A 72,089-nucleotide genomic window follows, 5' to 3' on the forward strand; every position below is an offset into this window, starting at 1 on the left:
ATGGAGCCTCTGTGGCATCTCAAGGCAGACAGCAGCTAGTTGGTTTAGCCTGTCAGTCTGTCTGCTGCCTGGAATTGTTCCTGATGTTATGTGGTCATTCTGAGACAGGATCAAACTCAGACCTCCTTGTGGAGGAGGCTAGTGCAAACTCAGTGAGCCACCAGTAGAGAACTAGTCCCACACTGATGGATATCTAAGAAACTTCAACATCTTCAACAGTTGTGTAGACCAAGCTGGAGCTTATCAGAATCCATTGTATTCACTGCCTTTTTAATACGGCACAGTTTTTTACACATCACTGCTGACTGGCTAACACCTCTGACACGCCCATCAAACCAGAGAAAACCCACCTCAAGGCCCGCTGCGCGCCATTTCAAACCATTGCGACGAAACATGTTGTCAAACCCAGAAACCAAAGCAAAACACTGTGCAATGTTTTATGATGACATCATATTTATATGCAGAAACACAATTTTTTATTAAACCATTTCAGTTTTTCAGGTTTACCAATATTTCAGATATTAAAAAACTATTTTTCTTTTAAAATTTAACAGATTGTAACGTGATGGAGCCACTTTGTCATCCAAGTACCTCAGTAGATTCAGACTCAATCTCCCAGAATCCACTGGGAAATCACCTGACTGCCACGCAAACGACAGACAATGATACTCGTCTGGACTCAACTTCCCAGAACTCTCTGGGAGGTCACCTGACTCCTCATGTGACTGTACGCTCCTATCAGTGATCTTGCTCTCCTGAGTACTAATTCTAATCACCTGGGTTTATGATCATATGACAGACTTAGCTCAGTATTTAAGTCCAGGCTTTAGATAGGGCTGTTGTGAAGTATTGCCTCCTTTCTGTGAGCTACTGAGTGTTTATTCTGATCTGTTTATCTCGTGTATGACCACTGTCTTTGAAGTTTTGACTTCGTGCCTTTTTGCCTTGTTTGCCTGATTATTGTTTTTGGACATTGACCCTCTGCCTGTTTTTGCCTTTGCTGTTTTAGACTGTCCGCTGTGTGGTATGATTGTGGTTTTCTTATTCTTATGCTTTCTGGAACTGACCCATGCCTGTTTTCTGACTATGACCTTGGATTGTGATCAAAGCAGTAAAGCCTCCTCTTGTTTTTACGTCTGTGAGCGTCTGAATCTGTTTGACACGTTACACACTCACATGCTCGCAGATAAAAAGAACAAAAAAGGCTTTACTGCTTGAATCGTCAATCAAAATTGTTGTCAGGAAACGGGTAGATGCCAAATGTAGAAAGGACAGCAAGTAAAGACACACAATCATAACAGGCATAAACAATCCAAAAGGGGTCAGGCGGAAACGGATGAGTCAAAACCGGAAAACACAACACAGGAAATAAACACTCGGTAGCTCAAGAAAGAAGCAACACCTCACGCTGAACTGTTCTAAAAGCCAGGGCTTCATACTAAAGCTAAAGAGAGGTCAACAGGTGTAACAGGTCAGTATTCAGGAGAGAGATATCTGTGATATGAGTGTGCTTGAGGGTCAGGAGCCATGGAGTCCAGGGAAACCTTTGAGCCATAGGGATGCACGACACAAAAATTGTAGTGACAATTTCAATTTTTCCATCTTCAGATGTTTAGAAGCATAGCTACTGTTTCCATCGATTACCATTTTGCACAAATTCCTGAAGATGAAGTGACACAGTTGAGCCATACAGTGGCTCTCTCTTCTCTTAGTAGCAGTTTGACAATCCTCTGACTGCAGCTGTAGCAGGTCCGAGAGGTGGAGCAGACAGTGACCCATTTAATGAGGACCGAAGTCACCAAACAGACAGTGAGAAGATGTTTCATAATGAATCTGTACGTTTCACAGAGCTTTAAGAACTGAACTTAACTATCAAAAGATCGAAATGAAGACAATCTGTTCTGATGCACAGGTCAGCCTGAAACTATGAAATGAATTAACAAAACATTGGGACGTTTTAAAATAAACGTCCAAACGATCTCTCTAACTCCACCTACTGGTTTCTGGTTAAAAATAAAGACGTCAGGTATTGACGCTTCAGTGCAGAGAATAAAATGATGAGTGAAAATAATATAGTTATAAAGTCTTAATAAAGGCCAGATCTAGTAAACTATGGATGTAATATGTAATATTACATCACAACATGCACATCAATAAACATCACATTTTACAGATTGTTAATACATCTATACATAGATGGATAAATGAATGAATCCAGAACAAAGGAAAATATTGCAGGTCTAAATCTACAGTGAGACACTGATACAATGAGAAAGAAATTAAATGGGTTCATGGACTTTCATTCTTTTACTGCATCCCTCTTTTCTTCTCCTTTTTCCACCAGCATCTGCCACTTCTCTCTATTTTTTGTACAACCGTCCTTTAAAGGAGAACAAGATTCAAACAGACTGGACAAGGCCTGAAAGAGACAGAGGAGACAGAGAGAGAGATAGATATAAAGGTAATGGAAGAGAGAAAGTGATTACGGAAAGATGGTGATCAGAAAAAAATAAAAAAAGCTTTATATGTGTCTTGTGCTGAAAGAGAGTCTCACCCCATACAGCGGTGAGCAGATAGAGTCGATGTACTGAACCTGCAACTCAGCTAAACGAGTGCTGTTCACTCTGTCCATCACAGCCTGGCAAAAAACAGGAACAGGCTGAACGTTACCGCAGTTAAGACATGACTAGTTCCAGATCGTAACCTGTTCATTCTCACGACTGGCTGAACGTTACCGAAGTTAGTCGTGTTTAGTTTCAGATCGTAACCTGTTCATTCTCATGACTGGCTGAACGTTACCGAAGTTAGTCGTGTTTAGTTTCAGATCATGAACTCCTCATGTTTACGACTGGCTGAACATTACTTAAGTGAATCGTGAGACTGTAAACAGTTTACACTGACGGGTGGCTGAATGTTACTTCAGGTAGTCATTTTCAGTCTGAGATAATGAATATATGTTTTGTCTGAGATTGTGAACAGTCTCTGCTTTTTACTGGCTGAGCATTGTTGGTGTTAGTTATGTTTAGTCTGAGATCATGAACAGTTCAGACTTATGACTGACTGGATGTTCCTGAAGTTAGAAGTGTTTCGTTTCAGATCGTAAACAGTTCACATTTATGGCTAGCTGGACATTCCTGGAGTTAATAGTGTTTAGTCTATGATCGTGAAACATTCACACTCCTGACAAGCTGAACATTATTGCCATTAGTTGTGTTTAGTCTGAGATCATGATCAATTCACAACTGGCTGAACATTAAAGTTAATGGTGTTAAGACTGACAGTTCAAACTTACATCTGGCCGAATGTTGAATTCACGTTTCTCTCTGTCTCCTTGTGCAAAGAATTCTTCTGCAACCAGCCTTGCAATCTGTCAACCAATCACAAACATCTGAGTGTGTTTGTGTGTGTGTGTGTCTGTATGTGTGAGAGTTTGTGTGTGTGTATCTTACTCGTTTTTGTTCTTTCCATGGTTTGGTGATTGCACACACATCACAGGCCGTCATCAACACCGACCTGTTACACACACACACACACACACACACACACACACACACACACACACACACACACACACACACACACACACACAGAAAGCTATAAAACACTCATAACTCTGTTGTTCCGATAGGACAATAAACACATTTTTAAAATCTGGACAAATTTACTTATAAATGTTGCCATTGTTTTATATTAAACACGTTATCACACAAAGTCTTACAGGGAAATGAGCTTTACAGGAAAAAAAAGTTATATTTTGAAAATGTACATATCAACATCAGCACAACAACATTTCACTTTAGAGCTGAATCAAAGCATCTAACTCCACCCAGAACTGCTTTAAAACCTTCATTAGATCTGTAGATCACCCTTGAAGAGCCTTCATTGACTCTGTGAATCAGCTCTGTAGATCAGCTGTGAAGAGCCTCCATCAGCTCTGTAGATCAGCTGTGAAGATCTTCCATCAGCTCTGTAGATTAGCTGTGAAGAGCCTTCATCAGCTCTGTGAATCAGCTCTGTAGATCAGCTGGGAAGAGCCTCCATCAGCTCTGTGAATCAGCTCTGTAGATCAGCTGGGAAGAGCCTCCATCAGCTCTGTAGATTAGCTGTGAAGAGCCTTAATCAACTCTGTGAATCAGCTCTTTAGATTAACTGTGTAGAACCTTCATCAGCTCTGTGAATCAGCTTTATAGAGCCTCCTTCAGCTCTGTAGATCAGCTGTGAAGAGCCTTCATCAGCACTTTGGATCAGCTCTGTAGGCGCTGCAGGCGCTGCGGATTGGCCTGCCCACTGCTCCGGGCGAGTGTGCTCTCCGCCCCCTAGTGTGTGTGCTGACTAGCGTGTATGTGGTATTTCACTTCACGGATGGGTCAAATGCGGCGGTGAAATTTCCCCGTTGTGGGACTAATAAAGGTCCCTTAATGTTGTGACCGAGCTCTATATTACTTATAAATGTTGCCATTGTTTTATATTAAACACGTTATCACACAAAGTCTTACAGGGAAATGAGCTTTACAGGAAAAAAAAGTTATATTTTGAAAATGTACATATCAACATCAGCACAACATTTCACTTTAGAGCTGAATCAAAGCATCTAACTCCACCCAGAACTGCTTTAAAACCTTCATTAGATCTGTAGATCACCCTTGAAGAGCCTTCATTGACTCTGTGAATCAGCTCTGTAGATCAGCTGTGAAGAGCCTCCATCAGCTCTGTAGATCAGCTGTGAAGATCTTCCATCAGCTCTGTAGATTAGCTGTGAAGAGCCTTCATCAGCTCTGTGAATCAGCTCTGTAGATCAGCTGGGAAGAGCCTCCATCAGCTCTGTGAATCAGCTCTGTAGATCAGCTGGGAAGAGCCTCCATCAACTCTGTAGATTAGCTGTGAAGAGCCTTAATCAACTCTGTGAATCAGCTCTTTAGATTAACTGTGTAGAACCTTCATCAGCTCTGTGAATCAGCTTTATAGAGCCTCCTTCAGCTCTGTAGATCAGCTGTGAAGAGCCTTCATCAGCACTTTGGATCAGCTCTGTAGGCGCTGCAGGCGCTGCGGATTGGCCTGCCCACTGCTCCGGGCGAGTGTGCTCTCCGCCCCCTAGTGTGTGTGCTGACTAGCGTGTATGTGGTATTTCACTTCACGGATGGGTCAAATGCGGCGGTGAAATTTCCCCGTTGTGGGACTAATAAAGGTCTCTTAATGTTGTGACCGAGCTCTATATTGTTGTTGTTGTTGTTGTTGTTATTATTTTCTTTTCCTCTGCTAAACTGTGTGTATCTTACATAAACTCAGATATCAATGAAAAGCGCTTTCTGTGTGGAAGTGACATCACACCACACACTTCACAGGGAGCTCACAGTAAGTGTGAAAGCAGTAAAACCAGAACTGGAGTTTCAAATACCGGACTGGAGTGCAGTCACAAATAGATATGAATACATCCCACTCACTGATTTGATGGCTGTAATTGATAATCACTGATAAGCTGATAAGTGACTGTTCATACTGTGTGTGTTTACCTTAGCAGATCTCTGTGCTCCTCGTGCTCCCACCGCAGAGTCTTATCATCAACCAAATCAAAGAACTCCGATCTTCTCCTGAAAACACACACACACACACACACACACACACACACACACACACACACACACACACACACACACACACACATCACTCTCTATTTACCATTTACTCACTTTCCTCTCACCCTACTCTCTCCATCCTCCCTCTCCGCTTACCATCATCTCACTCTCTTCTCTCCATCCTATCACTCTCCTTTTACCATCCCCTCACTCTTCTCTCACTATCCTCTCACTCTCATCCCACCATCCTTTCATTCTTCTTTTACCAACCCTCACTCTTCTCACTATCCTCTCCCTCTCATCCCACCATCCTCTCATTCTTCTATTACCATCCTTTCACTCTCCTTTTACCATCCCATCTCACTCTTATCTCTCCATCTTCTTCCTCTTCCTTTCCCACCCTCTCATTCTCCTCCCACCATCCTCTCACTCTCTTTTTTTTTACCATTCTCTCACTCTAATCCCCTCATTTGATCACTGTCCAGTTATTGTCCATACACTGTGTAGTTACTCACTGTGTGTGAACTGTCAGGTCTGTGGCAAGAATGTTCTTCTCAATCATCCCAATACAGGCTTTATAATCCTCAGATGAGAGATTACAGAGAATTCTACTGTCCTGAGAGAGACAGAGAGAGACAGACATATACAGTATCTCACAAAAGTGATTGCACCCCTCACATTTCTGCAGATATGTTATTCTATCTTTTGATGGCACGACATTGTAGAAATGAAACTCTGATATAAGTTAAAGTGGTCAGTGTGCAGCTTGTATAGCAGAGCAGATTTACTGTCCTCTGAAAAGAACACACAGACATTAATGTCTAAATAGCTGGCAGCACAAGTGAGTCCACCTCACAGTGAACGTGTCCAAATTGTGCTCAAAGTGTTCATATTTAGTGTGACCACCATTATTATCTAGCACTGCCTGAACCCTCTTGGGCATGGAATTAACCAGAGCTGCACAGGCTGCTACTGGAATCCTCTTCCACTCCTTCACGGTGACGTCACGGAGCTGGTGGATGTTAGATGTTAGCGCTCCTCCTTCTTCTGCTTGAGGATCCCCCACAGGTGCTCCATTGGGTTTAGCTCTGGAGCCATACTTGGCCAGTCCATCATCTTTACCTTCAGCAAGGCAGTGGTCATCTTGGAGGTGTGTTTGTGATCGTTATCGAGTTGGAAAACTGCCATGCAGCACAGTTTCTGAAGGGAGGGGACCGTGCTCTCCTTCAGAACGTCACAGGACATGTTGGAATTCAAGTTTCCCTCAATCAACCGCAGCTCCACATTACAGGGCAGGACTCATACAGCTCCAGACCATGATGCTACCACGACCATGCTTGACCGTAGGCAAGAGACAGTTGTGTTGGTACTCCTCACCAGGGCATCCACCACCACACATGCTGGACACCTTCTGAGCCAAACAAGTTTATCTTGGTCTCGTCAGACCACAGGACATGGTTCCAGTAATCCATGTTCTTGGACTGCATGTCTTAAGCAAATTGTTTCTGGGCTTTCTTGTGCGTCAGCTTCAGAAGAGGCTTCCTTCTGGGAAGATGGCCATGCAGACCAAGTTGATGCATTGTGCGCCGTATGGTCTGAGCACTGACAGGCTGACTTCCCACTTCTTCAACCTCTGCAGCAATGCTGGCAGAACTCATGCGTGTATTTTTTTAAGCCAAACTCTGGATGTGACACTGAACACGTGGGCTCGACTTTTTAGGTCAACCCTGGTGAGGCCTATTCTGAGTGGAACCTGTTCTGGGAAAACTGCTGTATGACCTTGGCCACCGTGCTATAGCTCAGTTTCAGGGTGTTAGCAGTCTTCTTATAGCCTAGGCGTCTTTGTGGAGAGCATTAATTCTATTCCTCACATCATCAGAGAGTTCTTTGCCAAGAGGTGCCACGTTGAATATCCAGTGGCCAGTATGAGCGAATTGTACCCAAAACACCAAATTTAACAGACCTGCTCCCCCTTCACACCTGGAACCCTGTAACTCTAATGAGTCACATGACACCGGGGGGGAAGACGACACAATTGGACACAATCTGGACACGTTCACTGCGAGGAGGTCTCACTTGTGCTGCCAGCTTTTTAGACATTAATGTCTGTGTGTTGTTCCTTTCAGAGGACAGTAAATCTGCACTGCTATACAAGCTGCACACTGACCACTTTAACTTATATCAGAGTTTCATTTCTACAGTAATATATATGGAGAGAGAGAGAGAAATTTGGTGTTTTTGTGAGTGATGTTAAATAGATTGTTAAATGAGTAAAACCAGACTCGAGCTGATGGATGGACACACAGGTGGACAAGTGGACAGATGTTCTTACAGGGTTGTTGAGGATGAGCAGACAGATGTTAATATGATGGTGTTCCAGAGTGGAATGTGTGTAGAGTCGAGATAATGGCTGCTGCGCTCTGAAACACATACACACCCACCACAACACACACACACACACACACACACAGTGATGATTTCTGTTATGGATTACTGATGTGTCCATCTCCATGTGTGTTTGTGTGTGGGTACCTGTGTATGTAGGAATTATTGACGCCTCTGTGATCGAGATCGTGACTCAAAGCTGAAACCATTAGAGCCAAAATCTCCAAACTGCTTAACTTATTCTGTAAACAAATAAACAAACAAAAAATCTGTAAACAAAAATAAACTTTTTAAAGGACGGTATAGAAAACAAACTACTCAAATTACTCTGTACACAAATAAACAAATGGCTTAAATTACTCTGTAAACAAACAAACTGCTCAATTTACGCTGTAAACAAACAAACTGCTCAATTCACGCTGTAAACCAAACAAACTGCACAATTTACGCTGTAAACAAACAAACAGCTCAATTTACACTGTAAACCAAACAAACTGCACAATTTACTCTGTAAACAAACAAACTGCTCAATTTACTCTGTAAACAAACAAACTGCTCAATTTACTCTGTAAACAAACAAACCGCACAATTTACTCTGTAAACAAACAAGCTGCTCAAATTACTCTGTAAACAAAACACAGAGGACACAGATCTGTTCAAAGCATCACTTTAAACTGTCACTAACCTGAAGCTGCTCTGTTCTTCTGATGATGGCGAACATGCAGTGGGCGGTGCTTAAGGCATGGCTCCAGTTGTGATAGGCTACGTTACCCCTGTAGCCCCTCCTTATGCTCAACACCCACCGACACAGAGTCTAGAAAAGGACAGAACAGAGCTGGGTGCAGATCGGCGCTGTGTTCAGAGTCTCTCGGTTACAGCAGTACTGGGGTGTTCAGTGCTCATAATGAGTAAACACCAACCAGCACTAGATCGACACTAGAGCTAGTTACAAGGCTAAAGCAGCTAAGAAGTAATGAGAGCTTGTACCTCGCCAATTAGCACGGTGCTAACTGCATGCCTACATCATTACACACTTCCCTCAAATGGTGTTGAGCTGTTAAACCATTTCAATTAATCAGCTTAAACCAGAGCTAGCTAGTCAGGCTTAAAAGTTGGGTTGTAGATTGGTGCCAATTGGTGGAGCTCAAGCTCCCATTATTGGAGGAACTGTGTTCGAAGCATCACTTTAACTCAGACATCTATGGCTATTTCTTGAGCAGTGTGTTGAGACTGAACCTTATACTCTATGTTGAAGGTCTGCAGCAGGTCAAGGTCCAGGAACATGCGCACAGCAGCCTGAGCGCTAGCAGCTAAAGACAAGCCAGCCTCGCTGAAGGTAAATTCCATCAGTCCTAGAGAGTGCGCTGAAGGAACTGTACACTTCTACGAGAGAGAGAGAGAGAGAGAGAGAGAGAGAAAGAGAGTGAGAGAGAAATGTTTAAAAAATGCACACCCTTTACAACTACACACAGAGTGAAGGCCAAGTTCGTTCTCAGAGCGTATGCCAGGAGTGCCCAATCCTGATCCTGAAAAATCTACCACCCTGCAGAGTTTAGTTCCAATCCTAATCTAACATGATTGATCCAGCTAATATAGGCCTTCAGGTGTATCTGGTTATTAGATCCAGATTCTGGGTCCACCAACAGGGCTTACACCTGATTATAACATAATTATAAGTCAGTCTGAACTTTCTGGCCATAACTTTAAGACTGTTGCACCAACTGGTCATAAGCTACATTTTCGCTAAGGCATAACTTTTACACCCAAAGTCCAGACCTTTCATAGGCTATTATAACCCCTTTAAACAAGATACTACTTTGACCATCAAAGTGCCATGATAGTTTCTTTTTCTTCTGCTACGCAAGCCACTTAAACAGTTAATTTCAATAATTACTAAATTGTGGGCATCACCAGAGCTGGTTTATTAGGCCACTTCTTATTTCCCCCGTTATATTAAAAATAGGACTGCAGCGCAAGAGGGCATCCCCGAGCAAGTCCTCAATGAATGGGAGTAAATGGAACTCAACAGAACGAAAAGATAAAATAGTTTCTGATCACTTGCCCAGAACTTTCCTTCAATTAAACATCAGATTTGTGTCCACACAGCCCTGAAAATATCAGATCTGAGTCACATTGGGGCACAAAATCAGATTTGTGTCACTTTAACCTGGTAACGTGAACAAAGACTTATCTAGGATAGGCCTTGAAGTTAGGGTTAGTGTGTGAGCCATCGTGTGAGAGACATCAGATTTGAGCAAAAAATGAGGCTTGTAATGGGAACATAGCATTAGAACCATTGCAGGTAAGACCTGCTGGTGTAACCAGCCTCACATGTTATAGACTCTCCTGAACCAGGGCCCTGGGGGGTTATGTGTTATATTTCAGGCATGTCCACAGATCTTCTGTTGGTCTTAGATCAGGAGAACAGTGTTACAGTAATAGATATTTCTGAAAAGGAGATCAAATCACTCACCTCCAGAGCCTCAGCCTCATCCACACGAGCAGAAATGTGGTAAGAAAGAACCTACAGATGAATAAACAGACACACAGATAAAGGCAGCTGTGAGTATCAGTGACGATCATCTGTACAGGATTGTGAGTAGACAAGTTTAACACAAAGGTTTCTGGGAGTTGAAGTCCATATTCTTTTATTCATCTCAGGTTCAGCTCCGCTGGGTTATTCTGAGACTCCTTTATAGATTACCACATCCTCACAAACTGTGTTCTAAAACAGCTGATTAACACTGTTATGGTTTGGATTAGGTTTAGGATTAAAGGTTAGGGTTTAAGTTTAAATTATACTGTGTTACGTGTTAAAGATGAATGATTAGGGTTTAGTTTGAAATTAATTTGAAATAGAATTAGGTTCAAAATTAAAGACCATGGTTTAGATTAAAATTAAAATTAGGTTTAAGATTAAAATTAGGGAAAAGGTTAAAACTGAAATTAGGGTTAGATTTGTGATTTAAAGATTAGGGTTTGGGGTAAAATTAAAATTAAGTTAGATGTACGATTATAAATTAGCGCTTGGATTAAAATTAAAATTAGGGTTAGGTTTAGTATTCAATATTAGGGTTTAGGTTAAAATTTTAATTAGATTGATCAAAATGATGGTTGTGGTTAATTAAAATTCTGGTTAGGGTTAGCTTTGGGGTTAGATTGCAGGTTAGGTTAGATAGATTATTAGATCTAGGATTAAAAATAGGATTTAGGTTAAAATTTAAATTAGGGTAAGGATTAGGATTAGTTTAGACTGAAGGTAAGGCTTCTTTTGAGTTTTAGGTTTTAGGTTTTATGTTAATTTCAAGGTTTTAGAGTTGGGTTTGAGTATATGGGTAGATCATAGTTTGGGTTAAAAGTAGGGCTAGGATTATGTTAAGGATTGAAGAGCGGGTTTTAGGGTTAGGTAGGTTTAAGATTATTGAATTGAATGGAATCTGTAGGATTCCATTTGGAGTTCAGCTATATTGGAGATATTAGAGACGAGGTGAGCATCTACACTGGAATTTCAAAATAAAAGTTATTTTAATATAAATTATTTTAAGGATTAATTTATGATTCAGCATTGAGGATTTATTTGAGAGAAAGTGTCAGTGATTGGAATTGGATCTAAGTTTTTACCTCCTCAGTGATGGTCAGTTTGGTGAGGTTTTTCTTGGCTTCTTGCTGGACAGCGTAATTGTGTAAAGCCAGAGCACAGCACTCTACAAAGGTCTGCAGGAGGCGCTCATCTGCCCTGCTGAATTCAGTCCCTTCATCAGAGTCTGTACTGACCTTATTCAGCAGCTCGCACACACCTACAAACACAGCACAGTCAGGAACACATACAGAACTTACAGATACACTATATTGCCAAAAATATTTGGTCGTCTAGCTTCACACACATATGAACTTTAGTGACATCCCATTCTTAATCCATAGGGTTTAATATGATTTCGGCCCACCCTTTGCAGCTATAACAGCTTCAACTCTTCTGGGAAAGCTTTCCACAAGGGTTAGGAATGTGTTTATGGGAATTTTTGACCGGAAGCACATTTGTGAGGTCAGACGCTGATGTTGGATGAGAAGGCCTGGCTCACAGTCTCCGCTCTAATTCATCCCAAAGGTGTTCTATCAGGTTGAGGTCAGGACTCTGTGCAGGCCAGTCAAGTTCTTCTACGCCAAACTGGCTCATCCGTGTCTTTATGGACCTGCTGGTGCGCAATCATGTTGGAACTGGAAGGGGCCATCCCCAAACTGTTCCCACAAAGTTGGGGGCATGAAATTGTCCAAAATCTCTTGGTGCTGAAGCTTTAAGAGTTCCTTTCACTGGAACTAAGGGGCCGAGCCCAACTCCTGAAAACAACCCCACACCATGATCCCTCCTCCACCAAACTTTACACTCGGCACAATGCAGTCAGACAAGTACCGTCTCCTGGCAACCACCAAACCCAGACTCGTTCATCGGATTTCCAGACGGAGAAACGTGATTGGTCACTCCAGAGAACACGTCTCCACTGCTCTAGAGTCCAGTGGTGGCGCTTTACACCACTGCATTCCACGCTTTGCATTCCGCTTGGTGATGTAAGATTTGGATGCAGCTTCTTGGCCATGGAAACCCATTCCATGAAGCTCTCTACACTGTTCTTGAGCTGATCTGAAGGCTACATGAAGTTTGGAGGTCTGTAGTGATTGACTCTGCAGAAAGTCGGTGACCTCTATGCTCTATGCGCCTCAGCATCCGCTGACCGCTCTGTCATTTTACATGGCCGACCACTTCGTGGCTGAGTTGCTGTCGTTCCCAATCGCTTCCACTTTGTTATAATCCCACTGACAGTCGACTGTGGAATATTTAGTAGTGAGGAAATTTCACGACTGGACTTGCTGCACAGGTGGCATCCGATCATGGTACCACGCTGGAATTCACTGAGCTCCTGAGAGCGACCCGTTCTTTCACTAATGTCTGTAGAAGCAGTCTGCAGGCCTAGGGGCTCGGCTTTATACACCTGTGGCCATGGAAGAGACTGGAACACCTGAATTCAATGATTTGGATGGGTGAGTGAAGACTTTTGGCAGTATAGTGTAACTTAAACCAATAGTTCATTTAAACGTATGAAGAGAGTTTTATACCTAAGACCAGGTTCCTCTGAGTGTCTCTGATTGGAGCACAGATTAAAGTCTGAAAACCTGCAGCCGTCTGAAAACAGAAAAAGCTTCAGTTTAAACTAAACATATCAACATCACTTTATAAACAGACTGTAAAAGTATTTGTGGACAAAATGCGAAGTCATTTATGTATAAATATGCGGACTTATTGTTTATTAGTTTATTGAACTGACCGGTTGTGTCACACACTTGATGTTAGAGATATTCAGCATTTCCGTGGAGGTGCGGACTCTCACAGCGTACATGTAGGAGACATCATTCACATCAAATTCCCTAAAAATATAATATAGGTTATGAAATTCAGTGCAAACACAGCACTAGACATAAACAAACTCAAACAAAGAACAAAGTCACTATTTACAAATCAGAGATTCAACAACAGTCCAAATACTTATGAAATCTACTGTATATGTACGGTAAAAATGAGCAAAAATCTATTATCCGCTTTTGTACAAGAACAAGAATGAATACATTTGTTTTTTGTGCTTTTTAAGTCTGTTTGTGAATTGATTTGAATCATTTTGTTTCCATAATATCTTGACAAATGACATTATGCGAAGCACCTCATTAAACTGACCAAGTGACTCAGTAACTCACTGACTGAGTCACTGACTCACTCACTGACTGACTCACTAACTGACTGACTGTCTGACATTTGATGACTGACTGACTGATTGACTCACTGACTGACTCACTGACTCGCTGACAGACCAACAAATTAATTGACAGACTCTCTTAACAGACTCACTGACTGACTGCCTCACTGAGTGATTCTCACTGACTGACTGCCTCACTGAGTGATTCTCACTGACTGACTGCCTCACTGAGTGATTCTCACTGACTGACTCACTGACTCACTCACTCACTCACTCACTCAGGCTGAACTTTCCACAAGGGGACACTATTAGCACAACTGGATTTACTGACCTTTTACAGTAGTGTGTTGAGTGACCGTGGTCATCACGCTCTACACATACCATCCACGAGAAACATTCCTACACACACACACACACACACACACACACACACACACACAGTCATGACTACCTTTAAAGCACAGACCTTTCAGTCATTCTCTCCATCTTAAACACAACCAGAGCTCATTGGAAAACCTGAAAGAAGATTTAGAAGCATTACCCCGTCACTTTGATCTGAAATGAAGATTTTACAGAGTTTCGCTTTAGAAGCCTGCAGGATGACAGCAGACAGTTTACTGAGGAGAGTCTCCAAACATCGATGATAATGTTCAGTCAGCAGCTGGAGCAGTTCCAACAAGACCTGTCAGTCAAACCAACATGGAAAAACCAATGCAACACATTCAATTAAGCACAACACAGCAAATCAAACCCAACATGACCAATCAAGTCCAACACAAACATTCAAATCCAAAATATCCAATCAAACCAGCACAGCCAGTGGTGGACAAAGTACACAAACCATGTACTGGAGTTAAAGTAGAGACACCCAAGGTAAAATATTACACCAGTAAAAGTAGAAGTTCCTCCCTTTAGACCTCCACTTGAGTAAAAGTACAAAGGTATTTGCCTTCAAATGTACTTAAGTATAAAGTAAAATTACTAAAAGAGTAATTAACTTAATAACACTTAGTAACAAGTTTAATAAAAACTGGCTTTAAACTCAGGATCACAGATGAGCTCCTTTACTATGTTGATCTGTAGGCGTCTGTTCATAAACATAAACCAGTCCAAACTCATTTCCTATAAAATGAAATGGTGTTTGTAGAAATTCAGAAAAAAGCCGCGTCAGTCTCGACTGCATATGTGGACATATTTCTATATTGTGCTCTATTTACACAAAGTTAGGTTAGTTCATCATTTATGTTGAACAGACTCTCCAAAAGTTGTACGCTGCTGCGCTGACGTTGAACCGCGTGCTGCACTGGGTCGGTATGACCAACAGGTCAAAACCAGCTCTAAACAAAGTGACCGCTGGGCCCTGATTGGTGCTCTGGCTTTGCGCTTCTTTCGTTTTGACATGTTACGTTTTTATACACACAGAAACCGAAAGGAATGACAGATTTCTCAAAATGTAGCAGAGGAAAAAGTAATCCAACACAACCAATCAAAACCAACACATCCAAATCCAGCACAGCCAATCAAACCTAACTCAATCAATCAAACCAACACAACCAATCAAATCCAGTATGACCAATCTAAACCCACATGATCAATCATACCCATCAGAGGAAATCAAACCCCACAAAGCCAATTACATATAACAACTTAAAGCTACCCACCCAGCTTACTTTCTTTGTTTTGTTACTTATTTCAGAAGAATAATCTCTTTTAAAGATAAAATGAATGAAAATCCGAGTCAGATGTGCTGCGACTCTACAACAGCTCGGCTTCCTAGAAAAACTTCCTCTTTTGAACAGCTCTTTTCCTCAGAAAGACAGGTTATATTAACACGTTAAGAAGTAGTTTACCTGGTTGTGGTGACACTCCCGTTCCAACCTTTCAGTGAGGTGTTTATTTTCCAAAATCACTCCTAACAAAGCCATATGTGATGACAGGACCTAACAAACAACAACAAAATCACAGCACCAACACAACATTGATATGTTTAAAAAAAAAAAGAAAAAAAAAAGCAAATGCATGTAAATGAAATAGCCACAGTATCATAGACATACTCGTTACTCTGCTGAGGAGCATCGTGATCATCAGGCCTATGCACAGACATTTTGGGGGCCACAAGGGTAAGAAGGGCAACCTGGGCATTCATTTATTTTGATTCAATTTACCGCATATTGCAAGTGAGAAACAGTGTACAAAAGCTAATGTTGAGACTATAAAGCTAAGGTTATTGCTTGAGCAGCGATTTGAACCTCCATCATTTAAGCCCATATTGTTACCCATGATGCTCATCGCTGTGAGTTGAGTGAAAATTATTTAAAAGCTGCACAGTGTCTGCTATATTAGCAGTTTATTACAATAAGAGAAACTTGTTAGCAACCCTTACTGGCAATACTACATTTGGTTTGTTATTGGAAAAACATAAATTAACGCCTATGATTATCAGAGCTTTATTGGCAGGATTTCCAGCAATGTGATAATGTGTGCACTACAGTCTGAGGGCAAACACACCTTTTCATCTTGCTTTGAGAAAAAACAGGCTGTTCCCATCTTGTTCACTGCCATGACAACACCAATAACCTGCCAGAAACAAATCACATTTAAGTCAACATTGGGCACTATTGCATAATAACCATATCATATGTAGTATTTAATATTTAGCCCTGTGATGGACTGGCGATCTGTCCATGGTGTTTCCTGTCTTCCAATCAATGATTGTTGGGCTCCAGTACCCCCACAACCCTATAGGATATATGACTTAGATAGTGTGTATGTGTGTGTGTGTGTGTATATGTTCAATATATACTGAATATTATTATTTATTATCAACCACAGATTCTTGCCCCTGCGTTATATTCGAAGTTTCTATATCTGTTCCTTTATGATCATCCAGCGCAGAAATACACTTCAAACATTTCCTGAATCTGTAGAGTCGTCCTTTCCATTGCATCTTATCACGAGATCATACGAGACTCACATCCGGAGTTATGAGCCTATGAAGAGGGGCTGAGATACACGTCGTCTGCCTCTCACCATGTGGAGCTGGTGGATTCGTGTGTCCATCTACATTCTGTGTGAAACTGACCGACGGACACTCAGGAGATCACTACGGATTGACCATCACACCGGAAACCCTTCATTCAGTCCACATCGGAGACTCATGTGAAACTGCGTGCAGAGAGTTTACAGCTGCTGAAGCTGCTGCAGCAGGTTTGGAAACGTGGTGATGAAGATAACAGAGCAATTAGATATGAAACATCTGAGGATAGTGTTCTATGAAGAGCCTTTAAAGGAGAGTTTTAGAAGAAATGCACAAATCAAGAATGTGACTCCAGAGGGTTGAGACTGACCCTTGTGTGTTTTGAGATTTTCTACAATAGAACTAGATCTAAACATTCATGTTAACCTTACAGTTAATATGTCCTGCTAACCTCAGCATTCTAATTTGGATTAGGCCGACTTTAGGTGCTAGTGCTAACGGTTTAGTGTGATCTGCTGACCTCATCATGCTGGTTTTTGATGGGTACACTCAGGATGCTCTTGGGTCTGCAGGCTGCTGAGTCATCCACTTTTAGGTGATATCTCGTGTCCTGTGTAATGCAAACACACATTTTCTTAGCAAGTAAAGCAAAACATAGTCGAACAAGACAACAGGAAAGGAGTTGATTCGAAAAAAATTTAAATGTTGATTTCCATCTTGATGCACCACCCAGGACCTACATTCTTCAAAAATATCAGTTTCCCATAAAGAAAAATGTGTCAAATCAAACAATTCTTGCCAAAAGAAGTATCAAATCAAATCAAATTTATTTGTACCGCTTTTTACAAATGATGTTGTCAGCTTCACAGAATTCCAGAAAAGACCAAGTTTTAACAAGAATGTAAAACCCCCAGATGAGCAAACCAGGGGGCGGCAGTGGCAAGGAGAACCTCCCTCAGAGCTGAGGAAGAAACATTGGGAGGAACCAGGCTCACCAGGGGGGACCCAACCTCCTCTGGCCAAACTACCTACAAATGATTATATGATAAATGCTGTAAATGCTGTAAAAAATGCTGTAAGTGTACTACTAATATTAATAGCAGTAGTATTAGTAGTAGTAATTGCTAGGAGTCCATGAAAACTTCAAATGTAGGGTGGGCAGCTAGTCCAGGGCAAGGAGTGGTAGCTGGGGCGTGGGCAGCTGGTCTGAAGCGGGTAGCAGGAGAGCTTGACAGTCAGTCGTCCTTCAGTGTCCACCTGGACAGGTGGGCAGTCATTTACTCAATCTTAAATAAACTAGTCTACCTACAATGACCCTAGGAACCAATTGAGGAAGCTGGCATTACTGCCATTACATTACATAATTGAGGAAGCTGCCAGGAAAAGGCATTACCAAGTACTGATTGATAGGATTCATGAACACTTGCACATACTACAGAATATATTGCGTTAATGAGGAATTTCTATATAGATAAATGAGCCATTGTCACAACAGATTATAGGCAAAAAAGAAGGTTCTACATTGGCAAAGCAATAAGACAAGGATGCCAACTAACCCCATACCTGTTCAACCTCTATGCAGAACATACAATTTGAGAAGTAAGACTGGAGGAAGTTGTTGGAGGTTTCAAGATTAATGGAACAAACAAAACGAATCTTTGATATCCGGATGGCACTCTTACAGAATATATTATAAAGAATGTTCTTATGAGGACCACTAAGAAAAAAAGTGAAACGATGTGACTTTAGTTCAGCCTGAAGAAAACAAAGGTTTTAACAACAGGAAGGAGCATTAACTTCACCATTGATGGTAAGATGTAGTACTGCAGGGCAGCCTTTGCTTATTATTAGAAGAAGATCCAGCAGTCAAGAAATACAACAGAACAATAATGGTATGAAGGTAGAATAATGATGAAGGACTTTGAAAAGATCTTTAAATACACTGATGTTTCTCTTCAAACAAATATCATAGGAGTCCAAGCCATGGACTTTTCCACAATTCTGTAGACTTTTGAGAAGACAAGAAAACAACTGTTGGCCAAATCAGAATTAATCACTAAATTGAAGCCCAGATATCCAAACTGAAGTTCTTATTTTGGATTTGTTTTATGACGAGTCACAGAAGAATATAATGCTTGGAACAGTTGAAGGTAAAACAGCAAAAGGATGACCAGCTAGAAGAAAGACACAATTAGAGGAATCATGAAATAGCCATGAAGACCCATAAAGAAGACAAGACATCCTGGAGGAACACTACCCATATGGTCCCTGGGAGTGAGAACCAACTTGATGAGACTTAAAGAATAATGTGTAATAATAATAATGACAATAATAATTGTGCTAATATAGAATTAAGTTAAACCTGACTGGTTATGTGGGATTGCATTAGAGCTGGGGTAGGGTTAGGGTTAGTCTAATGTTGGGGAAGGGTGAGGTTAAGGTTGGTCGAAGTGGGGTTATGGTACATCATGTCTGTGGTTAAAATAGGTACATTTGAGATTACTGCAAGGGAATTATTGTATAAGGTGGAATTTGGGTTCTAATTAAGGGTCGATATGTTGGGGTAGGGTTAAGATTAGACCAGGGCGAGGATAGGACAACTGGAACCTGACATGAACTGCTGAGGTTGTGTAATGTTCTTTCTGCGCAAGAGAGAAATGTTAAGATCTTTTCTACAGACACCTCCATCCTTTATCCAGGCTAAACATATCTCAGTTGGCTGTCTGGCACAAACTGGGATTAGAGGCTGAATGTAGATCAATGATGGATTCCCCTCTAGCTATCCCATGATCTTATTTTTCACTTTTCACACTCCCCTTGTCTAACCTTTTGTCCACCAACTTTTTTCCTACAAGCTCCACTGAACTAAACAAACTTGTAAAACTATAAAACATAAGAAACAAGAAATATAAAGTTTGAATTTGTTAATTAATTTGCAAATCTCTAATTTCAATTGTGTAATACGTTGCTTGAAACACAAACGCTGTGTTGAGCGATTGTTTAACTTACTGTAAGCCCAATGTTCATAGACTGTATCCAGACTAGCACCAAGTTTCTAAGTACACCAACACTGAGACCATATCCAGATCAGCAATAAGACCATAGCCAGGCCTCACCAAGACCCTAATGGGACTAGCGATGAGTCCGAGTAAACGACTGCCCACCTGTCTGGCCGGACACTGAAGGATGACTGACTGTCGAGCCCTCCTGCTATTCACTTCAGACCAGCTGCCCACGCCCCAGCTACCACCACCTACCTTGGACTAGTTGCCCACCCCACATTGAAGTTCTCATGGACTCCTAGCTATTACTACTACTAACACTACTGCTATTAATATTAGTAGTATAATCACTTGTAGGTAGTTTGACCAGAGGAGGATGGGTCTCCCCTGGTGAGCCTTGGTTCCTCCCAAGGTTTCTTCCTCAGCTCTGAGGTAGGTTCTCCTTGCCACCATTGCACCTGGCTTGCTCACCTGGGGTTACATTCATGTTAAAACTTTGTCTTTACTGGAATTCTGTGAAGCTGCTTTGTGACAACATCTGTTGTAAAAAGCGCTACAAATAAATTTGACTTGACTCTAACCAAATAACTAAAATCTTGTCATCGTAACAACAAGATTTTCATTATTTTAGATGGACTTCATTTGAACAGCCCTCATATAGGAAAAGACTCTACTGCAGTCGTGCTGCTTATGCACTTGTTGATGATTACCTCATAAGCATCTGAGATATTCAGAGGCCACCCTGTGCTGACTACATATCCCATTATGCTTCTCTCCCAGTCTGGGTGTGTGTGGTTTTGGGTCTTTGTTGTTTGGAAGAAGGGTCCCAGAACCTGACCACCAGCCTCGTCTGTGGTTGTCATGGCAAGGCAGCAGCGTTCGGCTGCAACAGTATCACAGATGTGCACCAAGACCCTGTGACAGACGTCCTGCCACTTCAGATGACTGGATCTGCCTCCCAACAGCCCCATCATCCAGTCACAGCACTTGCCTAACCCACAAGGCCCAGCGGAGCATGGCGATCTTCCCGGTTGTTGTTGGTGGTACTGATGTGTGATGGAAGATTCTGGAAACAGCAGTGATCTCACTAAATGACCCCCACTGCAGTCTTCAAACTGGTTTAGAGACAAAGACAACCATGGCCCCTCCAGTGCTGCAGGGGGCGCAAGTCTGCAAGAGGAGCCGCATGGAGGGTGGGAGTCCCTGCGCCTGCCTAGTAGAAGCATGCTCAGCTTGGGGTGCATCCGAACCCAGCCAGACATCTTCACAAAACGAAAGTTCTCCCCACAGGACATCCTAACAGAAAAGAAATAAGGCTGTTAGCAAAAGAAAATACACTAGTAGAGGACCTGCACTGTGTTTAGAATTAATACATTTACATTTACATTTATGGCATTTGGCTGACGGTCTTATCCAGAGCAACTTACAATTTGATCATTTTACATAGGTAGGCCAAGGCGGTGTTAGGAGTCTTGCCCAAGGACTCTTATTGGTATAGTGTAGGGTGTTTTGCCCAGGTGGGGATTGAACCCCAGTTTACAGTGTAGAAGGCAGAGGTGTTACCCACTACACTATCCCAACCTGTGGAGGTTAATACCCAACCTGTGGAGTTGCTAATATTACATTATCAAAAAAATCACAACTTGTATGTACGTCATCATTCGAGGCATCCTAGAGGTCCAAGAGGGCTTTAGTAAAATATTAAGTTGAGCAGTAGTTGGTCCACATCATGAATTTTACATTCAAAGAAAATACAACAACAACATTAATAATAATAATAATAATAATAATAATAATAATTATAATAATAATTATAATTATAATACTACATCACGCCTTGTTCATCGTTATGCACTAAGCAGCAGTTTAAAAACAATGCATGTAATAACTGAAAGCAAATCTAAGCAGTAATTTATTTACACAATAGCACCTGAAACCTCCAATGCAGTTCCGTACTGTACTGACTATACTGTAATGCCCCCACATTATACTGTACAGTATTATACTGTAATGTGTCCATACAGTATTGTGCTGTTATGACTGTACTTTAATGACCCCATACAGTATTACACTGCATTGTACTATATTGACTGGACTTTAATGACCCCATACAGTATCATATTGTATCGTGTTGTACTGAAATTGCCCAATACAGTACTGTCCTGTAATGTATACCTATAGAACATTTTACTATCTCGACTACTGGACAATATTGTACTGTAATGACTGTACTTTATTGATTCAACCCAGTACTGTACTGACTCTACTGCAGTGGCCTTATACACAATTAGACTGTAATGATCAGTACAGTATAGTACTGTGCTGACTGTACTGCAATGGCTGTATACAGAATTATACTGTAATGACTGTACTATAATGACTAGTACAGTATTGTACTGTACTATATGTCTATACTGTATGTTCAGTATAGTATAGATCCCATACGGTATTGTATTAATTGTACTTGTTGACCAGTACAGTATTGTACTGTACTATAATGGCAAATACAGTATTGTACTGTACTCACTGTACAGTAATGCTCCTCTGCTATAGTGTAAATGTCTGTAAGTGACTTGTACCTTGGATTGTTGATAGCATCTGAGTGGTCTTCTGGCCATGACTCCTGTATCTCCACTGCCCCCTCCAGTGCCTTTTGGAAGCCCCGCTGCCCAGTTTTTGTCTGGAAGCTCCACAGAGGAGGGAGAACCCACCCACTCTGCCTTTCATCCTTCTTTTTCTTCTTACTCCTCTGTGTGGTCTCTGGGGCAGGGTGTGATGGGGACTCGCGGTCTGTGGGGTTCCTGACCTGGTTCTCAGTGTGTAGGCACGGCATGGTGTCCCCTTAAAATGATGATGAGAAAAACAGACCAGCTCTATATACCACTCAGGAAAAAAACACACAATCGGTGACGAGAGAGAAGCAGACAGAGAGGAGGACGAGGAGTAGGATGAAGAGCCGAATTAAATATTTAACTAAAGCTCTACCCACCTCTTCCCTCCACAGAGTCACACCAGGTCCACTAATCTGCTGCACAAAGTTAATCCGTCAGAGTGAATCTGCATCACTGCAGCCAACGGCTATTTTGTCCATTCAGAGAAGTGGATTATGGTGCAGAGCTCGGCTAATGACCGCTCGCTCGCTCTCTCTCTCTCTCTCTCTCTCTCTCTCTCTCTCTCTCTCTCTCTCTCTCTCTCTCTCTCTCTCTCCCTCTCTCTCTCTGTCTCTCTCTCTCTCTCTCTCTCTCTCCCGCTGTCTCTTTCTCTCTCTCTCTCCCTCTCTCTCTCTCTGGGACTCACTCCAGCTTCCAAAAACACAAAAAAACAGACACATGGACAAAGATCAAGGAACTAGGACAACAGCAGATTAATTGTAAAAATAATGCTCTAATTATTTGTTAAAACAATTTTTTTTTTAGTATTTAAGTGTTAAACGATCAGTTTACTTTTCTTACTTGTCTTATATTCATATTGTTTCAAACCAAGCCACTAACTCCCCATCAACCCCAGCCACTAACTCCCCATCAACCCCAGCCACTAACTCCCCATCAACCCCAGCCGCTAACTCCCCATCAAACCCAGCCGCTAACTCCCCATCAACCCCAGCCACTAACTCCCCATCAACCCCAGCCACTAACTCCCCATCAAACCCAGCCACTAACTCACCGTCAAACCAAGCCACTAACTCCCCATCAAACCCAGCCACTAACTCCCCGTCAAACCAAGCCACTAACTCCCTGTCAAACCAAGCCACTAACTCATCGTCAAACCCAGCCTCTAACTCCCCATCAACCCCAGCCACTAACTCCCCATCAACCCCAGCCACTAACTCTCCATCAAACCCAGCCACTAACTCCCCATCAAACCCAGCTACTAACTCCCCATCAAACCAAGCCACTAACTCCCCATCAAACCCAGCCATTAACTCCCCATCAAACCAAGCCACTAACTCCTCATCAAACCCAGCCACTAACTCCCCATCAAACCCAGCCACTAACCCCCCATCAAACCAAGCCACTAACTCCCCGTCAACCCCAGCCACTAACTCCCCATCAAACCAAGCCACTAACTCCCCATCAAACCCAGCCATTAACTCCCAATCAAACCAAGCCACTAACTCCTCATCAAACCCAGCCACTAACTCCCCATCAAACCCAGCCACTAAATCCCCATCAAACCCAGCCACTAACTCCCCATCAAACCAAGCCACTAACTCCCCAGCCAACCCCAGCCACTAACTCCCCATCAAACCAAGCCACTAACTCCCCATCAAACCCAGCCACTAACTCCCCATCAAACCAAGCCACTAACTCCCCATCAACCCCAGCCACTAACTCCCCATCAAACCCAGCCATTACCTCCCCATCAAACCCAGCCACTAACTCCCCATCAAACCCAGCCACTAACTCCCCATCAAACCAAGCCACTAACTCCCCATCAACCCCAGCCACTAACTCCCCATCAAACCCAGCCATTACCTCCCCATCAAACCCAGCCACTAACTCCCCATCAAACCCAGCCACTAACTCCCCATCAAACCAAGCCACTAACTCCCCATCAACCCCAGCCACTAACTCTCCATCAAACCCAGCCACTAACTCCCCATCAAACCCAGCCACTAACTCCCCATCAAACCCAGCCACTAACTCCCCATCAAACCAAGCCACTAACTCCCCATCAATCCCAGCCACTAACTCCCCATCAACCCCAGCCACTAACTCCCCATCAACCCCAGCCACTAACTCCCCATCAAACCAAGCCACTAACTCCCCATCAAACCCAGCCATTAACTCCCCATCAAACCCAGCCACTAACTCCCCATCAAACCCAGCCACTAACTCCCCATCAAACCAAGCCACTAACTCCCCATCAACCCCAGCCACTAACTCTCCATCAAACCCATCCACTAACTCCCCATCAATCCCAGCCACTAACTCCCCATCAAAGCAAGCCACTAACTCCCCATCAAACCCAGCCACTAACTCACCGTCAAACCAAGCCACTAACTCCCCATCAAACCCAGCCACTAACTCCCCGTCAAACCAAGCCACTAACTCCCTGTCAAACCAAGCCACTAACTCATCGTCAAACCCAGCCACTAACTCCCCATCAACCCCAGCCACTAACTCCCCATCAACCCCAGCCACTAACTCTCCATCAAACCCAGCCACTAACTCCCCATCAAACCCAGCTACTAACTCCCCATCAAACCCAGCCACTAACTCCCCATCAAACCCAGCCATTAACTCCCCATCAAACCAAGCCACTAACTCCTCATCAAACCCAGCCACTAACTCCCCATCAAACCCAGCCATTAACTCCCAATCAAACCAAGCCACTAACTCCTCATCAAACCCAGCCACTAACTCCCCATCAAACCCAGCCACTAAATCCCCATCAAACCCAGCCACTAACTCCCCATCAAACCAAGCCACTAACTCCCCGTCAACCCCAGCCACTAACTCCCCATCAAACCAAGCCACTAACTCCCCATCAAACCCAGCCACTAACTCCCCATCAAACCAAGCCACTAACTCCCCATCAACCCCAGCCACTAACTCCCCATCAAACCCAGCCATTACCTCCCCATCAAACCCAGCCACTAACTCCCCATCAAACCCAGCCACTAACTCCCCATCAAACCAAGCCACTAACTCCCCATCAACCCAGCCACTAACTCCCCATCAAACCCAGCCATTAACTCCCCATCAAACCCAGCCACTAACTCCCCATCAAACCCAGCCACTAACTCCCCATCAAACCAAGCCACTAACTCCCCATCAACCCAGCCACTAACTCCCCATCAAACCCAGCCACTAACTCCCCATCAAACCCAGCCACTAACTCCCCATCAAACCCAGCCACTAACTCCCCATCAAACCAAGCCACTAACTCCCCATCAATCCCAGCCACTAACTCCCCATCAACCCAGCCACTAACTCCCCATCAACCCCAGCCACTAACTCCCCATCAAACCAAGCCACTAACTCCCCATCAAACCCAGCCATTAACTCCCCATCAAACCCAGCCACTAACTCCCATCAAACCCAGCCACTAACTCCCCATCAAACCAAGCCACTAACTCCCCATCAAACCCAGCCACTAACTCTCCATCAAACCCAGCCACTAACTCCCCATCAATCCCAGCCACTAACTCCCCATCAAACCCAGCCACTAACTCCCCATCAAACCCAGCCACTAACTCCCCATCAAACCCAGCCACTAACTCCCCATCAAAACAAGCCACTAACTCCCCATCAAACCCAGCCACTAACTCCCCATCAAACCCAGCTACTAACTCCCCATCAAACCCAGCCACTAACTCCCCATCAAACCAAGCCACTAACTCCCCATCAAACCCAGCCACTAACTCCCCATCAAAGCAAGCCACTAACTCCTCATCAAACCCAGCCACTAACTCCCCATCAAACCCAGCCACTAACTCCCCATCAAACCCAGCCACTAACTCCCCATCAAACCAAGCCACTAACTCCCCGTCAACCCCAGCCACTAACTCCCCATCAAACCAAGCCACTAACTCCCCATCAAACCCAGCCATTAACTCCCAATCAAACCAAGCCACTAACTCCTCATCAAACCCAGCCACTAACTCCCCATCAAACCCAGCCACTAAATCCCCATCAAACCCAGCCACTAACTCCCCATCAAACCAAGCCACTAACTCCCCGTCAACCCCAGCCACTAACTCCCCATCAAACCAAGCCACTAACTCCCCATCAAACCCAGCCACTAACTCCCCATCAAACCAAGCCACTAACTCCCCATCAACCCCAGCCACTAACTCCCCATCAAACCCAGCCATTACCTCCCCATCAAACCCAGCCACTAACTCCCCATCAAACCCAGCCACTAACTCCCCATCAAACCCAGCCATTAACTCCCCATCAAACCAAGCCACTAACTCCCCATCAACCCCAGCCACTAACTCTCCATCAAACCCAGCCACTAACTCCCCATCAAACCAAGCCACTAACTCCCCATCAAACCCAGCCACTAACTCCCCATCAAACCAAGCCACTAACTCCCCATCAATCCCAGCCACTAACTCCCCATCAACCCCAGCCACTAACTCCCCATCAACCCCAGCCACTAACTCCCCATCAAACCCAGCCACTAACTCCCCATCAAACCAAGCCACTAACTCCCCGTCAACCCCAGCCACTAACTCCCCATCAAACCAAGCCACTAACTCCCCATCAAACCCAGCCATTAACTCCCCATCAAACCCAGCCACTAACTCCCCATCAAACCCAGCCACTAACTCCCCATCAAACCAAGCCACTAACTCCCCATCAACCCCAGCCACTAACTCTCCATCAAACCCAGCCACTAACTCCCCATCAATCCCAGCCACTAACTCCCCATCAAACCCAGCCACTAACTCCCCATCAAACCCAGCCACTAACTCCCCATCAAAACAAGCCACTAACTCCCCATCAAACCCAGCCACTAACTCCCCATCAAACCCAGCCACTAACTCCCCATCAAACCCAGCCACTAACTCCCCATCAAACCAAGCCACTAACTCCCCATCAAACCCAGCCACTAACTCCCCATCAAACCAAGCCACTAACTCCCCATCAAACCCAGCCACTAACTCCCCATCAAACCCAGCCACTAACTCCCCATCAAACCAAGCCACTAACTCCCCATCAAACCCAGCCATTAACTCCCCATCAAACCCAGCCACTAACTCCCCATCAAACCCAGCCACTAACTCCCCATCAAACCAAGCCACTAACTCCCCATCAACCCCAGCCACTAACTCTCCATCAAACCCAGCCACTAACTCCCCATCAATCCCAGCCACTAACTCCCCATCAACCCCAGCCACTAACTCCCCATCAAACCCAGCCACTAACTCACCGTCAAACCAAGCCACTAACTCCCCATCAAACCCAGCCACTAACTCCCCGTCAAACCAAGCCACTAACTCCCTGTCAAACCAAGCCACTAACTCATCGTCAAACCCAGCCTCTAACTCCCCATCAACCCCAGCCACTAACTCCCCATCAACCCCAGCCACTAACTCTCCATCAAACCCAGCCACTAACTCCCCATCAAAACAAGCCACTAACTCCCCATCAAACCCAGCCACTAACTCCCCATCAAACCCAGCTACTAACTCCCCATCAAACCCAGCCACTAACTCCCCATCAAACCAAGCCACTAACTCCCCATCAAACCCAGCCACTAACTCCCCATCAAAGCAAGCCACTAACTCCTCATCAAACCCAGCCACTAACTCCCCATCAAACCCAGCCACTAACTCCCCATCAAACCCAGCCACTAACCCCCCATCAAACCAAGCCACTAACTCCCCGTCAACCCCAGCCACTAACTCCCCATCAAACCAAGCCACTAACTCCCCATCAAACCCAGCCATTAACTCCCAATCAAACCAAGCCACTAACTCCTCATCAAACCCAGCCACTAACTCCCCATCAAACCCAGCCACTAAATCCCCATCAAACCCAGCCACTAACTCCCCATCAAACCAAGCCACTAACTCCCCGTCAACCCCAGCCACTAACTCCCCATCAAACCAAGCCACTAACTCCCCATCAAACCCAGCCACTAACTCCCCATCAAACCAAGCCACTAACTCCCCATCAACCCCAGCCACTAACTCCCCATCAAACCCAGCCACTAACTCCCCATCAAACCCAGCCACTAACTCCCCATCAAACCCAGCCACTAACTCCCCATCAAACCCAGCCATTAACTCCCCATCAAACCAAGCCACTAACTCCCCATCAACCCCAGCCACTAACTCTCCATCAAACCCAGCCACTAACTCCCCATCAAACCAAGCCACTAACTCCCCATCAAACCCAGCCACTAACTCCCCATCAAACCAAGCCACTAACTCCCCATCAAACCCAGCCACTAACTCCCCATCAACCCCAGCCACTAACTCCCCATCAACCCCAGCCACTAACTCCCCATCAAACCCAGCCACTAACTCCCCATCAAACCAAGCCACTAACTCCCCGTCAACCCCAGCCACTAACTCCCCATCAAACCAAGCCACTAACTCCCCATCAAACCCAGCCACTAACTCCCCATCAAACCCAGCCACTAACTCCCCATCAAACCCAGCCACTAACTCCCCATCAAACCAAGCCACTAACTCCCCATCAACCCCAGCCACTAACTCCCCATCAAACCCAGCCACTAACTCCCCATCAAACCCAGCCACTAACTCCCCATCAAACCCAGCCACTAACTCCCCATCAAACCCAGCCACTAACTCCCCATCAAAACAAGCCACTAACTCCCCATCAAACCCAGCCACTAACTCCCCATCAAACCCAGCCACTAACTCCCCATCAAACCCAGCCACTAACTCCCCATCCAACCAAGCCACTAACTCCCCATCAAACCCAGCCACTAACTCCCCATCAAACCAAGCCACTAACTCCCCATCAAACCCAGCCACTAACTCCCCATCAAACCCAGCCACTAACTCCCCATCAAACCAAGCCACTAACTCCCCATCAACCCCAGCCACTAACTCCCCATCAAACCCAGCCACTAACTCCCCATCAAACCCAGCCACTAACTCCCCATCAAAACAAGCCACTAACTCCCCATCAAACCCAGTCATTAACTCCCCATCAAACCCAGCCACTAACTCCCCATCAAACCAAGCCACTAACTCCCCGTCAAACCCAGCCACTAACTCCCCATCAAACCAAGCCACTAACTCCCCATCAACCCCAGCCACTAACTCCCCATCAAACCCAGCCACTAACTCACCGTCAAACCAAGCCACTAACTCCCCATCAAACCCAGCCACTAACTCCCCGTCAAACCAAGCCACTAACTCCCTGTCAAACCAAGCCACTAACTCATCGTCAAACCCAGCCTCTAACTCCCCATCAACCCCAGCCACTAACTCCCCATCAACCCCAGCCACTAACTCTCCATCAAACCCAGCCACTAACTCCCCATCAAAACAAGCCACTAACTCCCCATCAAACCCAGCCACTAACTCCCCATCAAACCCAGCTACTAACTCCCCATCAAACCCAGCCACTAACTCCCCATCAAACCAAGCCACTAACTCCCCATCAAACCCAGCCACTAACTCCCCATCAAAGCAAGCCACTAACTCCTCATCAAACCCAGCCACTAACTCCCCATCAAACCCAGCCACTAACTCCCCATCAAACCCAGCCACTAACCCCCCATCAAACCAAGCCACTAACTCCCCGTCAACCCCAGCCACTAACTCCCCATCAAACCAAGCCACTAACTCCCCATCAAACCCAGCCATTAACTCCCAATCAAACCAAGCCACTAACTCCTCATCAAACCCAGCCACTAACTCCCCATCAAACCCAGCCACTAAATCCCCATCAAACCCAGCCACTAACTCCCCATCAAACCAAGCCACTAACTCCCCGTCAACCCCAGCCACTAACTCCCCATCAAACCAAGCCACTAACTCCCCATCAAACCCAGCCACTAACTCCCCATCAAACCAAGCCACTAACTCCCCATCAACCCCAGCCACTAACTCCCCATCAAACCCAGCCATTACCTCCCCATCAAACCCAGCCACTAACTCCCCATCAAACCCAGCCACTAACTCCCCATCAAACCCAGCCACTAACTCCCCATCAAACCAAGCCACTAACTCCCCATCAACCCCAGCCACTAACTCCCCATCAAACCCAGCCACTAACTCCCCATCAAACCAAGCCACTAACTCCCCATCAAACCCAGCCACTAACTCCCCATCAAACCAAGCCACTAACTCCCCATCAATCCCAGCCACTAACTCCCCATCAACCCCAGCCACTAACTCCCCATCAACCCCAGCCACTAACTCCCCATCAAACCCAGCCACTAACTCCCCATCAAACCAAGCCACTAACTCCCCGTCAACCCCAGCCACTAACTCCCCATCAAACCAAGCCACTAACTCCCCATCAAACCCAGCCATTAACTCCCCATCAAACCCAGCCACTAACTCCCCATCAAACCCAGCCACTAACTCCCCATCAAACCAAGCCACTAACTCCCCATCAACCCCAGCCACTAACTCCCCATCAAACCCAGCCACTAACTCCCCATCAATCCCAGCCACTAACTCCCCATCAAACCCAGCCACTAACTCCCCATCAAACCCAGCCACTAACTCCCCATCAAACCAAGCCACTAACTCCCCATCAAACCCAGCCACTAACTCCCCATCAAACCCAGCTACTAACTCCCCATCAAACCCAGCCACTAACTCCCCATCAAACCAAGCCACTAACTCCCCATCAAACCCAGCCACTAACTCCCCATCAAACCAAGCCACTAACTCCCCATCAAACCCAGCCACTAACTCCCCATCAAACCCAGCCACTAACTCCCCATCAAACCAAGCCACTAACTCCCCATCAACCCCAGCCACTAACTCCCCATCAAACCCAGCCACTAACTCCCCATCAAACCCAGCCACTAACTCCCCATCAAAACAAGCCACTAACTCCCCATCAAACCCAGCCACTAACTCCCCATCAAACCCAGCCACTAACTCCCCATCAAACCAAGCCACTAACTCCCCATCAAACCCAGCCACTAACTCCCCATCAAACCCAGCCACTAACTCCCCATCAAACCAAGCCACTAACTCCCCGTCAAACCCAGCCACTAACTCCCCATCAAACCAAGCCACTAACTCCCCGTCAAACCCAGCCACTAACTCCCCATCAAACCAAGCCACTAACTCCCCATCAAACCAAGCCCCTAACTCCCCATCAAACCAAGCCACTAACTCCCCATCAAACTCAAATGCTAACTCCCTACTTAACCAAAATGATAAATCCCAAGCAAATGCTGACATGCTACAAAACCCAAATTTAAACACCTTACCAACTCAAACGCTAACTCCTCACTAACCCCAAATGCTAACTACCCACCAAACACCAACTCCTATTCAAACCCAAACACTAAGTCCTATTCAAACCCAAACACTGGGGAGCGAGTTAGCAGCTGGCAAGCGCTGGAGTAGCCACTTGATATGAGACCCCCGATGACCAGGAGGTATTTTGTACACTTGTTTGAGCCTATTCTACCAATAATGGAAGAAACTATGACTATTAATGAAAAATCATACAGGAGAATAGCAGAGATATGATTAAAGATAAACACCAAAGAGACGTCAAATTTTAAAGATGTTTTCAGATGTTTATTAAACGTGAGCTTTGAGCTCGACTGTCTAATAAAAAGTGATATGACCTCTACAGTTTAGAAGCAGAATAACAGAAAGAGTCTCCCTGTTTCTCTGCATTGAGATGAGTAGGTGAGGGACACGTGAAACTGACCCTTCAGACTTTTTCATGCAGTTGAGAGAATCAGAACCATGACAAACGCTGATCACCCTGCAATTCAAAGAGGATCTGGGAGATCAGGGATTTCCAAGAAATGAACAGAGAGGAGGCTGAGAGATGAGCAGATGATGACAGGCTTCAGAGAGACGTTAGTTCTGGCAATGAAAAAGTTGAAGTGGGTCGTCACTCGGATGGGCTGTGCAGAAATTGCCTGTGTGTTTACACTGATTCCTGGAGTGTGATGGAACAGCGCAGTTTTTGTTCTGGCCAGTTCCTGAGCTCTTCACTTCCTCATGAGACTCTGGAACCTCAGTGCAACCAAAGTGAAACCTCAGCGGAACCCTTCTTTTGCTTCTTTGGAACTTCATTTTCTTCGTTCTCTGATTTTTACTGTGCAAATTCATTCACCTCCCGTAAACCTTGACTGTTCGGGTAGGCTCAGACATTGCTGGCGCCTGAGCTGGGGCTGTTTGCTGGGTATAAACATGATGAATAACTTTATCACTAGTCTAATAATGTCATGGGCTGGAGGTTAGGGAACCGGCCCTGTGTCCAGAAGGTCGCTGGTTTGAGCCCCAGAGCTGACAGCACATGACTGAGATGTCCTTGAGCACAACACCTAACCCCCAACTGCTCCCTGGGGCTAGGGCTGCCCACCACTCCATGCAAGTATGCTCACTGCCCCCTAGTGTGTGTGTGTGTGTGTGTGCTCACTAGTGTGTATGTGGTGTTTCACTGCACGGATGAGTTAAATGCGGAGGTGAAATTTCCCCATTGTGGGACGAATAAGGGACATTTAATTAAATTAACTTGGTACGATTTAATGATGACTGTATACACCCAATCCTGCCTTCCGCCCGATGACTGCTGGGATAGGCTCCAGCACCCCCCCCGCGACCCTGACGGAGAAGCGGCTTGGAAAATGGATGGATGTATACACTCAAAGCTCTGGGGTTCCAGGTGCTGAAGTGTAAGGTCTTTTGTGAGACGCTTGCATACATAAGAGGTGGCCTGAGGCCTTTTCAGTAGAGTTTCGTTGACCCCTTAAAATCCCAGGCTTTTACATACTAAGGCTTTTTATTCAGTAACTACAGGGACTTCAATACAAATAGGCTGAGCTATTCTTAGGCCATGTAAAAGGTTAAGGCCAATGACCAGGATTTACATAAAAATAAACATCTCTGTTTCTTCTTTTTCTTCTTCTTCTTCTTATTATTATCATAATTTGTATTATTAGTATACTAGTAGTGGTAGCAATGGTATTAGTACTTTCATATGCTGGAAAGGGTTTAGGGCCAGCCAGAGGGAGTGGTAGGATGATATCTCTACTGCTGCCCCACCACCCAGAGATGCTCTGGGATTAAAAGGGCAAAACACCTGTGAAGAGCAGCTCCCAGCTGATGACCCTGCAGCCCACTGGCACCAGCAGAGGTGCAACAGGCAGAAATACCTTGCAGGCAGTGAACACCGGTGCTTCTATCTATTCTTCTTCTTCTTTTTAGTAATATTGTTACTATTTTTTAATAGTGGTGTTAGCAGTGGTGGTAGTGGAAGTATTTCTACATGCTGCGTTATCATCTCATGGTCACTAGAGGGAGCTACAGGAGCATTTTTACCCCAATTTTTTGAGCGTGCTTGTTTCTTTTCTCTCCCTGTTTGTGATCTTTTCCAGGCTTTCTTCTGTCCCGTATCCATCTGGCTCAGCCCTCGTTTCTTCATTTCTTCATCTTTCATTCTCTCAGTCTTCTCTCTCTCCTTCCTCCTCCCCTTCTTCCTCCTCTTGTGCTATTAGCTTGTGTACCTTTATCCTTCCACCCATCCCCCATCCCTCACTCCCTCCCTCCCTCCCTCCCTCACTCACTCTCTCGCTCCCTCCCTATCAGCTCATTCCTCTTGTCACCTGCAGTGGGAGGAGCTTCAGTGTGGAGCTGGGCTGTGATTGGCTGATTGGGGAGGAGGCTGCAGTTGCATAGTGATGCTGTACAGATGCTCAGCAGTATCCTCTCTCTCTCTCTCTCTCTCTCTCTCCACCTCTCTCTTTCCCACACACACACACTCTCACACACACACACACACACATACACTTACATACACACACATACACACACATACACATACTCTGTCACACTGCAGCAAAACGAACAGGACACACACACACACACACACACACACACGCTCAGGCCTTCCTGTCGTTTATCGAGTGGGAGAAGAACGTTTTGCTCTCCTTCTTTGATCTTGCATCCTTCATTCCTCTGTGGCTGTCGGCTTCTCCTTCAAGGACTCTACGACTCCACCGCACCCAGGAACATCTGCAGCCTTCACACGAAGACAGAAAGAGAGGAAGAGTGACCATACCACCGTGACCAGGAACAACCACACACACACACACACACACACACAACCGTGTTCCGGGCGATGAGCTGGAGGAGCATCAGTGGAGAAATAGGTAGGTTTGTGTGTGTGTGTGTGTGTGTGTGTGTGTGTGTGTGTGTGTGTTTGCCTGACAGTTGGAGTGTACACACTCATCCTCACACACACACTCTTGTTGTAGGTCGGTGTTGATTCATCTCCGGGACGCTTTTCCTCTTCCTTCTACCAAAGGCCTCCTGTATCCCAGCATGCCGTGCAGCAGACCGCTCTGCTAGGCCGCGGCAGCATGGGCGGAGCCTCAGGACGGCGGGACGCGACGGACCGGACGGGCACACACACACACATACACACACACCCCGCTGGTGCTCATGGGTGAGGACGGAGAGAGTTCCAAACTCAACCACAGCTTCCTCCGAGACTACGTCACCGAGGGTACGTACGCTCACGTACTCATGCACTCCCTCACTACAGCCTCAACCTGGAGTATACTCATAGCACCACATTCACATTCATATATCACCACAGATATATGAATATTTTGAAAAACTGTAATAATGAATTCTGTCTGAATCTGACTGCAGCCCACAAAATTCTATCTGAACTCGAATGTAGTCCCAAAAAATTCTATCTAAGTCTGAGTGAACACCACTGTTACTAAAACACTTCTGTTACTAAACCAAAACTGTTTCAAAAACAGCACTGTTACTAAAATAACACTGTTACTAAAACAACATTGTTAATAAATTAAGTCTGTTACAAAATCAATACAGTTACTAAAACAACACTATTACCAAACCAATACTGTTACTAAACCAACAATGTTACTAAAACACCTCTGTTACTAAACCAATACTGTTTCTAAAACAACACTGTTACTAAAATAAGTCTGTTACAAAACCACTCTGTTACTAAAACCACTCTGTTACTAAAACCACTCTGTTACTAAAACAACACTGTTACTAAACCAACAATGTTACTAAACCAACAATGTTACTAAAACACTTCTGTTACTAAACCAATACTGTTTCTAAAACAACACTGTTAGTAAAACAACACTGTTACTAAACTAATGCTGTTTCTAAAACAGCACTGTTAGTAAAACAACACTGTTACTAAACTAATACGATCACAAAAGCAACACTTGCTAAAGTATTACAGTTACTAAAGCAACACTGTTACTAAAACACCTCTGTTTTACGTGTAACAGCAGTGATACTAAAACAACGCTGTTAGCAATACACCTCTGTTTCTCAAACAACTTTGTTACAAAACAACACTGTTACTAAAACACCACTATTACTAAAACCACTGTTACTAAATCGACACTGTTACTAAAATAACACTGTTACTAAAACCACTCTGTTACTAAAACAACACTGTTACTAAAACAACACGGTTACTAAAACAACACTGTTACTAAAACCACTCTGTTACTAAAACAACACTGTTAGTAAACCAACAATGTTACTAAAACACTTCTGTTACTAAACCATACTGTTTCTAAAACAACACTGTTACTAAACCAACAATGTTACTAAAACACTTCTGTTACTAAACCATACTGTTTCTAAAACAACACTGTTAGTAAAACAACACTGTTACTAAACTAATACTGTTTCTAAAACAACACTGTTAGTAAAACAACACTGTTACTAATACGATCACAAAAGCAACACTTGCTAAAGTATTACCGTTACTAAAGCAACACTGTTACTAAAACACCTCTGTTTTACGTGTAACAGCACTGATACTAAAACAATGCTGTTAGCAATACACCTCTGTTTCTCAAACAACTTTGTTACAAAACAAACTACTAAAACACCACTGTTACTAAAACACCACTATTACTAAAACCACTGTTACTAAATCGACACTGTTACTAAAATAACACTGTTACTAAACCATACTGTTAATAAAACAACACTGTTACTAAAATAAGTCTGTTTCTAAACCAGTACTGTTACTAAAGCACCACTGTTCCTAAAACACCTCTATCACTAAAACCACTGTTACTAAACCAATACTGTTACTTAAACAACACTGTTTATTAAACACCACTGTTACTAAAGTAACACTGTTACTAAACCAACACTGTTATTAAAACCACTCTGTTACTAAACCAATACCGTTACTAAAACAACACTGTTAGTGAAGCACCACTGTTACTAAAACACCTGTTACTAAACCAATACTGTTACTAAAAATAACATTGTTAATAAACCAGTAATGGTACTAAAATAACACTGTTAATAAACTAGTAATGTTACTAATACACCACTGTTAATAAACCAGTACTCATACTAAAATAACACCTTTACTAAACCAATACTGTTTCTAAACCAGTAATGTTACTAAAAATAACATTGTTAATAAACCAGTAATGTTACTAATACACCACTGTTAATAAACCAGTACTCATACTAAAATAACACTTTTACTAAACCAATACTGTTACTAAAACAATACTGTGGCTAAAATAGCATGGTTACTAATATACCTCTGTTACTAAAACATCTACATTACTGAAACACCACTGTTAATAAAACACCTGTTACCAAAACGCTTTCATTGTTAAAACGTCTCTCCTTGTGTCTAATGAGCACTTCCTGTATCTCCAGCTGATGTCATTTCTACGGTGGAGTTTAACCAGACAGGGGACCTTCTGGCCACAGGGGACAAGGGGGGGCGAGTGGTCATCTTCCGAAGGGAACCTGAGGTAGGTGAAATCTGGTTATTCAATCGGGGCTAAGCAAATACTGATTGTTTCTCTTTGCTGATTTTTATTTCCCATTTTTAAAATATATTATTGAACAAAACCATTTAATTATAATATGAACTGCGTCAGCATCTACAGCTTCACTCTGGTTGAAAATTCCAGATTGATAAAATGCCTCTTTTTAAAGCATTGGCCAGTTACTTACATCACCTCTACATCTCTAGCTTTACTGGCATCCTTGTTAAAGATGAACAGAACACTGCTGTAATCTATACGGTTAATCTTATGGTACAAATCTGGAACTTAAAATTTCCAGCACTGAGACTTCCTGGAGGTGCAACTAATGCATTTGAGTACTTTTGATCTGTTTTTCCTTACTGCTGCGCTCTGAAAGCAGAAATGAGACGAGTGTGCGTTTATCTCTGTCTGTGTCAGGTTAAAGGAGAAGAGGAGGAGCTTGCGGAAGTGGGAGAGTACAATGTCTACAGCACGTTCCAGAGCCATGAGCCGGATTTTGATTACCTGAAGAGTCTGGAGATCGAGGAGAAAATCAATAAGATCCGCTGGCTGCCCCAGCAGAACGCTGCCCACTTCCTCCTCTCCACCAATGGTGAGCATGGCCAAAGGGCCAAGTCTCCTTCGATCAGGCCCAGCCACCTGCAAGGTCACTTTCGCAACTAAGCGTTCCTGATTTGTTGATGAGCTCCGTTTCGTTGTGCCTCATTCCAAATGTGGATCAGGCTAAACAACCTTTTCAGCAATAGTCCTGTAGTTGAAAGAACTAGCTGGCTTAATCTGAGCTCTGAACTCCCAGTTAGCCTTTATTCCCCCCAACCTGGTGGGGGAGTCTTAGACACCGAGGTGGGATACAGGTCTGATCTGATCAGGAAACCTGATCCACTTTCCATCTTTTAATCTTTAAAACAGACAAGACCATAAAGCTGTGGAAGGTGAGCGAGAGGGACCGGCGGCCAGAGGGCTACAACCTGAAGGACGAAGAGGGACGGCTAAAGGACATTTCCACAGTCACCTCACTACAGGTGCATTACTGCCTCCCATTGGTCAGAAATGTACTGATAAGTCTGGGCTAATAAACTATATTAGAGTGAAGCGCAACCTGCATAACTATGGAAACAAGTGTAGTGTTACCGTGAAACTGGGTGTAGCATGATCATGGAAATAGCTGTAGTCGACTGCTGGGCAAACACACACTGTTTACGTACCACTTCGTGGGGACAAAAGCTGGACTGTTTGCTTGTGTCCGCCTGTGTTTACTTGTACTGATGGATTTTGTGTTTGTTGTAGGTCCCAGTATTAAAGCCCACAGATCTGATGGTGGAGGTCCGTCCCCGCCGCGTGTTCGCTAATGGTCACACATACCATGTTAACTCCATTTCCGTCAACAGCGATGGGGAAACGTACCTCTCTGCAGACGATCTGAGGATCAACATGTGGCACCTGGACATTACTGACCGTAGCTTCAGTATCCTTACACTCTAACACACCTGGACATCACACTCTAACACACCTGGACATCACACTCTAACACACCTGGATATCACACTCTAACACACCTGGATATCACACTCTAACACACCTGGACATCACACTCTAACACACCTGGACATTACACTCTAACACACCTGGACATTACATTAACACACCTGGACATTACACTCTAACACACCTGGATATTACACTCTAACACACCTGGACATTACACTATTATACAGTCGTGGGCTGGAGGTCAGGGAACTAGCCCTGTGACCGGAAGGTCGTCGAGTCGATCCCCTCGGCTGACAGTCCATGACTGAAGTGCCCTTGAGCAAGGCACCTAACCCCCAATGGCTCCTATGTGCCATGTATAGGGCTGCCCACTGCTCTGGGCAAGTGTGCTCACTGCCCCCTAGTGTGTGTTCACTAGTGTGCATGCATGTGGGTGTTTCACTGCATGGATGGGTTAAATGCAGAGGTCTAATTCTACAGTGTGCAAAACACAGTGACAAATGGTTCCAAATTCTAAATTGACACTTGGACGTTACACTCTAACATACATGGACGTTACACTCTATTACACCTGGACGTTACATTAACACACCTGGATGTTACACTCTAACACATTACACTCTAACACAGTTGTGGGCTGGAGGTCAGGGAACCAGCCCTGTGACCGGAAGGTCGTTGATTCGATCCCCTCGGCTGACAGTCCATGACTGAAGTGCCCTTGAGCAAGATACATAACCCCTAACTGCTCCCCAGGCACCGTGGATAGGGCTGCCCACTGCTCAGGACAAGTGTGCTCACTGTCCCCTAGGGTGTGTGTTCACTAGTGTGTATGCATGTGGGTGTTTCACTGCAGTGATGGGTTCAATGCAGAGGTCTAATTCCACAGTGTGCAAAGCACACACAGTGACAAATGGTTCCAAATTCTAAATGGACACTTGGACATTACGCTCTAACACACCTGGACATTACGCTCTAACACACCTGGACATTACACTCTAAAACACCTGGACGTTACACCCTAACACACCTGGACGTTACACTCTAACACACCTGGACGTTACACCCTAACACACCTGGACGTTACACTCTAACACACCTGGACGTTACACTCTAACACACCTGGACATTACGCTCTAACACACCTGGACGTACCTGACCACAGCTTCAGTATCCTTACATACTAACACACATGGACATTACTGGACATGCACTGGGGTACATTTTGTGGAGAATGGGAACATCTAGTGGAGAGGAGCAGTACTGCAGAATAATCTCATATTGGACTTTTTAACAGTCTGTTCATCACTGAGTAAAATCCTGTCTCACATCAGAGTTAATAGACATGCACATTTAATGCACACATCTCCAGGTCAATTATACGTGTGGTCATTATTGTTTACTGCCATGTGCAGTGGCTGCAAATCTAATTGGTTTGTGCACGCACGAGTGATAAACAACGTCAAAGGTGTTTTCCAGAACAAAAGATTCAACAAACCTGTAACGTTTAAAAAAAGAGTTTAGTGGTTTTGTTAAATCAGTGTCAGTGTTTTTGTTCAGTCACAGCTGATGAAACAGTGTGAAATGTTCGATTCAGTTGTAGCATCAAACTGAAAGAAAGGGACTACAAAATGCTGTAAAATGGGGAATGGGGTGACCATACGTCCTCTTTTTTCAGCTCATGTCCTTTTTTAGGACCTGAAAAAAGAACATCTGGCTGGGATTTCTGGGTTGCCTACAATGACCAGAATTTGGCTTTGCTTTCATGTTGCCATTTGCTTTGTACAGCCTCCATGGTACCACCCTCCTGCCCCCAGTGTCCTATTTTTAATAGCCAGGATACAGTCACCCACTGTTAGTGGGGCAGTACCCCTCTTGTCTGTGGAGCATAACTGAACCAGAATCCACTGAAATGATCTGTTCTAAGCTGGACTGACTCTACACACCCCGCCTCGCCTCCAGGCTTTTATGTATGGTGTTAAATGACACGTGTGATGACCAGTGTGGTGACCCATCTGTAAACGTCCTTTTGAAATGTTGGATTTAAACAATTTTCTGGAAAGAGATCTGTGTGTGTGTGTGTGTGTGTGTGTGTGTGTGTGTGTGTGTGTGTGTGTGCTATATGAATTCTGACCTAGAAATGAAACATTGATGGAAACATTTAAATAATTCATTAAAGAAACTCTGTCCTATAAAAGCGCACCGTGACTGTGGGCAGAAAGACACAATCGCTGTGGTGCTTCATCAAAGCAATACTTTTGAAAATAATCCCAATTCCCTGAGTCCCCGGATTGCCCTTCACCCCCAGAGTCACCCTTACCATAATTGTAGTCAATCAGTCAAGCCATGTTTGGTGTCTGAAGTTTTTGCTTGTTTTAGTTTTGAGGCTGATGGAGCAGCAAGCAGTGGAAGATTATATCTCACATCTCGCCAGTTTGCTTTAAACTCGTTCACTGCTGTCTATGAAAACTGACCAATGCTTCTAGTCCATGTTTATAGAGAACAGTGTATCCACAGTTAACTCTATTAGAGAAACTGGACAAGAAGCTTAAGTTGGCATTCATATTGTCCATTCCACCTTAAATGAGCCAGCAACGTAATTTGAATGAGAAACAGGAAAATAGGAAGCCAAGTTCAGTAACACAATACAGTAGCAGTTTGCTCTATTCAGGTTGGTGGGATATAACCTTCCATGAATTCTCAGCACATTGTTCTGATGCCAAAAGTGATAAAAGACTCCAGATATTTCTTTGCTGACGGACACAGGATGAACTTTTTCTTTAACGTATTTGCATTGGAAAGTGCTGACTTAGAGTAGGTTCACATGCTAACAATGAGCAGCCTGGTGTCCTTGACTTCCTCCTCAGACATTGTGGACATTAAACCAGTGAACATGGAGGACCTGACGGAGGTGATAACGGCGGCGGAATTCCACCCCCACCACTGCCACCTGTTCATCTACAGCAGCAGCAAAGGGACTCTGAGACTCTGCGACATGAGGGCATCCGCACTGTGTGACAGACATGCTAAGAGTGAGAACACACATACATGCTTGTATCTGCAACTGTGAGCAGAGGTCTGCACGGGATTGATTTTTTAGTCCTGCTCCCACCCGTCCGCCTGCCCGCCAACTTGTCCGCCCGCTCTTGCAGAAAATCAGAATCATTTGTCCCACTACTGTCCATAACTGAAGCGTTATCCCGCTCCCGCCCATGCAGCTCCATCAAGGCCAACTAATGTCCAGTATGTGACACAGTCATGGTCATCAGGCCCACTGTGAAGATTTCTCCTCATAGGTCCTTTAACTCACTGCAGTGAGTTTCCCACCTGCTTCGACATGCAACAGTGAAAATTTGTCCCGCGCTCCAAAATATTAAGGCAGGTCCCACAGAAAGCCGTGGGTGTGCAGACCTCTATTAATAAGGGTCTCTTTCACCATGAGGATATTACTGTGAGACCTTTCCTTGAAAAATAATGAATACAGAACTGTTTCATCTGAGTAATTATGAGCAGCACTTTATATGAAGGATGAGGGTTGAGGAACAGGGTACCAACACACAGTAATCATGTTTTAAATCTTGGGATCACTTGTTTTCTAAGTTATTTTAAAGTAATGAGATGTAATTGAGACCTGTAGGCCTCTACGTTGTGCTCTCCTAAAGAATTTAGGCTGGATTTTGGAGCTGTGCTTGTTCTCTCACAGTTTTCGAGGAGCCAGAGGATCCAGGGAATCGCTCTTTTTTCTCAGAGATCATCTCCTCCGTTTCGGACGTGAAGTTCAGCCACAGCGGGCGCTACCTGCTCACACGGGATTACCTCACTGTGAAGGTGTGGGACCTCAACATGGAGAAGGGCCCTGTGGAGACCTACCAGGTGAGAAACAGATTAATTCCCTCACTAAAATACTTCTGTGATCAATAGTAGTAATCAATCTGTAGTATTTGAAAGTATTGAAAAAAGAATGACAAATCCACTAAAAATGACTTAAGTGCATGGAAATGAATAAGATGCATCACTGGCCATCTCTGGTGGCCAGCTGAAACCATCCATCTTCGCCTGCCCTCCTAAAAAGAGACATCAAAAGCATTTCATTAGATAAACTGAAGCTCTAGTTTAATGTAATCTGTAGCCTAACTCAATCTATAACACTTCTCTAATCTCTAAACCTGCTTTTAACCCTTAACCACCTGTAATTACTTACCTGTCATTATCTATTCCTGCTCTAATTACCAATTACTAATTACTGAGGTGTATTCTGTAGCCCAGCAGCACTGTTGATCCTGGTTCAGGAGAACCCTCTCATGAGGTTATGAGGAGGGCTGGCTCTCCCTCGATCTACTCCAGTCCTCCTCCACTTGTACCAGCCATGGGGCCTAGGGAAATCCCTCAGCTTCCTGCCAAGAACCTTAAACACCTGGCCCCTCACCCTACCATACAAACCTGGCTTGCTGCCAGGTGAGAAATGACCAGGACTAGGGCCAGATTTGGACAGGAGGAGAGTCCTGTGGCAGGTATCTGGCAATTGCAGTGAGAGGGCCATGACCAGTCAGAGCCCACTCCCTGTTGGTCATCCCAGGCAACAGTAATCTGGTCAGGACTAGTGGACCTGGCAATGGCTTTGCAGGATGAAGGAGGACACACAATCAGTCTGTTAAGGAAAAGGGTTATGTTCTGTCGGTCCCACTGCAACAGTTCAGTGTGGTCTTTTCAGTATCAGACGAAGGCTTGGGGACTGGCAGTCCCTCACTGGGGTGCATTGCTTCTACTCATCTTGATGATGGTGCATGGGGTTTTGTCTGGACAACAGTAGTGAGGCACTGCTCAGTCACAGTTAGGGCCGCCCTTGCTTTGCAAGATACAGGTGCTTTCTTTCATCCCAGATTGGTTGGTCAGTTGGTCATCGAGTCAACCTAAAGGCAAGGCTGCTCAATCCCACTGTGAACTCACTTGCACAAGCCCAAAGCAGCTAGTCGAGCAGAGCAGCACTGCTGTGGGTACCCGTGGTTTGGTCATTTCCTAACTTTTCCTCTGCGTTTTTCCAGTAAAAACGGAATGAATAAAAATAGCTAATAGTACACACATGCAGGCAACTCCTGGGATTCACCCGGTTACCAGTAAGACATGCCCGCATTCTCCACCAATGTGGCACAAGGCAGGGAAGGGATCAAGTCACCCTGACATAAGATAAACATGAACCCAGAAACACACATGCTAAACAGCTGCTGTAATATTTAACCTCGCTATCTAATCCACTGTAATCTCTAACCCTGCTGTAACCTCTAACCCTGCTATCTAATCCACTGTAACCTCTAACCCTGCTATCTAATCCACTGTAGCCTCTAACCCTGCTGTAATCTCTAGTCCTGCTATCTAATCCACTGTAATCTCTAACCTTGCTATCTAATCCACTGTAGCCTCTAAGCCTGCTGTAACCTCTAACCCTGCTATCTAATCCACTGTAACCTCTAACCCTGGTATCTAATCCACTGTAGCCTCTAAGCCTGCTGTAACCTCTAACCCTGCTATCTAATCCACTGTAACCTCTAACCCTGCTATCTAATCCACTGTAGCCTCTAAGCCTGCTGTAACCTCTAACCCTGCTATCTAATCCACTGTAACCTCTAACCCTGCTATCTAATCCACTGTAGCCTCTAAGCCTGCTGTAACCTCTAACCCTGCTATCTAATCCACTGTAACCTCTAACCCTGCTATCTAATCAACTGTAGCCTCTAACCCTGCTGTAATCTCTAGCCCTGCTTTCTAATCCACTGTAATCTCTAACCCTGCTATCTAATCCACTGTAGGCTCTAACCCTGCTGTAATCTCTAGCCCTGCTATCTAATCTACTGTAACCTCTAACCCTGCTGTAATCTTTAACCCTGCTATCTAATCCACTGTAGCCTCTAACCCTGCTGTAATCTCTAACCCTGCTGTAATCTCTAAAATCGTGTAATCTCTAACCCTGCTGTAATCTCTAACCTCACTGTAATCTGTAGTTCTGTTATAATCTTTAATTTCACCTAAACCTTTAACCCTGCTGTAATCTCTGACCCTGCTATAATCTCTAGTCCACTGTAATTTCTAAATCTGATGTAATCTCTGACACTGCTATAATCTCAAATCCACTGTAATTTCTAAATCTACTGTAATCTCTAACTTCACCGCAATCTTTAACCTTGCTGTAATCTCTGACCCTGCTGTAATCTCTAACCCTGCTATCTAATGCACTGTAACATCTAACCCTGCTGTAATCTCTAACCCTGCTATCTAATCCACTGTAACCTCTAACCCTGCTCTAATCTCTAACCCTGCTCTAATCTCTAAAATCGTGTAATCTCTAACCCTGCTGTAATCTCTAAAATCGTGTAATCTCTATCCCTGCTGTAATTTCTAACCTCACTGTAATCTCTAGTCCACTGTAATTTCTAAATCTGATGTTATCTCTGACACTGCTATAATCTCTAATCCACTGTAATTTCTATATCTACTGTAACCTATAACTTCACCACAATCTTTAACCCTCCTGTAATCCCTGACCCTGCTGGAATCTCTAATCTGCTGTAATTTCTAACCTTGTTGTAATCTCTAATCAGATGAAATCTGTACCCTTGCTGTAACCAGTCATAATCTCTGACTCTGACACCGTAATCTTTAACCTGTTATACTGTGTGTTCAGGTGCACGAATACCTGCGCAGTAAACTCTGCTCGCTATACGAGAACGACTGCATCTTTGACAAGTTTGAGTGCGTGTGGAACAGCACGGATAGGTAAGCCCATGTTTCACTTTGATGCGATAGTTCATCCAAACCTCAGATTCCCACAGTCCCTCCCCCCTCACCCTTAATACAGTCCATCAGCTGAGACATGCTTGGTATCTGAAGTTTGCTGCTTTAGATGTATATGATACGAGGCTAAGGTAGCTCAGACGTAATGGAAGTGTATACCCCACCAATCAGCATGGCGCTAACCGCATGTGTAAATCATCACACACTCATCTCAAACCATGTCGCGGTGATTTAATCTCTGTGTAGTTTGTCTCTGTATGACTATTTAATCTGATATCCATGCTTCCAGATGTCCTGCTCCTGTGTTCGTGTTCTCCGTCCCCTCACTGCGTTTCTATCTCTCCCCTCTTTGCCCCTCAGTGTGATCATGACTGGAGCGTATAACAGTTTTTTCCGGATGTTTGACCGGGAGACAGGTCGTGGGGTCACCCTGGAGGCCTGGAGGGAGAGCAGCAAGCCCAGGGCCGTGCTGCGGACCCGCCGGGTTTACACCGGGGGTCGTCGCCGCCGAGGCGACGTGGGGGTGGACAGCCTAGACTTCACTAAGAAAATCCTGCACATGGCCTGGCATCCCGAAGAGAACATCATCGCCATAGCAGCAACAAACAACCTCTACATCTTCCAGGACAGAGTGAACTCGGAAAACACAGAAAACCAGTGACAGGAACAGCTTCTATCCTCACTCAGCCGCTGTCATAAGAAAAGCTCTCCACTCTTTTTTTAATTGTTGTTTTTTTTACACGGTTTGTTCTTTTTATGAGCATTTCGTAAAAGACGTGACCTCTCAGTGAGTTAGTTGTAGTTCTTTAGCAAATTATTCAGTCATAAAATCTGACTGAACTTGATATTGTGGCATGATTTTAAAAAACACTCTATACACAAACGTAACTGAAGAAGTATTTATACATTAGGGGAATGTAAACAATAAAAACAAGCCACTGTTAGATCACTGTACTTGAACATATTATTACACTCACCGGCCACTTTATTAGGTACCCCTTGCTAGTAAAAGGTTGGACCCCCTTTTGCCTTCAGAACTGCCTGAATTCTTCATGGCACACTTTCAACAAGGTGTTGGAAACGTTCCTCAGAGATTTTGGTTGGTTATTTGAGTTCCTGTTGTCTTTCTATAATCTTGAACCAGTCTGCCCATTCTCCTCTGACCTCTCACATCAACAAGGCATTTTCGTCCACACAGCTAACCTAATATTTCCTCTTTTTCGGACCGTTTTCTGTAAACCCTAGAGATGGTTGTGTGTGAAAATCCCAGTAGATCAGCAGTTTCTGAAATACTCAGACCAGCCCGTCTGGCACCAACAACCACGTCACGTTCAAAGCCCCTTAAATCCCCTTTCTTCCCCGTTCTGATGCTCAGTCTGCACTTCAGCTAGTTGTCTTGACCTCCTCTACATGCCTGAATGCATTGAGTTGTGGCCATGTGATTGGCTGATTAGCTATTTGTGTTAACAAGCAACTGGTTAATAAAGTGGCCGTCGTGTATGCCGAATATGACCAAAGTTAGCATTTACATTTCTAAACTAGGCCGTCGAATCAGCACCTTCAGATCGACGTGTCTCTGTTTTTACGCCCATTTTATTGATGAATGTAACAGACATGGTACAAAATGACTTCAACTACTACGTCATCGTACATTAAACGGACTACGTTCCCCTCTTTCTCAGATAAAGACACTGCTTTAGAGACTTAGAGGTTTTCTTATGACAGTAACGATGTAAAACTCACAGGAGTTCCTGTGAAGATGCAGCTCCGATACTCTCTCTGGACTTACACTCTCACAGCTAATCACGGCTAACTGCGGCTAATCACTGCTAATAATCAGTGCCCGTTCTCTTTTACTGCCAGGATTGTGCATTTTCTGCTTTGTGACTGACCACACAGTCAGCAAATTGACCCGAGAGGCTGACTGCTTTTAGCCAACCACCAAATGCCCGAAAGTCCAGCGCAGTCTGATGATTTCACTCCTTTAACCCACCTGCTAAAACAGGAATTAGAGTAGCGGCCGGTGACTAGAGAGAAGCAGAATGAAGAGTTAAAGCAGAGTTGGAGTGGACACACGGTGGGGACGACCGCTCGCCCATGACGGAGGGATGCTGAAGACTTTTGTAAAGATACCGCAGGTCCGTGGTGCATCGCGGGTCAGATCAAAGCTGCGGTCAGGAGCTGCAGTTTAATGTTCTACCTGCGTAAAGGACCTGCTGAGTGGACGAAAAGTGCGGCGGGGCCTCGTGGATCCTGTGTTCAGAAGTCTGAACTGCTGCTCTGGGACTCTGCTGGACTGGATGCAGTTGTCATGGTCACATGGTTAAGCAGTCTTCCTATCATGTGCTTCCTAAAACATATCCCACAATGCATTTGTTATTCTACAAGGCATCTACTGGATGCCTCATCCCTGATCACCAATGTCTACACCACAGCGGGAACTTCACACCACCAGGACGGTTCCTCACCAGTGTGAGTGTGTGTGTGTGTGTGTGTGTTTGTGTGTGTGTGTGTGGACCACATGAATTCTGCTAATGTTAAATTGTGATAAAAACAGGTCAACAGTTTTCAGAGAGAGACGCAGGAGAGGTTAGCTAACATTTCAGATCTTAAGAGATTTCAGCACATATACAGGGAGATTCACTTGAAAGAGGCCCCCAATATTCTGGAATAGCTCTCACTAGGATTAAGCGATCTGAACCAAACAACGCACAATGCGCTCCTCAGTATATGGAGCTTCGAACAAGCCGGGATGCCCCTGCGTCGGAGCAATGAGGTCAGGACCGGACAGCAGTCACGAGGTTTAACCTCCGTAACCACCTTCTGGGTGCAGACCCCTGTACTCCTTCATGTGTCTGGAAGAAAACACAGGCCAAGGTATGTAGCACAGTTTTGGTCCCACCTTATATTAAGTGTCTGTAATAACTGTGTAGTTACTTGTGAATAACATTCCCAACAACATTGTAACTACTGATGATTTCGTGACTGTTACAGGTGGATTACGAAACTACAGCCTATGTAATTACACTTTTGTATCAACTTCAGTTTTGCCTCTTGTAATTACACAAGGGTATCTTGATAGGTGTAACAGCCTATTCTCTCTCATGTAATTACACAAGGGTAATAACAAATGTATTACATGCGTAATCAGATGGAACAGCAGGTATCCTCTTATCTTAAAGTATAATTAAGGGTGAAACGATGACTCGAGTAATTCGAGTTACTCGATTACATAATTTTCTGTGCCTCGAGGAATCGTTTATTTCATTTAAAACTCAGAGCGTAGCACAGAAAGAAGGAGGAGGTGGACACAGCAGAGGTTTTGAGTTGAGAGGCGGGAATATGGAAGCGGCGAGGGGAAACGGCGAAAACGTACGAGAAGAAAAGCACAATAGGAAAAGACAGAAAATGTCAAAAGTATGAGAGCATTTTAGGCTCGACAGCAAGAACAACACAGTGACATGTACTCGGTGCAACATAGTCCTTGCCTACCACAACAGCACATCTTCAATGCTGCACCATCTCGGCCGAGGACACCCAGGATGGAGCGGAGCCGAGACGAGGTAAATTTAACTTATAACAAATCAATGGGATTAACATTAATGTACCTTAATAACATCACGAGAGCCCTGTGGAGTGTTGACTATTAGGAATACTGTCGAATGTGTGGCTAGTTTATTACATGTTCTTGACTTAATTCAGGCTTTATGTAATCAGTAGACACAGCGCTGTGGAGTTAACGAGATAGCTAAACAATAAATACATGTTAAAGTTCGCTGAACTAAAGTTACTTTGGTCGGAAACAATATGCTTGATTTTTTTTCATCTATGATTACGTTTGGCTGGTGAGACAAAAAGGTCATTTCAGACACTGTGTGTCTCTTAGTTGATGGATAAAATGTCAACGACCACTAGTGCCTAATGTGCCCTAATGTCAATTTTAGGGTTCATTAATGCACGGCCGTGAACCTACTGTATTATGTCATTTAGTCTTAGTGATGTCAATGAACTAATTATTATTATTTATGGTCTTTTTTTAGTAAATCATCATCATCACAGTCTCGGATGGACAAATTTATCTACAAAGCGCCGTTATGTAGACCCGAGCAACAAATAGCATTTTAAACATGATGGTCCCAGACATGCGCCCACTGAGCATGGTGGAGGATGCCGGTTTTAAAGCGATGATTTCAACTTTCCATCCCAATTATGAGCTTCCATCAAGAACTTTCTTCACAAAACAAATGGAGAAAAAGTATGAAGGTGTCAAAGCCAAGATGAAACAGGCCCTGCAAGAGGCTGAGAGCATTACACTCACAACTGATATTTGGACGAGCATCGCAACAGAAGCTTATATGGGGGGGTGACATGCCACTGTCTTGGGAAGAATTGGAAAATGGTGTCACACTGCCTGACAACGATGCCCCTTGAGGAAAGACATACAGCTGCAAATATTGCACAATGGACCGAGGAGGTGATAACCAAATTTGACGTTACAACAGAGAAAATCAAAGCTGTCGTCCACGACAATGGCGCTAATGTTGTGGCAGCATCGAAGATTTTGCAAGAAAGGTTCGGATGGGCATCAGTGTTGTGTCCTTGTGCAGGGCACACCCTAAACTTGGTTGTTCAAAGCTCTCATCAGATTCATCAGGCTATCCCAAAGTGTGTTTCAAAAAAAGTGAACTTTCATGTGCCAAGTTGAAGGACAAGGAGATGTCAAGGAGAACAGGCTGGTGCAAGATGTCTGGACACGCTGGAACAGCACCTACGCCATGTTGGCCAGACTACAGGAACAGAGATGGTGACTGCCACACTCTCTGATCCAGCAGTGACTCAGAGAGGGAAACATTACCTGGACCTCAAACCTGAACACTGCAACCTGATTGAGGAGCTGAACCATGTCCTTGAGCCCTTTCAATCAGCTACAGTGTAGTCTCTGCACTTCCACATCTTGTGCACATGTGAACTTAAGCAGAACATACAGAGGCCAGAACTTGAGACTGCACCCGTGAGGTCATTTCAGACTCATGCAGCAGAACAGGTCACAGAACGATGGCAAGAACTAACTAAGTTTACTCCTGAATCTCCAAACATCACCCTGCTTGCTGCTGCTTTGGATCCCAGGTTTCGAAAACTGAGATTCTTGCCTGCTGATGAAGTATTCAAGGTCCAAAATGCAGTACGAGCCATGGCACTTGCTGCCAAACAGCAAGTGAGGCAGCCCACCGCAAGTAACCATGGAACATCTGGCACAGAAGCACCAGCAGCATATGCCAAGGAGGCTACACCTTTCTTTGACTCAGACACCACCACAAGTCATGACCAAGATGAGGAGAAGCAGTTAAATGCTGTAGAGCAGGAGGTAATTAAATAATATTGTTTTTAATCTTAACAAATTTCAGATCGCTTTATAGGACTATTTTTTACCTTCCCTCAAGATGTGCTATGAAGTACTTGCAATAAGGCATACTGGATAGAAAAATCATACTGATACAGATAATGACTGTAATACCTGCAGTGCAAAATGTAAATTAACAAAAATACTTTTTATACTTTTGTTGTCACAATTATTCCACAGGTCTTGCTGTATTTTGGAGAACATCCTAATCCAAGAAGGAGAATCCACTGACCTGGTGGGAAAAGAATGCAGTGCGCTATCCAACATTGGCAGAATTGGCAAGGTCTCTGCTGTGTATTCCAGTTACATCCACGCCATCGGAGCGTCTGATTTCAGCTGCAGGTAATATCGCTTCGGCAAGCCGAAGCCCTGAACATGTTGACATGCTAACCTTCCTGCAGTGCAACCAAATGCTCCTTTAAAGAACGCAAACACACACACAGTGGCCTTTGCCTCGATTCTCCTGAATCTATTACAGCACTCACAGCAGAAAGATGTGAAACTGCATGGACCTGTTCCTGTTCAAATGTCCAGAAGCTAAAATGCACAATATAAAGCCAATGTTTATTCCTTTATTTATTTATTTATTTTTTAATGCCCTATATTTTTTATACTTACAAGAAATCCTAAGTTGAAAGTAATTTAATTGATTTTTTTACTTTTACTTTTTTACTTTTTTTTTTAACTTTTTTTACTTACTTTTTACTTTTACATTTGCTTCTATTCTGTTTTATTTATTTCTATTTGTGCTTGCAATTTGGAAATGTATGTCGTGAATTAAAAAATATAACTTATTTTAAAAAGAAAACCAATTGGTCATTCATTATTAAGTGAAATGTCTTGTTTTCTCTTGTGTGTTTTTAATTGCGCTTTACATAAGGAAATATGTTTTATCCGATTACTCGATTAATCGAATCGACGTTTCAGTAGAGTACTCGATTACTAAAATAATCGATAGCTGCAGCCCTACTTACAATGTCTACATTACTAAATTATTCCATTATTAAAACAGTACCTACATAACAACTACACTAACTGCCAACTTATTGTAAATTATAACTAACACTGCTCTACAGGAAAGTTCCTGCGTATAACATACACTGATTATATGAGGCAAAACAAGTTGATACACACGTGTAATTACATAGGCTGTACTTCTGTAATCCATCTGTAACAGTGACCAACTCATCATTGTTGTTCCATATGTTATTCATGTGTAACTACACACATGTTATTAGTTATTAGAGCTCAGGTTGCTTCATCCTAATGGGAGTTACAGCAGAATATTCAGGGCCTCTTTCGAGCGAATCTCCCTATACAACCAATAACCACCCAATTAGCCTCACACTAACCTACGGGAACACCAAGTGATGGGACAGTCCAGCCAAAATGAAATACACCCATCACCAAAAACGGCTGTGAGCACAGATGCAGTGCTGCAGTAATGCACGCTGATGTCCACACTGAGTCTCGGAATGAAGATTTAAGGTGCACATTTTGAAAGACTTCAGGCGCTGAGAGGTGGACACTCTGGGCAGTGGCTGAATATTTTCCTCTACCTTACAATTACATTTACGGCATTTGGCTGACGCTCTTATCCAGAGCAACTTACAATTTGATCATTTTTACACAGGTAGGCGATGGGTAGTGTTAGGAGTCTTGCCCAAGGACTCTTATTGGTATAGTGTAGGGTGTTTGCCCAGGTGGGGATTGAACCCCAGTCTACAGTGTAGAAGGCAGAGGTGTTACCCACTACACTACACCAACCACTCTACCTGAATTCCTAGTGGATGTCAGTGGTCAATCCCAGACGTGGTGTTTCTGTTAAGAAGTCGAATCTCTAACTTGGCTAAAAAGCAAATCTGTGAAGTGATGTCAGCATGTTAACTACTCAGCTAATTGTAGGGATTCCTAATGATGATATGACATGTTTGCACAATATCTGCTGGGTACTGTAGTGAAAAGAGGTTTAGTGAATGAAGTCACGAAATTGGTGTAAAATTCAAACGTTAAATGCGGCTGAGAGGTACAGAGAAGTGTCACGGAGAACTGCATAAAAAGACAAATAACAACAGCAGACTGGCATTTTAACTAATCTTAAACTGAAACTTACCAGAGCTAACACTAAACGTACACTGATCCTAAACTAACACTAATCCTGAACTAACACTAATCCTGAACTAACACTAATCCTGAACCAGCCCTAATCTTAAACTGAAACTTAAATCAACACTTATCCAGAGCTAACACTAAACTTACACTAATCCTAAACTAACACTAACCCTGAATTTACACTAATCCTAAACTTACACTAATCCTGAACTAACACTAATCCTGAACCAACCCTAATCTTAAACTGAAACCGAACTTAAACGAACACTTATCCAGAACTAACACTAATCCTAAACTAACACTAATCCTAAACTAACACTAACCCCAAACTTACACTAATCCTAAACTAACACTAACCCTAAACTAACACTAATCCTAAACTAGCTCTTAAATAACCCTAACTCTAAAATTAACCCAACCATTCATGAATATTAATCCTTAACGAACACTGACCCCGTACTCACAGGACCTGACATCTAAAGTAATATTCAAACTCCACACTAACTCTACACTAACTCTACATTAACTCAACACTATCTCTAAATTTTTCACTATCTTTACATGGACTATACCTTAATTCTACACTATCTTTACTACTAACTCCACATTACACTAACTCTACTCTAACTCCACACTAACTCTACACTACCACCACATTAACTCAATACTATCTCTAAACTTTTCATGTTCTTTACATGAACTATACACCTCCATGCTTAGTCCACATGAACTCTACACTAACTCTACACCTCCATGCTTACTCCACATGAACTCTACACTAACTCTACATTTCGATGCTTAGTCCACATGAACTCTACACCGCCATGCTTACTCCACGTGAACTCTACACCTCCATGCTTACTCCACATGAACTCTACACCTCCATGCTTACTCCACATGAACTCTACACGGACTACACCTCCATGCTTACTCCACATGAACTCTACGTCTCCATGCTTACTCCATGTGAACTCTACACTCTCTACATTCACTCCACATTACCTCTACACTAACTCTACACCAACTCTACACTAATGCCACAATGTCTACACATGTCTAATGCTACCCTAACTCTACTCTAACTTCATATCAACTCTATATAATCTCTATGCTAACTCTACACTAACTGTGTCCTAATGCTAACTCTAAATTAAACTCACTAATAAACTCTTTTAGAGTGAGTGCAAGAATAACCAACAGTGACCATGTAGGTGGAGCCATGTGTGTAATGACAGAGTCAGATGAAGCAGATGAAGGTGAACTACAAAGAGCATGAAACACCTAAACTAATCCAGAGAAAACAATGTGGTTTAATTTGTGATAGCAATGTGTGTGTGTGTATGTGTGTGTGTGTGTGTTCTGTCACCTGTTATTTCTCATGATTGAATGTTGTAAAGGTTAAAGGTCATGCTGCTGTCTCCAGGACAGACATGCTGTGGCGCAGGAGATTCTGAACTCACTGTTGAGGCTCCTCCCTCATTCTCTGTTACTCTCTCTCATGTTTCCTCACATAGAGTAACACTGCACAGTCTGCACATCCTGTTACCATGGCAACGGGCCTTCTGCCATCCCACAATTCCTGCTCCACACTCACAGGCACAGTGAAGCGATCAGGTGGAAGAAGCTGCAGTTTTTCAGTTGGACGTTTTCAGGGCACTCGCATGTTTACCATTAAACAGTGTTACTCATGTATGTATATTAAAGCATAAACATATTCTAACCACACAAGCTGGAGAAATAAAAGGAGGAATGTGTAAATAAGACAATATAACCCCATCTGAGAGTCTGGTTATTTATTTATTTCTCTCTCCAATTTATTTGTCTCCAATTCCACCCGCTAGTTAGCACTCCCCCAATCACACGATGCCATCAGCATTAGGAGGGTGAAGGCAGCGCAGGCCTCCCCCTGTGAAACCAGCCACCGCTTCTTTTCGAACTGCCGCTCATGCAACGTCATTGGACAGCCGGACGCGCTCGGAGGAAAGCGCCAACCGCCGGATCTGTTACATCAGCTAAGTAATGGGGAGAGAGGGGGGCCATCCTGCCCACCCAAAGAGAGCAAGGCCAATTGTGCTCTCTTGGACTCCCGGCTACGGACGGCTGTAGCATCACCAGTGACCGAACTCATGATCTCCTGACGATAGGGTCAATGCTTAGATGGTTGCGCCGCTCGGGAGGCTCTGGTTATTTCTATAGTCATGAACAGGATCATCATTATTATTACTGGGGGTCCAAGCACAAAGTGCTGGAAACCTATTGTTTCTTCTTCTTCTGCCCTAAAACAAATCATGCAGACCAAACCGTAAGTTGTTCACACATGCAACATGAGCTCAGCCCAATCAGCCTGAGTTTGTACGTTTAGGGCCGACGATTCTGTACCGTTTGTCATAGATACAAAATTCCTTCATCTCCTGATTACTTATATCATGGCCCACAAAGGAGCTATTTTGCCCATATAAAAAAATCACTATAGGTAATTCGCATTTTATGCAAATTTGCTAAACGTACAAAGGTTTGCTATAGCACCTCCATCAGGCTGATTGGGCTGAGCTCATGTTGCATGTGTGAACAACTTACGGTTTGGTCTGCACGATTTGTTTTAGGGCAGAAGAAGAAGAAACAATTAGTTTCCAGCACTTTGTGCTTGGACCCCCAGTAATAATAATGATGATCCTGTTCATGACTATAGAAATAAGGCCTGCGCTGCCTTCACCCTCCTAATGCTAATGACATTGTGTGATTGGGGGAGTAATTTGCGTAATTATGCAAATTTGCACAAATTTTCAGCACAAACTAAGTCCCTGAGTTTTTGCACAATCTGCACATATCTGTTATCATTAGATGCCCAATAAGCCGAACTTTAATAACTGTGAAAAAAATGTGGGAATTTGCTCACTGTGAATCATCCAGGCCCCACCCGGAAATGTGGGTGGAGCTCCAACATCATGCATATTCAGCTCTAACTCAGAAAGGCATTGATTGATTGTTACGAAACTTCATAGGCATGAACACTATGGCAGTCATAAATGGTCTTCAGAGTTTGGTGCAACTGCATTGGTGGTGATGCTATACCAAGCAAAAATTGTCCAATTGACATGAAAATTGGCTTATTGCTACAATGTGCTGTCCTGGATCAAGATCTATGAGACTGATGTCATATTCAATAACGTGGCCACCATTGGCTAATCAGATTACCGATGTTGGGTGACCTGGCAAGCTTGGATCCCACAAATTGCCGCTTTCGGCTATATTTATTATTATTATTATCACATCAATGAACAGAACTTTCTGTAAATGTAGCAGCATATTCTTGTGATTTTCAAGCATGTTATGGTTCCACATCAACTGAACATGTGAACGGTGCTGAAAGAGGACAACACTTTAGTTTTCTGTTTGAAACGAATATGCATGAAGAACAGATGATTTCAAAGCTTTGTTTTACAAAGAAATGTTGTAACACAAGTGTCACTGTTCATTATAATGCCTTTAAACAGACTTTCTCACAGTTTAAAAAAAAAGACTAAACATTTTTTGGACATGTTTTTGTCCTGCAGTGTCCAAATATAATCAGAATACATCAGTGGAAGCCCTCACCGCTCATCTTGCACGGTGCTTTGAAAAAGTATTTGCCCTTTCTATAATTTCTTTTTTGTGTATTTATCACAATCGAATGTTGTACATCATTGAAATACATTTATTTTTAGACAAACATCACTCAAATAATCACAAAATGCTCTATTTAAATGATAAGTTTAGTTATTAAAGGAAAATTGCTGTTCAGCCCTACCTGGCCCTATGTAAACAAAAACAACAACAAAAAAAACAGTAATTGCCCCCTTGGCTACTAAATCAAACAGTTAACCAAATTCACCTCACTATTCAGTTTAATATCATGAGCCATACCCAGACATGATCACTGTCAGACCTGAGGAATCTAAACATCACTTAAATAGAAACTGTCTGACAATGTGAAGCACGCAAATTTCACCAAGAGCGCAATGACAACTCATCCAAGAGGTCTCCAATGAACATCTAAAGATCTGTAGGCCTCACTTGCCTCAGTTTAGGTCAATGTACAATTCCCTAATAAGAAAGATGCTGGGCAAAAATGACATCAATGAGAGAGGTGCAAAGTGCAAAAAAAACTGTTGACCAAGAAGAACACAAAGAACACATCTAGATAACCCCAAGCCTTTTGGGATAATCTTCTGTGGACTGAGTCAAAAGAAGATGTAGGGTGTGTTATAAGATCCTGTTACATCTGGTGTAAAGCTAACACTGCATTTCACTAGAAGAACCAGCAGTCAAACATGGTGGTGGTAGTATGATGGTTTGGGGCTGCTTTGCTTCTGTAGGATCTGGACGACTTGTTATAACTGATATAATCATGGATTCTGTTCTCTATCAGAAAATCCTGAAGGAGAATGTCCTCCGGGCAATTTGTCACCTAAAGCTCAAGCACATTTGGGTTATGCAGCAGAACAATGATCCGAAGCATACAAGCAAATCCACCTTTGAATGGCTCAAAAGATGCAAAATTAAGGTTTTGGAGTGGCTGAGTCAAAGTCCTGACTTGAATCCCGTTGAGATGCTGTGGCAAGAAAAAAAAGACTTGGCCAAAATTCCTCCACAGTGATGTAAGACTCATCGCAAGTTATTGTAAACATTTGATTGCAGTTGTTATTGCCATGGGTAGCACAGTCAATTACTAGGTTTAGGGGGGTAATTTCTTTTTCCACAGGTTTGATATAGGTTTTCAATAAATCTTCAATAATGTGAATGATCATTTAAAATGTGTATTTCGTGTTCTCATGTTGTGTTTGTCTTAAATTACAATTATATGACCTGAAACATTTGAATGTGACAAATTAGCAAAAAATAGAAGAAATCAGGTGACACATTATATAGAACTGTATATATCAGTTTATATTGTTTCTGAACTTTGATTTTATTAGAATGTTTCCTGATTTGGCGACTCAGCCGATATCTGACTATGACAGACTTACTGCTGGATAGAAACTGCTGCTATTTAGCTTGATAAACAATCATTACGGACAAATAAACCATGGAAGAAATCCAGATCCACTTCATATCTGGAGAAGTGAAATTCAGAGAGCTGTGGTGATTTTAGTGTGCAGTTTATATCAGACAGTCTGAGCACTTCTGTCTGAAACTGAACCTCACTGAAACAAAAACTCTTCTGCAGTCACAACAAAACACAAAATCTCTTCTGCAGTCACAACAAAACACAAAAACTCTTCTGCAGTCACAATTAAACACAAAATCTCTTCCGCAGTCGCAACAAAACACAAAAACTCTTCCGCAGTCACAACAAAACACAAAATCTCTTCTGCAGTCACAACAAAACACAAAATCTCTTCTGCAGTCACAACAAAACACAAAATCTGTTCTGCAGTCGCAACAAAACACAAAAACTCTTCTGCAGTCACAATTAAACACAAAATCTCTTCCGCAGTCGCAACAAAACACAAAAACTCTTCCGCAGTCACAACAAAACACAAAAACTCTTCCGCAGTCACAACAAAACACAAAATCTCTTCCGCAGTCGCAACAAAACACAAAAACTCTTCCGCAGTCGCAACAAAACACAAAATCTCTTCCGCAGTCGCAACAAAACACAAAATCTCTTCCGCAGTCGCAACGAAACACAAAATCTCTTCCACAGTCGCAACGAAACACAAAATCTCTTCCGCAGTCGCAACGAAACACAAAAACTCTTCCGCAGTCGCAACGAAACACAAAAACTCTTCCGCAGTCGCAACGAAACACAAAAACTCTTCCGCAGTCGCAACAAAACACAAAAACTCTTCCGCAGTCGCAACAAAACACAAAAACTCTTCCGCAGTCACAACAAAACACAAAATCTCTTCCGCAGTCGCAACAAAACACAAAAACTCTTCCGCAGTCGCAACAAAACAGAAAAACTCTTCCGCAGTCGCAACAAAACACAAAAACTCTTCCGCAGTCGCAACAAAACACAAAAACTCTTCTGCAGTCGCAACAAAACACAAAAACTCTTCTGCAGTCACAACAAAACACAAAATCTCTTCTGCAGTCGCAACAAAACACAAAATCTGTTCTGCAGTCGCAACAAAACACAAAAACTCTTCCGCAATCGCAACAAAACACAAAAACTCTTCCGCAGTCGCAACAAAACACAAAAACTCTTCTGCAGTCGCAACAAAACACAAAATCTCTTCCGCAGTCGCAACAAAACACAAAAACTCTTCCGCAGTCACAACAAAACACAAAAACTCTTCTGCAGTCGCAACAAAACACAAAATCTCTTCCGCAGTCGCAACAAAACACAAAAACTCTTCTGCAGTCGCAACAAAACACAAAATCTCTTCCGCAGTCGCAACAAAACACAAAATCTCTTCTGCAGTCGCAACAAAACACAAAAACTCTTCCGCAGTCTCAACAAAACACAAAATCTCTTCCGCAGTCGCAACAAAACACAAAATCTCTTCCGCAGTCGCAACAAAACACAAAATCTCTTCCGCAGTCGCAACAAAACACAAAAACTCTTCTGCAGTCGCAACGAAACACAAAATCTGTTCTGCAGTCGCAACGAAACACAAAAACTCTTCTGCAGTCGCAACGAAACACAAAAACTCTTCCGCAGTCGCAACAAAACACAAAAACTCTTCTGCAGTCGCAACAAAACACAAAAACTCTTCCGCAGTCGCAACAAAACACAAATATTCTTCTGCAGTCCAAACAAAACACAAAAACTCTTCTGCAGTCGCAACAAAACACAAAAACTCTTCCGCAGTCGCAACAAAACACAAAAACTCTTCCGCAGTCGCAACAAAACACAAAATCTCTTCCGCAGTCGCAACAAAACACAAACTCTTCTGCAGTCGCAACAAAACACAAAAACTCTTTAGTCACATGTCACATCTATAAGTAAAGATTATAGAAATTCAGTTTAGAGCTATTTTTTTTCTCTTATTCAGTCCTACAAAGAACTAAAGCAACAAATTTATTCCTTTGACACTGAGACTTTCTTTTAACTAACATTTTGGCTGGTTACCTCACCTTCATACTGGCCATCCTGCCTCTCAGAGCGCTGGGCATGAGTAATATAAACACACAAACAGGTCATGCTGTGGCTGCACTCTGCAGCGGCAGTGCTTCTAGAAAGGTAACCAAAGAAAGTGCTTGTGTTTTCATTCTTAACTCTAAGTCAACTGAATTTGAATACATTCAAATGTTTTGAGTCTTGATTCCCTAAAATGCAGAAATCTGTGTATTGGGCTTTCAGTCCTCCTTTGAATGAGGCCGTCCGGATGAACTATATCAAAAAGCAGCAACCTTTTTGCCTCTTAACTGGGGGGCTTTTTGCTTTGGATGCCCACACCTGTGAATAAGCCAACGTTGCTAATAATGCTAGCACAAAACGGTGATTTCAGCACTGAGATGGGCCATAAATTTTAAAACGCAATCTGAAAACTTGAAGAGCCCATAACCTTCATCAGGGTTCCTGACAGTTAGCTTCTGCTGAACTTAGTGTGTGATGAAGATCTATTCCAAAATGAACAACAGATGGACTGTTTTGTCTCCAGCACCTACTTTGGAGGTTTATTTGTCCATTGTTTTTTCTCTCCACCAGTCAGAACTCCAAATACGATAGTGCTCAGTGATCTCAAACATTTAGAAACAACTCTGCTCGTCTCTCTCCACCTCTCTATACATCTCCCTCCATCGCTGTCCCTCTGTCCATCACACACTGATCCTGGCTGAGAGGAAAGGGGAGAAGAAGAAGTCAAAGGCGAATTTCATGGCTCCCTGAGCACTCTTCCTCCAGTTGCGTTCAATTTTGACCTGCCGTCCCTCCGGCAGCAGTGAGGATTTGCAGGCTAGGCAGTGGATGGCCTTCAGCTCAAACACGGGCAGCTTAGCCCCCAGTTTCCCCTCCAGCTTTATGCAGAACTCCACCATGCTGCCAGGTTCCAGGTTCAGGAGGACCTGCTTAAACTCATGGCTTGCAGAAAGGATGATGTCACCGGCGGGGTCATCCTTTTCTGTGACCCCATTCACCAGCCGGCCAATGGTCACTTCAAAGCGGTAACTATCGAAGCGTTTGACGTGGCACTGGTGTCTGGCTACAGATTTGATGTGGCAGAGCCATTCCTCTTCCTGCTGCAGGAGGAGAACCGAGGCATTTACAGCTATGGGGTCCTGCACATAAGTGCTGGTGTTCTGCACAGGTGTGCTAGTGTTCTTTGGCTCGCAGCTGGGATACACCTCTCCATAGAGACACCTCAGCCAGTCTCCCATAAACACTGGCAGCAGGTTAATGACTGACTGAGCTCCGTTTTCTGTCTCTGCCACACGGACGTGGCGGAACTTTCCGGTCCAGGTGACCCGATGGCCTTCCAGGTGGCTGCAGAAGAGCTGGGTCTGAGCCATACCCTGTCTGGTCCACGCCGGTGGCCCACAGAGCGTCCCGTACTCCTGCCAGGTGAGAGTGGAGTTGTACACCTTCATCCCCTCAGTGTTGTAGACGTATGTGGCGCACAGCAGCACCAAAGTGGTGAGGCACAGTAGGATGAGCTTCACGGGGCCACGGTGGGTGATGGAGTGCAGAATTGTGAGGATGGACAGGCTGAATCGCGTCCAGAGTCTCAGCATGACGGGAACAGCGCAAACCGCCAGAGTCACCAGCATCTTGGTGAGCTCCAGCTCGAGGAACCACTTTGCCATCTGGATCAGCAGCATGACGGCCAGGCCCAGGGCCAAAACAGGCAGGGCGAACAGGAGTAGAAAGTAGGCGACGCAGGTGCGGATGAGGCCGATAGGGGTGGAATTCTGCAGCAGAACCACAGAGAACTCCCACCACATGAAGCACACCAGGTACGGCACCAGGAAGCAGTAGGTACCCTTGAAGCCGCGCATGCATGCCATTCTGGAGGGATACAAACAGAATTACAGACATAAATATATGCAGTGTAAAGAAAATGAAATAAAGAATAACCACAAAATACTCAACAATACTCATTATTTAATCAGATGCATGGTGGCCAGCAGAGGCCACTGTGGATTCTAGATGATTAATGAGCTGTTGCACAAGGTGTGTTAGAGCAGGAAAACACTACGATATACAGGACAGGATTGCAGAGTGTGCTGACCTGAAGAACAGGTAGAACAGGTAGACATAGAGCAGACACGGCAGGCTGAGCGTTAGCACCACGCTCTCTCCCAACGGCACCACAGAGAAGGTTTGGCCCAAGACCTTCAGGGCCATTTCTGAGGGCAAGCGAGTGGTCAGTGCACAGAGCGAGGAAGCCACCTCAATGACTAGCGCCCTGCGTGCATATGCTGCTGCAGATGGGCTGAGGGACACGTAGCTCAGAGCCGTGAAGAATATGGCCACCGTGGACAGCTCGGAGCAGGGGATCCAGCGCTTATCCGCCACGGGAAAGCTGAAGATCACAAAGCACACAGACACCAGGAAGTACACATACTGCTCCAGATTATTCCAGCCGAAGTGCGTCTCGGCCTGCTCCACGTCCAGCCCGGGCTCGAAGCGGGTCAGCAAAGCGGTCAGTGCACTGAAGTTCTCCCAGCCTTTACTGCTGCGGAACACTCTGAGGGTGCAGATGCCCATGGAGATGAAGGCCAGGTAGAAGACAAGCAACGGGATGATGAAGGCAAACAGGTCAACACTCAGGTTGGAGATGATGAAGAAGAAGATCAGAGCGTTAACGTGCTGAGTGGGGATGATGGTGCTGAGCCACTGAACACCCGCACGAGACGCCCAGTCCACCAAATGCTCCTTCATCTCCAGGATCAGGTGCAGGGGGTACTGCAGACCCTGAAAAAGACCAAGAAGCGGCTGTTTGAAGCTTCACCTGTTTATTATTACATTTCTTGCATCCAAGCCAAGCTTTTTGATTTGTATCATACCAAAGGGAAAAAGTCAATGGAAATAAAATAATAATCTTTTGTTTACGTGTTGGTGTTTTTACGCAGAACAGTAAATAAATTCAGATACGATCCAGACTTGAAACACATACTTGATCTTGTTAATGCAAGATCAAGATCAAAGTGAGGGAAGTTTTACCAGAAAGTGGGCTTTGATGTCTATGGCTCTCTTCATGGCGCCGCTGCGTTTGGTGTCCAGCATCATCCCAGTGCCCCTCATCCCCCAACTGGTCTTTAGTATGCGCTTGTGAGAGATGGGGGACACTCCCTTCTGCTCCTACAAACATGCAACATTGTTCACAATCATTACTCACCAGCATTAGTATGGTGTGTAGTGTTGATGCTTCGTATTGTTTTCATATCACATGTTGTGCTGGTACAGCATGTAGCATTGGTGTGGAGTGTAGTGCTAATACGGTGTGTGGTGTTTATGTGGCGTGTAGCGTTGGTGTGACATGTAGCGTTGGTGTGACGTGTAGTGTTGGTGTGGCGTGTACTGTTGGTGTGGCGAGTACTGTTGGTGTGGCGTGTACTGTTGGTGTGGCGTGTAGTGTTGGTGTGGCGAGTACTGTTGGTGTGGCGTGTAGTGTTGGTGTGGCGTGTACTGTTGGTGTGGCGAGTACTGTTGGTGTGGCGTGTAGTGTTGGTGTGGCGTGTAGTGTTGGTGTGGCGAGTACTGTTGGTGTGGCGTGTAGTGTTGGTGTGGTGTGTAGTGTTGGTGTGGTGTGTAGTGTTGGTGTGGCATGTAGTGTTGGTGTGGTGTGTAGTGTTGGTGTGGCGTGTAGTGTTGGTGTGGCGAGTACTGTTGGTGTGGCGTGTAGTGTTGGTGTGGCGTGTAGTGTTGGTGTGGCGAGTACTGTTGGTGTGGCGTGTAGTGTTGGTGTGGCGTGTAGTGTTGGTGTGGCGAGTACTGTTGGTGTGGCGTGTAGTGTTGGTGTGGCGAGTACTGTTGGTGTGGCGTGTAGTGTTGGTGTGGTGTGTAGTGTTGGTGTGGTGTGTAGTGTTGGTGTGGCATGTAGTGTTGGTGTGGTGTGTAGTGTTGGTGTGGTGTGTACTGTTGGTGTGGCGTGTAGTGTTGGTGTGGCGAGTACTGTTGGTGTGGCGTGTAGTGTTGGTGTGGTGTGTAGTGTTGGTGTGGCGTGTAGTGTTGGTGTGGCGAGTACTGTTGGTGTGGCGTGTAGTGTTGGTGTGGCGTGTACTGTTGGTGTGGCGAGTACTGTTGGTGTGGCGTGTAGTGTTGGTGTGGCGTGTAGTGTTGGTGTGGCGAGTACTGTTGGTGTGGCGTGTAGTGTTGGTGTGGCGAGTACTGTTGGTGTGGCGTGTAGTGTTGGTGTGGCGTGTACTGTTGGTGTGGCGTGTAGTGTTGGTGTGGCGTGTAGTGTTGGTGTGGCGAGTACTGTTGGTGTGGCGTGTAGTGTTGGTGTGGCGTGTGGTGTTGTTACAGCAGGTATTGTTTGATGAAAGGTGCATGATGTTGTTGCCATGGTGATCCTGCCTGGTCCAGTTGTGCTGAAGCTGAAGGCCGGCTCTCCAGGCTGTTTTGGACTGAACCGTTTTTTGCCCCTGCGGTGGAAGGGGTGATGCCCTGAGCATAGTTTTTAGTCATTTCCACAAACCCCTCGGCGTCTACATACTGAGAGGCTGCAGACGGACAGACATACAGTCATTACTGTGGTCAAGTACATAAAGATGTACAAACAGAACCTTTATGGATCCTTAAGCAAACCGCAGACTTGCAGGGGCAACAGATTACAGGGTACATGAGACGTAACAAGCACTGTGAGTTCACAGACGTCTCACTGTTCATTAACACACACATATCCTTGCTTACATTCACTGGCTACCATGTTTTCCAGCATCTTCTTCTGTATCTGGACGTTGGGCATTCCGCAGCTTACAGCACCTGTGTGTTCACATCATACAGTGATACAGCAGAACCACCAGCACACACTGTGGCCAAAGCATCTGAAGTTCCTGACTAAAATCGTTTGTTCTTAAGACCTTTGCCTGATTTTGCCTGATTCTGTTTTGCTTAGTGACTTTTTAATGCTGCTTTGTTGTAAAGTCTTACGTAAAAGCTCTAAATCATATTATCATATGATATAATGTTCATATGATCCACACAGTCGCTCTGACAGACTGTAATACACTACAGGAAGCGTAGGGGGCGATACGGCTTCTACTGTTTCATTTAAAAAGCTCTATAATGATCATATGATCCACACAGTCACTCTGACAGACTGTAATACACTACAGGAAGCGTAGGGGGCGATACGGCTTCTACTGTTTCATTTAAAAAGCTCTATAATGTTCATATGATCCACACAGTCGCTCTGACAGACTGTAATACACTACAGGAAGCGTAGGGGGCGATACGGCTTCTACTGTTTCATTTAAAAAGCTCTATAATGTTCATATGATCCACACAGTCGCTCTGACAGACTGTAATACACTACAGGAAGCGTAGGGGGCGATACGGCTTCTACTGTTTCATTTAAAAAGCTCTATAATGTTCATATGATCCACACAGTCGCTCTGACAGACTGTAATACACTACAGGAAGCGTAGTGGGTGATACGGCTTCTACTGTTTCATTTAAAAAGTGCTCTATAATGTGTGTAGAGGTGTCCGAGAGTTAACCTGGCCCAGCGTTGACCTGACCAACATTCTCCAGCATTTCAGACATCGTCACTTTCTGCTTCTTGTCCGGATTCAGTTTCCAGTACATCATCATCGCTGCCCGTCGGACCGCCTGCTCAAACTTGCTCTCTGTTGACAGCCTCCGCACCTCTGCTTCAGTCTCCGGAGTTATACCTGCAGGGTCAAGGGTCCACTGAATCATTGAAATACATATTTTGATATTCAAAATATATTTAATATCTGTTAAAGTCAAGAGCTGAAAGTTGGCCTTGATTTTTTTTTTTTTAGAAATTTCAGAGTCTCTTTTCTGATAAAGTTGAAAGAATAAAAACAGCTAAACACTCTATGTTGCAGCAACACACATACACACACATCTTCTAAGCCACTTATCCTTCTGGGTCACAGGAGCTTATCCCAGCAGTCATTGGGTGGAAGGCTGGATACATCTTGGACAGCTCACCAGTCCATTGCAAGGCAGACAGACAGACATACAGACAATTTAGCCTGACTGCATGTCTTTGGACTGTGGGAGGAAACGAATGCAGAGACAGGGAGAACATGCACTCCACACAGAAAGGATGCCAGTCGCCCAGCCAGGGGACCGAACCTAAGCCCTTCTTGCTGTGAGGCAACTGCGCCACCCACTGCGCACCGTGCCACCTCTTGACTGATTGTTAGTTGATTATTATTGTTATTGTTCCAACAAAAAGGAGGAACAAGCAGCAAAGCTTATTAAGGGAACATGTGCACTGACAATAATACATTTTGTGAGTAAGTGTACCTTTCTTCTGAATCCAGCAGCGCTGGAGAAGTCGAGCTGCATCTCTGCGACCCTGTTTTGCCGCCCGCAGCAGCCACTCCACAGCCTGGCGGTTGTTAACATCGGCATCTGACTCGAGAGCCAGCTTCAGATAATGTTTACCCAACTACAGACAGACAGACAGACAGACAGACAGAAAGACAGACAGGTCAGAGAAGATACATGGCCCTCTGAAGGACTCAACAGGGAATATCACCAGAACAATGTTAGGATTCAATTAAATTCAATTTAACTTTATTGTCATACATAAAGGAAGGACAGTATAACCAAACACTCAGCTTCTCTGATGCATAAACACTAAGACAAGATAATGAGTATGCAAGCATTAGGTTAACAAACAATATGCACATCCACCGAGCACTAATCAGCCAATCATGTAGCAGCAGTGCGGATCATGCAGGTATGGGTGGGAGCTTCAGGTAACGTTCATCTCAACTATTTGAACGGGGGAAAATGTGATCTCAGTGAGATTTGGACCATGGCATGATTGCTGGTGCCAGACGTGCTGGTGTGAGACTTTCTAGAGCTGCTGATTTGCTGGATCCATAAAGAAAAACCTGTTGAGGAGAGAGGTTAGTGGAGAATGGACAGAATGACCCAGACTATGCTGACTCAGATAAGCACTCTTTACAATTGTGGTGAGCAGAAAAACATCAGAGTGCACAAAACATCCAACCTTGAGGTGGATGGGCTACAACAGCAGAAGCTCACATAGGGTTCCACTTTTGTCAGCCGAGAACAGAAAGTTGAGGCTCCAGTGGGCACAAGATCACTAAAACTGGACAGATGGATACTGGAAATGATGTAGCCTGGTCTGACGAATCTCTATTTCTGCTGAAGTACCCAGATGGTAGCAACAACAGCATGAATCCATGGACCAAACCGGTCTTGTCTCAGCAGTCCAGGCTTGTGGAGGTAGTGTAATGATGTGGGGAATGTTTTCTTGGCATACTTTGGGCACATTAACACCAATCAGTCATAGCTGGAATGTTCATCCCTTCATGGCCACAAAGGAGCATTACCCTTATACTGGGTAGGGCCAACCTCTGCTGTCAAAACAGCCTCAGTTCTTTGTGGCATGGATTCCACAAGATGTTGGAAACATTAATTTGAGAGTCTGTTTCAGTTGTATCGTGCAATTCCTGAAGTTTTTTCAGCTGCGCTTTAGTGCTGCAAACCTCCTGTTCTACCACATCTGTAAGTGATCTGGGGATCTTGACCAATAACTATATATTTTCTGGGGGGATCTTGCCTTTCCAACTACAGGTTATTTAATGGTATTTTAAAAGAATGAGAAATATATGCCAGTGTGTAGATGTTCTTTAGTGCCTAGAGCTCACCTGTGTGATGGTCAAGGTCTGGCTCGAGGGAAACTATCAGAGTCAGGCTCTATGCACCCATACTCATTCACACAGACACACACACACACACACATACCTACGTGAAAACCTACCCAAGCATAGATTAGAGGGGCAACTATCACTTCAATTGACGACATTTCAATGCTTATGACGGTGAGGGTCTGTCTGGTGGGGGTTATTAGTTAGATTAGAGGTTTATGTGCCTGGAGGCTCTTTACGATGTTCAAGGCTGTTTCTATCAAGGGAACGGGAAGATGTCCCATACAACTTTAGGCTCCATTAAGTCTGCACATCCAACACACACACACACACACACACACACACACCTTTCACCTCAATTGATTACACTTCATCTTTAGCTTTAGGTAGTACAAAAATCAGGTATTACAATGTTCTTATGTGTATTACAATGTACATTTCCTGAGTGTGCAGTTGGGTCGTTCATCTCTGTAGGACCTGACAATGAGTGCTTGTCTCTCTGGCTAAAGCTGACTGGGTGAAGAAGGTCACTTCGGATACGCAGGGTTGTTATAAATTCTTTTGTTAAAACCTTAAGAGTTCAGTTCAGGCAGAAGCACAGAGATCTGAGACTTGGAGAGAGAAGCGGGAACTCATTGTCTTGGGAGATGGGAGAAAGAGCGAACCTGAGTCCACACTCAGGTTTACTGGGGTGATGGGTGCCATCGGACAATTTGTTCCATTTTCACGATCTTACACATCCCAAAGGTGTTCTATTGGATTCAGATCCAGAGACTTGGAAGGTCTTTGTTTGGTTTCCTCCAGGTTCTGCCCCTTGTTTCTTGTCTCCGCCCTTGATTGTTTCCACCCATTTTCCACCTGTGTCTTGTAAACCCTCCTGTATTCCCTCCTTAGCCCTCCTGTATTCAAGCCCTGTGTTTTCCTTAGTTTAGTGCTGGTCTTTGTTAGATCATGATTGATGTGTTGGATTTGTTTGGCGTGTTTCTCCATTGTGTTTCTGATTATGTCTGTTCTCTGATCTCTTCGTCTTGGCTATTTGAACCTGGACCGTTCTGACCATGACCCTGGATTTGCCCTTAACAAAAGTCGCTTATCTCTGCATATGCGTCCGCCTCCTCGCTCCACGTTACAGTCAAATGCAGTCGTCGTTGTACGGGTTGTACAGCATGACTGATAAAACACAGCCTTGTGGACAGACTGTGCTGAAAGTGAAGGTGGGGGTAAAGTGTGGCCTTCCATCCTAACAGACTGAGACCTGCTGGTGAGAAGATCCAGAATCCAACTGCAAACTTTCAGATTGATTCCTTGGGTCTTGAGCTTGGAGAGCAGCCTAGAGGGAACAAGTGTTTTAAATGCTGAGTTGAAATCAAAGAACAACGTTCTTATGTAGATGTTCTTGCCCGTCATATGTTCAGTGCAGTGTGCTTAGCCAGGTAGGTCACATTGCCAGTGAATCTCTTTGTGTAGTAGGCAAACTGTCGATCCAGAATTCTGGGCACACAGTTCTTAACTTGAGTGAAGACCAGTCTTTCAAAGCACTTCATAAGGATGGGTGTGAGTGCAGTTAGGTTATGGGCAGTGAAGCATGTGATGTTGGGTTTCTTCGATATGGCTATGATTATTGTCATTTGAAGCACCTGGGATTGTGCGAAGGAGAGGTTGAAAACGTCTGTGGAAGTGGCAGCCACACTTTCAGGGATGCCTTCGAACCTGGAGGCTTTGTGTGTATGCACTCTGGACAGGACTGAGTATCTCTTCTGCAGAAGGACCTCAGGCTTCACTGGTCAGCTGAGCTTGCTTGATCTCAAAGCGAAGGGTTCAGTGGGCTGGGAGGCATCTGTGACTGATAAGCTGCAGACTTTGCTCTTGTAGACCAACACTGCCTGGATACGCAGTGATGTTGACAAAACAAGCTTGAACTGGCATAGTATATACATTCCTTGCAAGCATGATGCCAGCTTTCAGACTGGTCTCAGACCCCCATACATCTTCTCCATGCATCTTCTGACAAAAGGCATAAATGCTGTCTCATCTCAAAGATCCAGTTTTTCCCTAGACTTCCATTCAAACTGATCTTCCTTCTTTTTCTGACTAAATCTATTTTTTCCAAACAGAATTTATTTCTTTATTCTCATTTGTAATCCTTCTGAAATGAGCAAAGACTACATTACCCATCAGCCCTATTGTTAATTTTGGCTAATAGCCAGAAGGCTGGGCCAGGCTTTAAGCCAGAAGAAGGATCAAATTATGGTTTCTAATCTCAGATCTTAGCAAACCACAAAACAGCAGCACAACAAATATTGACTCATCATAAAACATCAACAGCGCAGAGGCCGAAGAACGTATCTAGAACATGTCTATGTTAATGCGAGCGTAGCTCAGTCTGACTGAGGAGCTGAACACACATCATGTCTTCAGCTAAAGACATTCAGGCCACCAGATCATTAAAAAGAACAGCAGCAGAGAGACTTACAGCACACACACACACAGACACACACAAAGACACACACACACACACACACACACACACACACACACACACACACACACAGACACACAGACACACACACACATACAGATACACACACACACATACATACACACACACATACATACACACACACATACATACACACACACACACACACAGAGACACACTCACACACTCACACACACACATACAGCACTGAGACAGACTGTGCGCTATATTGAGTGTGAAGGCTCGTCTTCCACAAAGCTCAAAATAGAATCATACAGTCAGACCACACACACACTCTCTCTCACACACACACACACATACACATTCTCACACATCCTCACAGCCTACATCACTGACCAGAAGTCTAAATCACTGACCCACAGCCTAAATCACTGACCCACAGCCTAAATCACTGACCCACAGTTTAAATCACAGACCCACAGCCTAAATCACAGACCCACAGCCTAAATCACTGACCCACAGCCTAAATCACTGACCCACAGCCTAAATCACAAACCCACAGCCTAAATCATTGACCCACAACCTAATTCACTGACCCACAGCATAATTCACTGACCCACTGCCTAAATCACTGACCCACAGCCTAAATCACTGACCCACAGCCTAAATCACTGACCCACTGCCTAAATCACTGACCCACAGCCTAAATCACTGACCCACTGCCTAAATCACTGACCCACTGCCTAAATCACTGACCCACAGCCTAAATCACAAACCCACAGCCTAAATCACAGACCCACAGCCTAAATCACTGACCCACAGCCTAAATCACTGACCCACAGCCTAAATCACTGACCCACGCTCTGAGTTAGAGACACACTGTAACTAAATAAAATTCATGAAAAGTCCTGTTTGAGTGTCCCCTGTGTTAGAGTGTGTGTGTGTGTAGGTGTGTGTGTGTGTGTGTGTGCGTGCTCACATTGCTCTGTGCTTTAGGATCTCCTCCATTAGCTTTCTCTAGCAGCTCCTCAAATGTCAGATCTTCATCAGGTTCATCCTCTAAATCACAAACAGGAAGCAAATCGCACAAAAACCCACAATAATATCAGCTGCGGTGAAAACGAAAGCTTAGACTGACAGACAGACAGACAGACAGACAGACAGACAGACAGACTAACACAAACTAGCGCAAAATAAAATAAAAATAAAATAAATGTGTGACCCTCCTCCTCAGACTTCTATTTTAATTAAAATAAAATAAAATTAATGAAACTGAGATTAAAGTCTAACCTTCCTCCTGGGCCTTGGCCTGTTCTTTCCTCAACCGGCCCTCCAGCACCACCTGCTTTGCCACCGCCGCAAAACTCCTGCGCACCGGCCCACGAGACGCATGACCAGTAGGGGGCGCCAGACTGGGGGGATGAGGAGGGTTGGAGGGGTCAGAGGTCAGAGTCGGGGGTGTTAGTGTGGACGCTGTAGGAGAGAGAGAGAGAGTAACGGAGAGCGAGGTTGGTGGAAACCCAAGTCAGCAGGTGGAGTCTAAGTTGCAGTGCCCGATCTTTTTACCCCCACTCATCTGTCCTCACACAGTATTCAGAGCCACTGTTTCAGAAACAGTTAGCTGTGTATCTGTCTGTGAACACTAATCAGTAAATATTGAACTATTCAGACCAGTCTGTCTGAGAGAGGCTTATTACTGAATTACTGAATTTTTATTTTCCTAATTAATTTTTTATTTCCTAATTACTGACGTTTTTCAGACACACGCTTTGAACAGGTGAATAAAATGAAGCGCAATCTGTGTATGTAAACACTGGCAGTAGAGGGTCGCATTGATGAGCTCAGTAACTTTAAACATGCCGCTGTCATAGGATGCCAACTTGGTCACAAATTCGTTGCTGAGATTTCTGCCCTGCTAGATCTGCCCTGGTCAACTGTAAGTGCTATTATTGTGAAAAGGATGCATCTAGGAGCAACAATATCTC

The 72,089-nt window shown here is 44.2% G+C and overlaps 3 protein-coding genes and 1 long non-coding RNA gene across 9 annotated transcripts in view; 2 read left to right on the top strand and 2 right to left on the bottom strand.

Moving 5' to 3' along the window:
- Positions 1-435: 435 nt before the first annotated feature.
- On the bottom strand, positions 436-33,826 carry pde5aa (phosphodiesterase 5A, cGMP-specific, a). Of its 2 annotated transcripts, none has more exons than XM_037532927.1 (22): positions 33,642-33,826; positions 22,258-22,519; positions 20,389-20,974; positions 17,197-17,286; positions 16,208-16,276; positions 15,550-15,639; positions 14,241-14,381; positions 14,031-14,098; positions 13,277-13,376; positions 13,068-13,134; positions 11,580-11,755; positions 10,432-10,482; positions 9,195-9,341; positions 8,644-8,772; positions 8,106-8,200; positions 7,906-7,993; positions 6,089-6,189; positions 5,511-5,588; positions 3,450-3,513; positions 3,293-3,367; positions 2,555-2,638; positions 436-2,419 (listed from the first exon to the last, which is right to left on the bottom strand). In XM_037532927.1, the coding sequence occupies exons 1-22, from the start codon at positions 33,757-33,759 to the stop codon at positions 2,300-2,302; spliced, it is 2,799 nt and encodes a 932-aa protein (XP_037388824.1). In that variant the 5' UTR covers positions 33,760-33,826; the 3' UTR covers positions 436-2,299. The 2 variants fall into 2 exon arrangements, with proteins under 2 accessions (XP_037388824.1, XP_017541077.1); XM_017685588.2 differs by lacking the exon at positions 33,642-33,826 and adding an exon at positions 22,668-22,782.
- Positions 33,827-33,924: 98 nt separating this feature from the next.
- On the top strand, positions 33,925-46,487 carry ppp2r2ca (protein phosphatase 2, regulatory subunit B, gamma a). 2 transcript variants are annotated; one of them, XM_037532934.1, is made up of 10 exons: positions 33,925-34,471; positions 34,577-34,827; positions 37,014-37,111; positions 37,547-37,721; positions 38,039-38,151; positions 38,417-38,594; positions 41,482-41,646; positions 42,318-42,487; positions 45,291-45,382; positions 45,761-46,487. In XM_037532934.1, the coding sequence occupies exons 2-10, from the start codon at positions 34,764-34,766 to the stop codon at positions 46,059-46,061; spliced, it is 1,356 nt and encodes a 451-aa protein (XP_037388831.1). In that variant the 5' UTR covers positions 33,925-34,471; positions 34,577-34,763; the 3' UTR covers positions 46,062-46,487. The 2 variants fall into 2 exon arrangements, with proteins under 2 accessions (XP_037388831.1, XP_037388832.1); XM_037532935.1 differs by having other exon boundaries at positions 34,627-34,827.
- Positions 46,488-46,753: 266 nt separating this feature from the next.
- Positions 46,754-54,689, top strand: LOC108413197. Of its 3 annotated transcripts, XR_005129377.1 has the most exons (4): positions 46,754-48,277; positions 48,395-48,963; positions 49,441-50,765; positions 50,982-54,689. It is a non-coding gene; the product is annotated as an uncharacterized LOC108413197 (long non-coding RNA). The 3 variants fall into 3 exon arrangements; XR_005129376.1 differs by having other exon boundaries at positions 48,395-50,765; XR_005129378.1 differs by having other exon boundaries at positions 48,680-50,765.
- A 5,796-nt stretch (positions 54,690-60,485) lies between these two features.
- wfs1a (Wolfram syndrome 1a (wolframin)) overlaps positions 60,486-72,089 on the bottom strand; it is a 13,688-nt gene continuing 2,084 nt past the window's right edge. For both annotated transcript variants that reach the window (XM_017685584.1, XM_017685586.2), the window contains exons 3-11: positions 71,395-71,577; positions 71,084-71,163; positions 66,286-66,430; positions 65,505-65,678; positions 64,696-64,767; positions 64,360-64,505; positions 63,004-63,141; positions 62,069-62,754; positions 60,486-61,845 (exon numbers count right to left, since the gene is read on the bottom strand). In XM_017685584.1, coding sequence (XP_017541073.1) covers positions 60,660-61,845; positions 62,069-62,754; positions 63,004-63,141; positions 64,360-64,505; positions 64,696-64,767; positions 65,505-65,678; positions 66,286-66,430; positions 71,084-71,163; positions 71,395-71,577 — 2,810 coding nt within the window. In that variant the 3' untranslated portion in view covers positions 60,486-60,659. The remainder of the gene's footprint in view (positions 61,846-62,068; positions 62,755-63,003; positions 63,142-64,359; positions 64,506-64,695; positions 64,768-65,504; positions 65,679-66,285; positions 66,431-71,083; positions 71,164-71,394; positions 71,578-72,089) is intronic.

The sequence above is a fragment of the Pygocentrus nattereri genome, chromosome 22 (genome assembly GCF_015220715.1).
Source record: "Pygocentrus nattereri isolate fPygNat1 chromosome 22, fPygNat1.pri, whole genome shotgun sequence".
NCBI lineage: Eukaryota > Metazoa > Chordata > Actinopteri > Characiformes > Serrasalmidae > Pygocentrus > Pygocentrus nattereri.

Bases quoted from the DNA above. Each gene is read 5' to 3' on its own strand.
- pde5aa (XM_037532927.1), bottom strand. From the start codon at position 33,759: ATGAAAGATGAAGAAATGAAGAAACGAGGGCTGAGCCAGATGGATACG. The intron at 8,201-8,643 runs GTTAGTGACAGT...ATTTGTTTACAG, and splicing joins GAAGAACAGAGCAGCTTCAG to AATAAGTTAAGCAGTTTGGA. The intron at 3,514-5,510 runs GTAAACACACAC...TGTGTGTAACAG, and splicing joins GAGCACAGAGATCTGCTAAG to GTCGGTGTTGATGACGGCCT.
- ppp2r2ca (XM_037532934.1), top strand. From the start codon at position 34,764: ATGGGTGAGGACGGAGAGAGTTCCAAACTCAACCACAGCTTCCTCCGA. The intron at 41,647-42,317 runs GTGAGAACACAC...GTTCTCTCACAG, and splicing joins GTGTGACAGACATGCTAAGA to TTTTCGAGGAGCCAGAGGAT. The intron at 45,383-45,760 runs GTAAGCCCATGT...TTTGCCCCTCAG, and splicing joins GTGTGGAACAGCACGGATAG to TGTGATCATGACTGGAGCGT.